General features: G+C 42.0%; 1 protein-coding gene across 1 annotated transcript; it reads right to left on the bottom strand.

Moving 5' to 3' along the window:
* Nucleotides 1-3,469: 3,469 nt before the first annotated feature.
* PMFBP1 (polyamine modulated factor 1 binding protein 1) lies at nucleotides 3,470-55,033 on the bottom strand (the record flags this gene model as incomplete). The annotated part of the gene is made up of 20 exons (XM_081274695.1): nucleotides 3,470-3,708; nucleotides 4,243-4,451; nucleotides 6,914-6,988; nucleotides 7,518-7,621; nucleotides 8,362-8,529; nucleotides 8,816-8,983; nucleotides 9,617-9,781; nucleotides 14,282-14,419; nucleotides 14,640-14,807; nucleotides 15,369-15,522; nucleotides 15,663-15,852; nucleotides 17,855-18,083; nucleotides 19,470-19,627; nucleotides 19,711-19,837; nucleotides 28,748-28,858; nucleotides 31,625-31,795; nucleotides 37,325-37,543; nucleotides 40,091-40,339; nucleotides 50,278-50,433; nucleotides 54,983-55,033. The coding sequence occupies 20 exons, from the start codon at nucleotides 55,031-55,033 to the stop codon at nucleotides 3,692-3,694; spliced, it is 3,027 nt and encodes a 1,008-aa protein (XP_081130821.1). The 3' UTR covers nucleotides 3,470-3,691.
* Nucleotides 55,034-59,531: the final 4,498 nt, after the last annotated feature.

The raw sequence follows: 59,531 nt of genomic DNA, 5'->3' as shown, positions 1-59,531 counted from the left end.
TCCCATTGAGTGATGCCCACTCCCAGAGCTGTAATTCCTGGCTGATAGAAGGTGATGTCCACCTGCTTTCACGCTGCAGCAGAGCCAGTTCCAACCTTCATTGCTCAAGGCTAAGGGTGTGTGCTCAGCTCCTATTCATGGTGGCCCTCGACATGTCTTTATTTTTTCCTTTCTAATTTTTATTGTAAAGTATACAAATCAAAATTTGCCATCTTTTTTTATAAGTTTTTTTTTTTTGAGAGAGAGAATTTCAATATTTATTTTTCAGTTTTCGGCCAACACAACATCTTTGTATGTGGTGCTGAGGATCGAACCCGGGCCGCATGCATGCCAGGCGAGCACGCTACTGCTTGAGCCACATCCCCAGCCCCAAAATTTGCCATCTTAACTTTTTTTTTTTTTTGTGGTGCTGGGGATTGAACCCAGGGCCTTGTTCATGCGAGGCGAGCATTCTACCAACTGAACTATACCCCAGCCCATCTTAACCATTTTTAAGTGTACAATTCGGTGACCTTAAATATATTCACAATGTTTTATAGCCATAGCCACTCATCCATCTTCAGAAGTTTTTTTTTTTTTTTCCCTCTCTCTCTCCAAGTGTAAAAGAATAGGATTTATTCAAGTGAGAAGAAAAGAAACTGAGTTCTTGCAGGGCGAGAGGGGACTCAATAGGGGTTGCCCAGGTCTTCTCATCTTGTAAAACTGAAACTCTGTACTCATTAAATGTTAACTCCCCGTTTTCCTCTCCCCGGCCCCTGGAAACCACAATTCTTTGTGTCTCTGACTGTGACTACTCTAAGTACCTCACAGAAGTGGACTCATACAGTATTTTTCCTTTTGTGACTTTCACTTACAAAATGTCCTCAAGGTTTGTCCATGTTACAGCATATGCCAGAATTTCCTTCCTTCTTTTTTTTTTTTTTAAAGAGAGAGTGAGAGAGGAGAGAGAGAGAGAGAGAGAGAGAGAGAGAGAGAGAGAGAGAGAATTTTTAATATTTTTATTTTTTAGTTCTCGGTGGACACAACATCTTTGTTGGTATGTGGTGCTGAGGATCGAACCCGGGCCGCACGCATGCCAGGCGAGCGCGCTACCGCTTGAGCCACATCCCCAGCCCCAATTTCCTTCCTTCTTAAGGTTGAATAACATCTACTATATGTATCTACCACATTTTGCTTCTCCATTCATCTGTCCACAGATGCCTGGGTTGCTTCCATGTTTTAGTGATTGTGGATAATGCTGCTGTGAACATGTTATTAGGTCATATGGTAATCTATTCTCAGTTTTTTTGATATGTGTGTGTGTGTGTGTGTGTGTGTGTGTGGGGTGTTGGGAATTAAACAAGGGCCTTATGCATGTACTACCACTGAGCCACATCCCAGTCCATCTTTTTTATTTTTTAAATTTTATTTTATTTTAATCTTTTGTTGTTGTTGTTTACTTATTTATTTTTTTATGTGGTGATGGGGTTGAACCCAAGGCCACATACATGCTAGGCAAGTGCTTTACCACTGAGCTATCTCCCCAGCCTGAATTAATTTCTTTTTAATATCAGAAGTTCAAATTCCTTTTTGGGAACTCATTTCTTTGCTTTATTTCTTAAAGTGTTATAGGTAGGCAACACTCAGCTTCCTGGCCTTCCTTCTATCTATAGAGAAACTGCATTTCTCTGAACCCATCCCCTCTACCCACTCAGGTCTTCTGCTCAGCTGGGCTTTCACAGCCTGATGGCTGGGTGACATATCAATATTCTTCTACCTCTGTGCTCCCCAAAACACACAGCGTGCTTTGTTTGGTATATTTACCCCTCAAGAAGTGTGTCAACTTTGGGAATAAATGCAATATTTATAGAATGTAAAGATTGGAATTTTGGTCAATGTATATGAAGCCTCGTGGAAAATTATAGATAAAATGCCTTTTTTAGTAGACTAAATTGGGGATTTTAGTGACATTGAGCTTTTGTTTGAATAACTGGGCCATGCCTAGGACTAGGAAGCAGTTTCATCAATACCGTATTTTTCAGTCTTAGTTTTCTCTAGAAAATAAACCCTTATTCTAATCCAATTGGAGGGAAATAATCAAAAGAGCTTAAACAGAGAACAACCAGAGAGGGTCATTCCTTACCTCACATGGCACTTCCAAGAACTTGCCCTTCCCACTGGCAGGAGAATCCATGAAACAAATCACTATTAGCAGTGGATTTTCTTGGCCTTTATTTGGCCAGGGAAATGTGGGGCACTAAGGAACCTAACTTGCAGGCTGCTACCCACTTCCTGGTCTGGGGGCCACATGTGGCTAAGATGGCGCCTGGTGATCAGCCAGAAGGTGGTGCTGTGGGTTGTGATGAAAAATGGGACCACCTCTAGGATAGGCCCAGGACTCTTCTCGTGGACAGTTCATGCTTTCCCTTACAGCCCATGGAATGGGCGCACGTGAGCCCTTCCCGCCCCACCGCCCTTTGCTCTGATTGGCTTCTGTACTCTATATTAGCTGTGTGTGCTTCCTCAATAAACGAGCTCCTGCCTTGACTGGTCTCCCTGATGTGTCTGATTGTCCTCCGGCGAGGGAGGGCTGGGTGCGGGCAGTCAGTGGGCCCTCTCCTTTCTTGGCTCGTCCTGGCCGGGGCGTGCTCTCCCTATCTCTCCTGCAGGTCGGGAGGGAATGAGGACTAAAAACCCCGACAGGGAAGGAGTCAAGAATATTGAAAATCATCACCAACCAGTGGGTTTCTTTTTTCACTTTCCCTGACCCTCAGAAATGTAAGCTCTTTTATTCTTTCTCTTACTTTACCGTAGTAGCTATTTGTCTGCGTTACCTCTAGACTAGAAATATACATTCTAGACACGTACTCAGTTTAACAAAATCCACAATAAAATACTTTAGCTGTCCTTGGAGTTTGTGATAATGGAATTTTACTTGTATTGAGGTGGCTAGGGAGAAAAATAAAATTGTTAAAAGGAGGAATGTAATATGGTGGCTTCCAGGGAGGAAGCAGATGGCTTGCTCTTGCTCCCTGACTTGGAAAATTCATCACTTTTTTCTCTTTACTTTCTTTTGGGTCTCAGGATTACTTTCCTTTTTGGAAAAAAAGTTTTTTTTTTTTTTTTTTCTATTTAAAATTCCAGACAGAGGGGCTGGGATTGTGGCTCAGAGGTAGAGTGCTTGCCTACATGCGTGAGGCACTGGGTTTGATCCTCAGCACCACATAAATATAAAAATAAAGACATTGTGTCCACCTATAACTAAAAAATAAATATTCAAAAAAAATTCCAGACAGAGAGAGAAAGAAAAAACAAGAGCTAATTCAGCTCTTGTTGACTTAAAGATTAGTCCAGGCAATCTGAAAGCTTGCTTTGGGAATGGTAGCTCCCTTACATAAGTGAAAGAGACCAGTCTCCTTTAGGATCCAGAGAAAACAGGGATGAGCATGTTGCCAAGACACCAAGCACTCACCCAGGCTGCTGTGCACATCTCTTTATTTCAGAATTTGGACCTGGAGGTGGAAGTATGGTTCCTAGGCTTACTCCACTTCAGGAAAGTGGACAAAACTCAACAAAATGTTAGCATCTTGCAAAATAAGCCAGGGCCTTAACATATTTCTGTAAGAGCTAATCCAGGCCAAAAGAGAGGGTTAGGAACTCACTGTCTTCTGCAAACGTGCGTGGAAATGATGCTCAGGGCAAGGTGCTGATTTTAGCAATATGAGGAACCTGAGGAACAGGGAGGAAAAGGACAGTTTGATTTGAGAAGAAACAAATGAGGTGATTCCTCAAGGACTGACTGGCCTCAGGGTCCGGCAGCTCTGTTGGTGGTGCCTTCTTCCCTCTGGGGCCACATGGAGTTTTTGAGACGGTAGGGCTGAGTAGGGAACTGGGGTGCTCTGGGGGATTTCCATTTGCATGACTGGAGGAAGGTACCTGTTCTCCCTTCCTCTACACTCCCCCAAAGGAACCGAGTCAGGGGAGGGAAGGGGTCTAGTATGTGATGTACTTGGATATCATCAAAATTCTTAGGTCAGAATGAGTCTTAATTTGCCTCTTCCATCATCAGAAGTGGAGACCGTTATCACCGGTTCAGGTTAACTAAGCAAATGAACCGAGGTCTTGAGGAACCTGTCTTCTTCTCCCTATGTGAATTCCCATCTGATGATCTTTGAAAAAATAACATCACACTGTTGTTGTTTTGGCACATGGGACTAAGAAAGAAGACCTAACACAGTAGCAAGAGACAAATGGCAGACGCACCTGGGCAGTGAGGCATCCCAATGATCTTGGTGATGTCCACTTTTGGGCCCATTAGGCCACACATTTTCCCTCGCTGTGTGGGCTCCAGTTTGCTGGGGCCTAGGGCTTTGGTGCACATCTTTGAGTTCCCGGCCAATATCTGCTCCTCTATCTCATTCTTCAGCTTCTTGTTTTCCTGCTGCAGATGGACCATCACATTGTGCAGGTGACTGTGAAAAGGAGAGGGAGGGGCATGTGGGTATTTGGACTGCGTGACTTGCTTGGTTCCTTGCTGGAAAGAACCGATAAGGGTGTCACAGGAAGGAAGGCGCGAAGACACAGGGCCTCTCAGAGCTGGGTTTCTAAGTACACACTCTGGAAATGGAGGCCTGTGTGTGTCCCTTGAAAGAAATCCAGGTCTGGGGTTGGGAAGGATGACCCTGAACTAGGACTCCTGACTCCCTCTCTTAGCTGTGGATCCTTTGCCTTTTCTGTTCAATGGGGAAAATCAACTCTGACCTGCCTGTTGGGGTTCATGGAAAGATCCAGTTGGACAAATGGTAGAAATCTGAAGAGCCAGAAGGCTCTTCTGAACAATTATGATCACGTGTCCTTGGGTTCTCATGACTGTGCCTGGGCAACACTCACACATTACAACGCCAAAGCCCCAGTTTTCTCAGCCTCCCTTTGCTTAAGAACAGGGAGCACAGGGACTTGTGGTCCTGTTGAGAATTCAGACAAATTCCTTACTCCCATTTCACAAATGAGGAAGAGGAGGCTGTGAGGTAGGTGAAGGGAAAATAATTTAGCCTATTTCTCATGGATCAAAAAAATGGCAGCTATTATCAATAGTTGCATTTCTCTGAATTAATGTTGAGAACAGTGGATCACAATGGGTTCTGAAACAGGACTTCTGGAGTTGGAATTCTGGTTCTGCCACTTGCCGGCAGAGGCAAGTGACTGAACCTTTCAGTTCCTCTCTTTGCTCATCTGTAAATGGTGCAATACCTACAGATAGTCCCTGACTTGTAATGGTTTGACTTAACAATTTTCTTTTCTTTACAATGGTGTCAAAACCATACATGTTCAAGTAGAAATCCTACTTAGAACTGGGCGTTTGGATCTTTTTCTGGGCTGGCGATATGCAATACAATGCTTCCTCTTCAGATGCTGGCCAAAGCCGCACATTACAGCTCCCAGGCAGCCACATGATCATGAGGGGAGGCAAATGAAGCTCTGCCGGGTACTGCGATGTCGAGTCTGGTAGGTTGGGGGCACTGGATGCATTTTTGACTTATTAATATTTTAACTTCTAATGGGTTTATTCAGACATAACTCCACCTCAAGCTAGGAGCAGCTGCTTGCTGAATTCATGGGGTTGTAGGAAAATGAACATGTGCAGCACTTAGAACAGTGCATTGAATGTGCAGAACAAGAAATATTAGTTGAGCTAGTAAGATTCGTTTTTTTTTTTTTTTTTCAAATAGGATCAGGCAAATTCTTGACTCCTTTGTGAAATAAGACTTTGGCAACTTGACACTGTCTAAGAAAAGCCTGAAGTTATTGGCTAGTTTTCAGATTCTGACAACTTTTCTTTTGTAAAATCCCCTCAGGAATGTTTTTGTCCAGTAAAGAATGTCCTGGTTCTTTCTAGAGGAAACTGAATAGTGAATCCTCAGCCTCTTCTCTGAGCCTATGCTCCACCCTCTTGCTGTCCACAAGTCTTAAGCCACCTCTTTCTGTTGCTCCCCACTCCCCCAGGCTGGATGACAAAGGCCTTTGTCCCCTGGCTCACTCCCACTCTCCCTGGTGCCCTATAGCCAGGCCAGCATCCCTGATGCCTTCAACATTCCATACAGCCAGTCCAAGTCCTGGCCTTTTGGGTCCTTGAACTATGTGGTCTTGTCCTTCACCTCAAACCCCCCCCCCTCCCCCGCCTAAAATCAAAGCCAGAGACCGAGCTTTGTGACTTGGAGCCATGAATGGGTTCCAGGAATGCTGCAGCCCAATGCCCTCCAGTCCTGGGGTAGGGTTTAGGGCAGCTGCTGCTCAGTCAACTTTGGGCAAAGCAGGCTCACCCCGGGCCCTCCCAGCATGCCTGGCAAAAGCTCAGGGAGCAGTGTCCAGGGCTTGTCCTCGCCTGTCACTTTACCACTGCCCACATCTCAGTTTTAGACGTTAACTCCTTCACCTCTCAGCTTGAAGTTCTTATACTCACTCTCGGCAGACCTAGCTTTGACCTGAAGGTGAAGCAAGACCACAGGGGAGAGTGGAGCCCCAGGTACAAGGGACCTATGTCCCTGATGGCCAGGAGGAAGAGCGGATCCCCCAACTGGGGCCGTGCACCTCAGACCATCCCACGAAGGCCTGTCTGTCTGGACTTCTCCATGGGGGAATCTCTTTACATCAGCTCAGCCCCACCCAGCCGCCTTTCAATTCCAGTTCCCTTCTCAGCGTTCTCGCCTTGGAGAATCACAAAGGTGAGGGAGGAAGGAGCACGAAGATTATGAAACCTCTGGTGAGAGGATGAAGGCCCGTGCAGCCCAGTGATGTGCCCAGTGTCACAGAGATGCAGGTTCCGGACTCAAGGGGCCTTCCACATTACCAAGCCTTTCCTTATCCACATAAAATGATAAGGCCAGCCCTTCTCATAAGGTCCCAGGGAGCAGCCAGGGTGGTGTGGGTGGCTTACTCCTTTTCACCAGTCAGCTTGGCGATGTACTTGACCTGCTCACGGAGCTTGTTTCCTAGTTTCTCGTTGGCGATCCTGTAATAAAATCCACAATGGGAAAGAGTGGCTGGTTCCCCGGCCTCCAATGAGCAAGGGCACAGGCTGGCGGGGTGGGGCACTGGGTTCTCTCAGCAAGGCTTCTACTGGATCCCAGAGCCCCATGCATCATCCTGTCCCCAGAGCTAGAGTCTTCCTAGCACCTGGCAACTAAGAGGACTCTCTGTACTTAAGTGCTGTGCAGAGTCACTGTGATCCCCAGGGGCGGTCAAAGGAATGAGTTTAAGGGATCCAGGTGAAGCCAGATACCAAGTGGGAAGAGAAAACCTCAGCATCCCTTCAATCTTGACTCTGCCCTATTCCTAAGTCATCAGGACTTTCCTAACTTTCTCTAAGAGCTGGGCCCCCTCCATCTTATTCCCAACCCTTGGGTGTGGGCTGAGACTCCATCAGTTTCCAGTGACAGCGGGGGGGTGGGGTGGGGTGGGGGGTGTGACTTGGCACTTAGGTGCTTCCTCAGCTCAGCCTAGGCCCTGGGACCTGCCTCACTTTTCTCTTTCTTACTTACTTCTGCTCTTTTGCCCACTGTTCCATGTTGCACATAATCTGGTCGTTCTCTCGGTGGAGCCTACACGGGTCTTTGGGCACAGACCGCTGGGACAGGCAGCAGGGCTTCCATAAAAGAAGAAAATGAGACAGTAAGAGATGGGATCAGGGCCAAAACACTTCCTTTTCCCCAAGCCAGGTCCCTTCTCTCTTCCTGGGAGAAGAAAAATCAACTCTGCTGTCTAACCAGAGACCACAGTTGCCACAGCAGGACATTCACCTCCAGCTGCATTCTGCACAGAGGTGACACCTGGGAGGGGGCACCATTTAGGGTGCTCATTTACAGCAGAGACCATACATCTGTACACTCAAAGTAATGGTTTTCAGGCCAAAGGCATTGAAGTGACCTGTCCTAGAAAAGCAGTATATTTTAACAGATAGGGAAAAATATCTGGAGGAAGACATGGTTTCTTTCTAATTTTAACAAAGGCTTTGTAGCCACCTCAGAATGTCTTGAGGTCTCCTGCCGTGACCTTCACTGCTCAGGGAGCTGGGCAGGGGGCATGTTCAGTTAGCCAATTCTACAGGGTTGGGCCATGAGGCTGCTTGGATGTACTCTGGAAGGGGACTTCCCAGGAGGTCGTCTGAGTCAGGGGTGTCTGATGTACTTGAGTCGGGAATGGGGTCCATACCTCCCTAGCAATGAAGCCACCAACATAGGTGGTGGCCCTGGAGGACCCAGCCCTTGCTTCGTGCTAATGGAGGTAAGTGGGGTTCCTTTCATTTCTCCCAGCACCCCCACCTCACCGAGGGCTGCCTTGTTGGGGTGGACTGAGAGGAAGTGGCAGAAGCCAAGCAGTGCCCACCTCCTTATCGTCTGCGAGGAGGTTCTCCTTCAGCGTGGTCATCTCCTCCTGGAACTCCCTGAGCTGCATCTCTTTGGCTGCCAGCATCTTGAGGTCGTTCTGGTGCTGTTTCTGCCACTGCAGCACCTGGTTGCTCATCTCCTCTAGCTTCTTGTCGAAGGCGTGCACCTACTCAGGAATGCAAAGTGAGGAGGGGGACCCCAGAGGACCCCAAAGACGGCCAGAGGGTGCCTTTCCAGCCTTGAGAGACTTGTTGGGGTATTTTATTTCCAGCGGCCAGCAGAGGGCACCCCTGCTCTGATCTTTGCCGCCTCTGCCTAAAGTTCCAGGAGCCAAGAAAATAGAGGGAACCCATTAGCCAAAGGGCATGCTTAGCGCTAAACAATTCTGGATGCGAACTGTGACCTTGTGGACTCCTAACGGGAGGCGGCTTGAGCGCCAGGCTTCTCCTCACCTCTAGCTCGCTCTGCTGGTGGAAGCCCTGCAGTTTTTTTAATTCCACATTGAGCTTTTTCATCCTCTCCTCATAAGCAACGATTTCATCCTCCAGGTGAGCTTTCTTGTCTTGGGCCTGTAACAAGCTTCGCTGCAGGTTCTTTGTCTCGGAGGTCACTTGATTGAGCTTCCGGTAAAGACAAAGGGATGAGAGTGGCCATCAGGACCCTCTGGCCCTCTCTGCTGAGTCCTGAATGGAAAAGGGTTCCAGTCCCTCCCTGTCCTCTGCCCAGGGTGGTGCAGATGGGTCCCTTACCTAGTGTTCCAGAGAGGGGTGGGAAGTGACACTGGTTAGTGTTCTGAAGCCCTCTCCTCAGCCCTCCATCCCACCCCCCATTTCTTTCTTTTTTTTGGGGGGGGGCGGTACCAGGGATTGAACTCAGGGGCCCATTGACCACTGAGCCACATCCCCAGCCCTATTTTGTATTTTATTTAGCGCCTCGCTAAATTGCTGAGGCTGGCTTTGCCTCATTTCTCCTCTTCCCAGTCTTTTGGCTGGATCTGGAGGCATGCTTAGCACAGGGATGAGCACCAATTTCCCTGACAATCCTGGCATTGGGAAAACCTTGCCCCAAGTCATCCCTGAGGAGAAAGACTTGTTAGACTTGGCCTCCATCTTTTTCTGTCCCCTCAAAATAAAAGACACCCTTAGAGGAAGCAATCCTTCTCTGGACAGAGAGCCTGACCCAGGCAAGGGTTTGCAATGCCCTGAGGAGAGCCAGTTGTGCAGGAAACTGGGGATGAGAAGGTGTGGCCTCACCTTCTCCAGGGCTTGCGTCAGGTCATCCTGGCAGGTGGTTGACTTCCGGCATAAGTTATCGTAGATTTCTTTAGCCACCATGGTCTGCATGCAGTGCTTCTCCTTCTGCAACGCCTTGTCCAGCTGGGCTTGCAGATTCGCTATGGCATCCTTGTGTTGGGCCATCTATAGGGAGTGAGAGCATCACGGTCAGGTTCTAGCTCCTAGAGGTGCCCTCTAGGACAGGGGCTGGGCTCTTCTCTCTGCAGTAACCTGCAGAACAGTCTGTGTTAAGGTCCAAAGGCAGAGGTGTCTCTCCAGGCTCTTCTGCACCCCTCCCCCCACATTTCCTCCTTTGAGTTAGTATGCCCTCCAAATACAAGAAGTGCCGGAAGTACTAGGGTGTGATATGCCAAATATGCAAAAAGTCCCTTCCCCAGATTCTGCAGCCTTTGATAAACACCTAGAATCCAATTCTAGGTTAGTCTTTTTTTTTTTTTTTTAATGATATCGGGGATTGAACCCAGGGGTACTTTTAACCAATACTTTTTTATATTTTAGAGATAGTGTCTTGCTGAATTAGTGCTCAGGGCCTCACTAAGTTGCTGAGGCTGGCTTTGAATTTGCAATCATCCTGCCTCAGCCTCTTGAGCTGCTGGAATGAAGTTTTTCAGATGGAATTTTGAGTATCATCAACTCTAGAAATCAGCGAGATGAAGAGCATTATATTGGACTTCTAATTCTATGTTTTACATGTCCTGGTGGTGAAACTGTTCCTAAAGATAAAATAATTTGGTTTTCTAGAAACTGAAGCACATTTTTTTTTCTGGGGTTTTCCAAAAAAATGTGGAGTCAGCTGGGTCTTCCCAGTAACCTAGAGAAGTCATTAGGGAAATATAGTTCAGAGTGTTTGATAAGTGGTGGCTGAACTGAGAAATGTCACAATGAAGTTGAGATAGCAGAAAGAAGGGTGGTCAAAAAAATCATGGTGATGCTAGAAGCCAAAATGGAAGCTTTGCTAACATGAGTAATTTAACGTATAAAAAGATGCTAAAAACTGACATGTAAATTATAGAATCAAGGAGTTCTAATGAAAGTTCTAACATAAGACCTACATTCTCTCCTGCCAAAGGCAGGCTATATATAGGTATAAATGGCTTTAGAGGTGCATTACATTAAGTCATCCCCAAATCTTTTTTTTTTTCTCTTAGTTATTCCATCAGCAAGTCTGGTCGGTCTTGCCACTAAGTGCCTCACTGACACCACTCTAGCCTGGACAGGAATAGCTCCCTAACTCTGGCCTCCTTTGTTCCATACCAACTCCTTTCCAATCCATGATTGTGTGCCTGACTTCTGTTCTTTGGTATTCTAGTACACCTGTATCCTAAGCTGGTCACAAATACACAGAAACATACTCTTTCTTGCTTCATCTCCAGTAACTGTTCAATGTGTGAAGTTTGTACACGCATGCACACACACACACACACACACACACACACACACGAATGTATTTTTGGGGACATAAGACCTTCATTTATTTATTTTTATATGGTACTGAGAGTTAAACCCAGTGCCTCACACTTTCTAAGCAAGCACTCTACCACTGAGCCACAACCCCAGCCCTAGAGTTATATTTTGAAAACTGAAATCAGATTGAATCATCTATCTTATCCCTTTGAGGAAATATCATCAGATTAAGACCTATATGAGGGGCTGGGGATGTGGCTCAAGTGGTAGCGTGCTTGCCTGGCATGCGCGGGGTGCTGGGTTCGATCCTCAGCACCACATAAAAATAAAATAAAGATGCTGTGTCCACCGAAAACTAAAAAATAAATATTAAAAAATTCTCTCTCTCTCTCTTAAAAAAGAAAAAAAGACCTATATGAACATAAAACCCCAAATTTCTTAATAAAAGCTATAACGTCTGCCCCTGTCTAATTTTCTAATCTGATCATATACCAGTATTTCCCTTAATCAATACACTTCAGTAATATTGGCCTTATTTCACCAAGAGTGTCCCAAGTGCCAAGTGTGTATTAAATTGATACATGACACACATTCAGGATTTATACTAGAAATGCAAGGAGGGGACCAAAATAGGATCAGTTAATTAATTCACCAGATTTGAAAAGAAAAATATGATCATCTTGTTGGCTTTAAAAAAAGGACTTAAGAAAATTCTACATCTACTGCTAAAAACTTTTAGTAACTGAAGAATCAAAGAAACTTTATAAAGGATAGCAATAAGAAACCTACAAGGGTATCATACTAAAACAAGTGCATTCCTTTAAAGTTAAGAAAGAAAAAGATGCCTGCTAACAGGGTTGCTGTTGACCATCATACGGAAGGTACTGACTGTCCAGTGCAAGAAAAATCAATATACATATTACAAAGAAATATTTATAAAACTGTTGTTTGCAAATGACATCATTATCTACTTAGAAAAATTCATGAGAATCAAGTGAAAAACTATTACAAATTATAAGTGAGCTTAATAAGATGTCCAAATTCAGAATCAATATATAAAAGTGAAAGGATAAAAAAGCATATTTGGGCAAGAACTCAATTGTATTTTGCAAAATGGATCCATTTGTAGAAAAAGCTGGTGATTGTTGTTTTTGGCTTTCTTCTGAGATAAAAATGAATAATTGCCACTTCTGTCTACACTTGGTCCATGTCAAATTTATTTCTTATTTGAAGAGATTACTACTGTCTCTAACTCTAATTTTTGGATTAATAATTTGGCCTGCAATTTTCATTCAGAAACTAGCATGCTTCCTTCTGTTGTACTCTAGGCTGGGCTTGGACTCCGTATTATGTACTTCTGGAAAAAGCTATGCTGTAACTATACCTTAAAAAGGGGATTAAATTTCTCTTCCTAAGTTATCTAATCAGAAATGCCTGTGCATCTCTAATTTCTGGCAAAGCTGGGTCTCCAAAAAAGAAATTATCATTTTAGAACTGCTTATGGCATTAAGTATAAATAGGTCATTCCAGTTTTTGATAAAATGAAATCCAAAAATTTTATTGTGTCACATAGAAAATTAGTGACAGTACTATAATTGAAGTAGATCCTGAGACAAGAATTTGAAAGCAGACAATTTATTTAAGAGGCAATACCACCAGTAGAGAAATGGGTAGGCGATAAGGAAAAAAAAAAAAAAGAAACTAAAAACTAAAAATAGGAAACTATACAATCTCTATTAGTTAACAGGTTTTTGTTGTGCCAATTTTAGGGGAAATGTTGAGGCTGGGAAACTACTATATGTATAGCCACGTGACAGGATGAATCATCTATAGATTTCCAGAGGATAGTTTGCCTATATTAAAGTGACTTCAATTCTGGTCACATCAAAGTTGTTCAGTTTTATTTAGATGATATATAGGTAGACTATTTGGATACAAATCCAAAGACATGTTTTGTATTTCAGAGAAACAAATGTTGATTGTGCAAACTGTCCTACCAAGAAAAGGTGAATGAACTTTCCTATTAACAGTAATAAAGTATATAATGTAGTGGAAAAATACACTACGTCAAATACATTACAAGGATTCTATGATATATTGTCTTGTTTTCAGATGGGGAATTTTAATATCAATATATGGAATATTGATTAAAGGAAGTGCATTTTAGAAAGCAAAACGAATCCTATTTCTAATGGCTATTTCAATTGCTTCAATGAGTCTACCGTATGTGGGGTGTGCCTTTAGAAAAGTTGAACATTCTTACAAATCACAAAAGAAAAATCTTCCTGTTCAAGGAATTCTGAAATGAGTGCTTTGGCTTCCAAATGTACATGGAAATTTTTTGGCAAATGTGACAACGGGCCCATATAGTCAGTGTCCCTTTATGTTCAGAGATGTAGGTGGCTTGTGGTTATAGTGTAGCTCAGATGTACAACTTTTCCATAATTACAGAAAGGCAGAAACTTCTATTGGACAGTGCCATCCTTAGGAGAGTCATACTATTTTAAGTTTTTAAACAGATTATGAAGGAGTAAGATCTGCTTGGTCCTTCATTTGTAACCCAAGTGACTATCTCCCAGGGCACTACATATTTTTTTTCTTGCCCAGAACGATGGAATGAACTCAGTTGGGAAAGTAGTGCTGCTCGTTGATGAAGAGAGTGGGTGTTGGAGCTGGGTGGCCCAGGTTCAAACTCAGGCTCATCCCACCACTCCCTGCTTGGTGCCTTTGGGCCTCAGGCTTTTTTTTCATTTGGAAATGGGGGATCACAGTAATGTATACCTTGCTGAGATGGAAGGTATGTGAAGGGCTTACGCAGACATTAAATTAATGATGACTAAACTCAAAGCACAGGGCCTAGCATGTCAGATGCCACTTATTTTTACTCATGCAATGAAAAATCCGCTTGCACCCTGTTTTTGTGCTTTGCCACGATTTTGGAAGTGTTCCCTAGCAAATTGCCCTAAACGACTAAGTCACCCAACTCTGGTCTAAATTGTGGTATCGGAAGACTGGATGCTGCAACCCAGCAAGTTTGGGGGCTCCACTAAGTAGGAAATAAAACCTTCCACGGAGGAAGAAACATGTGTTGGCTTCAGAAACCAGGTCCTGAAGCGTTAACCCACTTCAAGCCTCAGGTGCCAGAGGTGCACAGTTGGCTGAGCCTGTTTGTGGTCTTGCTGTGGAATAGAGAGAGGGGTGGGGTTCCCATCTACTTACCTCTAAGTTGAGCTCCTCGATGAGTTGCTGGGAGGCGTTGTACTTGCTGAGAGAAACTTCCAGCTGCGTAGCACATTGCTTCAGCTCTTCTTGGAGATTTCCTTTCTCCTCCTCCTGTTTCCTCAAATTTTCTCTCAACTGGTCACCCATTAAAGAGCAAAGCCCCAGAAAGATGTGTGAACCACTCTCAAAGCTCCCTCCTCCTTCTCTTCCCAAGGTTCCCTTCTCTGCCCTGTGGCTTTCCTACTCTGTCTCCTAAGCTCTGAGCACCCATGGCCTCTGTATCCATCCTGACCCAGCTCCATCCACATCCATCCTGGGATTTGGGACCCAACCCTATCTACATTCTCCTTCTCACCATCTTTTCCTTCTTTTTATCTTCCTGTCTCAGAGCCTCAATTTCATCCTCCAAAAACTTCTCGTTTTCTTTGCTCTTTTTCAGCTGCTCCAGTTTGTCCTTCAGTGTCTGTGTTAGGTCTGGTATCTCCTCTTCTAGCTTGTTTTTGGCACCTAATAGGTCCCTGTTCTGAGAACATAAAGACTGGGCTGGAAGACAGCCTTGCACTATATCGTATTTGGGAAAAGATACGCAGACAGTTGCACCCAGGACGGTCCCTTAGTTTGATAGCATATATAACAAAAAAGTCTGCTTCGGTGCTCTGCAACATTTCTTCTTTGTTTAATTAGATAGACCAATTAATTTTATTTATAGATCCAATTCCCACTGTGCCAGCCTTCTCTCCCACTTATTCTCTAAATCTTTTCACATAAAAACCTCTTTGAATAAAGTTTTAAACAATCATAGAAAAGCATAAAAAGAATAATTCAGAGATCGAAGACTTTAAATTGGCTGACAAGGATAGCCTTTGGATCCTAGTAAGAACAACACTGTTCCTTGATTATTTTTGAGCCTAACCCTTGAAAACACTTATAACTCATGATGGGAACTGGTGACTGAGAGCATTCTAACATAAATTCTGGATAATTCGTTTGCATGGGTTGATGGCAACATCTTCTTAAATAAGGACCAATATGTTTAATCTTCAGCAGGGCAGACCTTGGTGTCGGCTGCCTGCTTGCTGCCTACCTGGTACTGAACAAGTTTGACCTGGTCCTGCATGTCATTTAATTTCTGGTCCTGCTCTTCTGCTGCCTTCTGCAACTGCTTCTTTTCCTTGTCTGAGTTTTCCAGCTTCCCCAGGGTATCAGAGAGGTTTGAGGTCAGCTCATCTATCTGTTTCCTAAAGCAAAGGGACAACAGTCCTGTGTTGTTGGACTATGGAGCTGGCCCCATGGGGAGTCTCTGATGTCCCACCCCTGGTGGCCGCCCACAGTGATTGGCTCACAGGGACAGGGTTCTCTGGAGGTGAGCAGAAGGTACCTGTTGCTTGCCAGCTCCTCTCCAGCTGCTACGGATTCCGCCTGCAGCCTCTGCACCTCTCTCTGTAGATCCTGGATGGTGTCTGCTTTCTGCTGGTCTAGATAAATGCAGTCCTGCAGCTTCCTCTGGGTATCCTCCAGAGTGTTCCCCGCCTGCAAGGCCTCTTCCTTGTACTGGGCTGCTTGCTGAGCTGCAGAAACCAGGAGACAAGCTGAGGGCATGTCCACGGGAGGAGGAGTGTATGTCAAGAGCAGACTCTCAAATAAGACTGGCTAGGAAGTCTGTTCTTTCATTTTGTGACCTACTTCAATTCCCAATCTGTCCTCACTTCTTTCCATTTCATTATTGGTCCTAAAGAGCTCTGTTCAATTATCTGACTTCAACCACTCTCTAGCCAGAAGCTCTTCGGGACTAAAATGAAATAAATTGGTTAGAAATGGCTCAGTATGTCCTGTGTGACTCATCTTATCCTAAGGGACAAATCCCAACCTGCATGGAGTTTAGTCTGGCGAGGGAGGCATAGCCAGCCCACCTGTCATGGAGAACAGTGAAATATTATTTATTTTTGGTGCTGGGCATTGAACCCAGGTCCTTGTGCACGCTAAGCACAGGCTCTGCCCTCGAGTTACACCTCCAGCTACAGATCACAGGAAGGTAAGCTCACACTGGGAACTCAGGAAGAGGGATCCATGTGGGTTAGGATATTTATAGATGGAATTGTGGAGGGACAGAGTTGATTGGGCCTTAGAGAAAGGAGAGTGGAGCTCCAGGTGTGGGACTATTAGAGTGAATGCACTGGATTGGGGGAGAATAGCAAGGACTGTTTGATTGGAAAAGAAATGGAGGAATGGGGCAATGGAGTTGAGTAATGGGGTGGATTAGAGGGGGCTTTGGAGGACCATGAAAGCCTGAGAGAAATGTTTAAACTTGATTCAGTGAGAAGGGACTTAATACAAGGGAAAGATGGGAATGCAATATTCCTTTGCCACACACCCTCACTCCATGGGGCAGGCACCCAGGGCTTACTTGGGAGAAGCACCCAAGTAGGTTCTCACTGCAAATCCTTTATGCTAAATATATTCCCTCGTCTGAACGTTGCTCTCTCATTCCCTCTTCCAAGTTTCCTACCCTGAGATCCTAGAAGAAGGATGGCCTTATTACCAAAATAAAGGCGTGCCTTGGAAGAAGGAGGGAGGAGGATTTAAAAAGCATTGGAAGGAGCTGGGGATGTAGCTCAGTGGTAGAGTGATTGCCTAGTATGTGCGAGGCCCTGGGTTCCATCCCAGCACTGGACCAAAAAAAGTGTTGGAGAGATAGGTTGTTTTGGAAATGCCTAGTGAGAGGAGGAGGTGGGTTGGCTCAGAGGAAGTTGTTCTCCAGAGACAAGACTCACCACTGCTGCAAAGCCAGGATAGGGGTTCTAAGTTTTGGAGGCATCAGCAGGGAAACATAGCTCTGGAGGAAGAGGGGAGCTCACAAAGCATGAAGGAGGAGAGGAGGAAGGTGGAGCACAGGTAGAGTCTTAAGGGATGGATGACTGTAGTTAGAGCAGGGGAAAAAAAGAGAAAAAGTGGTGAGATTTGTGGAAGAACAAGAGAAAAACCCCTGAGAAATGCGGGTTCGGGTGCAGGCAGCTAACAGCCTCTGGAAATACAGAGTTGAAGGAAGGTGGGGAAGCAAGCAGGCTTTGGATCTTCTGTTGAAATTAAAATGAATTCACATGACATAGGATTTATCGTTTTAAAGTGTACGATTCAGTGGGTTTTAGCATACTCACAACTCTGCGTAACCATCACCAATATCTAATTCCAGAACATTTCATCACCTCCCAAGAAACCCTGTACCTAAGGCAAGAAGTTATTGGTGACCTGAGAAAGCAGCCTCCTCAGAGGGCCACTGACCCCAGTGCAAGATGTGCAGAAGGGAACGCGTTTAGAGGCAAAAAGGAAAGAGGGTGTTGAAGACCAGGGTGGTTGGGTGAAATGTGGGGTGAGGGGCCAGGGTCTTCGTCTGAGAGGGCTGAGAGAATGGTGGAAGTGTGAGTTCAGCAGCTGCTTTTCCAAGCTGTGGTGGCTTCCAAGAGGAGGTAAGCTTGGGGTTGAGTGAGGAATTCAAGGGGACCCTGAGACGCCGGGGCTGATGTAGCCCCTCGGGGTGGAGGCATGCTGGGACGGTGCCTGTTGGGACCTCACCTGCCAGCCTGTGCTGCTGTTTGGTGTCCTCAAGAGCGTCGCTCAGCTTCTGGATCTCGCCTTGCAGGGCCGCGTACTCCATCCTGGCTTTCTCCTTGAAGGTAATTTCGAGTTCCCTCATCAGGCAATGCTGCTCCTCCATCTCCACCTCCTTCTTCAGGAGGCTGTTCTGCACCTGCGCCAGCTTCTTCTCCAGCTCGTTCAGCATTTCATCTTTTTCTTGGAGTAACTGAGGAGAGCAAAGTGGGGGTGCTGAGAAAGGCCAGGAGCCGCCGCAGGTGAAGTCAGCCAGAGATGGTCCTGGGCCCTTATCTGAGTCATGTTCTCGCTAGCCTAGATGCTGCAAGATCCTCCCCACTGTGCTCCCAGCCACCACCACTGGTCCCCTTCAGGCTACTCTCAACGCCGATAGTTGTTCTGCTTCTGCTCAGAACCCTCCACTGCCTTCCATCTTACTTAGAGAATGGTGAGATGGGATGCGCATGATCTGGTCCTGCCTTGGCCTCGTGTCTGGCCTCACCTCCTGCCATCTTACCCCTCCTGCTTCAGGGACCTCTTGGAGTGCTTCCAGCAGATCCACCGTGGGGCCTTTGGAGTTTGCTATGCTTTCTGCCTGGAATATTCTTCCTCAAGACCTAGCCTGGGTAGTTCCCTCTTTTCATGCAAATCTCTGCCCAAATATCACTATCAGAGAGGTACTTCCATTACCACCCTGGGTAAAACAGTCACCAAGCTGTTTCAGGAATTATCAGTCCCTAACTTCCATATATCAGCATGACATATTAATTTCGTTATTTATTGTCTGTCTCCCCACACTAGAATGGGAGGTCCACAGTGGCAGGGACAATGCCTACAACAGTGGCTTGGCATATATTGTAGTGCTCAAGAATATTTTTGAATGGATAAACGAATGACTCAGAGCTCTTTATCCAGGCTCTTGGTTCAGTGTGGCCATCTCTCCAGACACCTCCATTTTGACTAGTGGATTTCCTCCATGCCTGGAAACATAGAGTTTTAATGACTGGCCAGTCAGTCAGCTGGATTATTTTTAAGAGCTTGGATAAAAGTTCAGAGTTGGAATAGTACTGGCTATAAAAGCTTGTACCGGCTTCCCAACCTTTCTGTTTCTAGTTCCATTTCCAGGCTCTTCCAGGAACTTGATTTATGTTGGCAGTTACTGATCTTCTAGGGCAGAGCTCCATTAACATTTTCAAACTACCCCATCTGTGTATTCTTAGGATATTTTTAATTTTCAAAGGTGAAATTCACAATAAGGCTACACATTATTTTTATAGCATTTTCTTCTGCTATCAAATGCTAAGGTAAGGGAGCAATGCAAGAAGGGAGTCTCACCCTCTCTTGCGGCCGTGCAGCGCTGGGGAAGAACATTTTTCTTATAGCTCTTATAGAGTTGGTGTCTCTATTATGACCCCTGCATGGCCATGTCCTTTTATTACGTGCATAAGGAATACCAAGGAAGCACTGGAACCGTGCCTGCGCCTAGGAGCCCTCAGTCTGTCTCCTGAAGCAATTGCAGCAGGTGGAGACTCAGAATGGGCAGACCCAAGGCCTGACCTCACACCTGCCCCTGAGGCCTCAGGGAAATGGGCCTCACCTTTTCTTTCATGATTGCCAGCTTCTGGGTCTCAGTGAACTGCAGCTGCAACTCCTGCAGCCGGTGCTGCAGGAGGGCAGACTCTTTGTCCTTCCTCTCCATGTGGGTGGACGTCTCCTCCCGCAGCCCATGCAGGTCCAGCTCCAGCTTCATCATGTCTACACGGGGCAGGATGGGGTGGCTTGCTCAGAGGGAGCTCCACCTCCTTCCGGCTCCTGCTGCCCACCAGCCCTGGCTTTACCCTTCATGATGTTTTTCTTCTGTTCTGACACAGCCTCCAGTTCCGTGCTCAGGTCCTTCACGAGGCTCTGGTACTCCTCCACGTGCAGGCACTGGCTGTCTTTCTGTTCCTGCAGGTGCTTCAGTATCTGGCAGTAAAAAGAGCAGGGCAGGATGAGGACATGGGGGAAGAGCGCTTTCTAAAATGCAAGATGCCCAGAGCAACCAGGAGAGACAGGAGGCTGGGGAGCAGGATGGGAATGACTGCGGATGGTATGTGTTTCTTTTGGGATGTTGAAAATGTTCTGATCAAAGAACACATGGATTTTGGCCTTTGAATCACCTCTTTAAAAGCCCCCTTTTCCTGCTGTTGGGCAGAATCACAGCCTCTGGGACAGAAGTCTCTGTGTTTCTCCTTTTCTAGCAAGATATTAGGTCCATGGATCCAACATGGCGGCGGGTGCGGAGAGATCAAGTCTCTGACCCCTTCCGCTGCGCGGGCATAGGGAGTCATAAACTGTCTAAATGCTGTTTGCTCAGGATCACTAGGCAATGCTGAGCTGACATGGATCTGGGGCGAACAGTCTGGGCCTCTCGGAACACACACCGAGCCCGGATCGGCTGCATTCAAGCTCCCGTTCGCCTGCTTCTCGTGACTCAGCACTAACGATCCCGCTGAAATAACTGGTCGGCCCTTCTGAACTTACAGAGGTAAAAGCCAACCGAGCCTTCATAGACAGTGGCCACAGGATTGAAACAGGGCTTGGGAGACACAGTCAGGACCCACCCGTTGCATTGGTCACCCGGCAAAGGGAACGAAGGGACACCATTTGCATGGGATACCACCATGGCAGAGAACTGACGTCACGGGCGGAGGAGATAACTTCATTGAAACCAGCGGCGACAGGTGTGTAATCCCCTAGCCATCCCTCTCCACACAGCAGGGAAACCTTAAGGGCCCCTCCCAGTTCTCCTGTGAGCGCGATAGCCAGACTGAGGGAATCAGGAGTAGCGTGGGACTCGCGGCGCGGAACTCCTGGCTACCGCTCCCACCAGTGCTGACAACTGAGGTCCCTTGCACCAGCTACCGGGGGCGTGGCTACCGGAGGGCAAGCAAATTCGCTGGGAGTTCTCAGCCCCAAGCTCTACAAACTTAGGGTCTGAGGGAGGCAAACAGGGAGAATGTGCCCAGGCGTTCATGAAAACAGGGCTCCCAGGAGCAGCAGAACTGGCGTGTAGCCAGTATTGTGGTGAGCATCACAGGTGAGCGGGGCCTGGCTTGAGGAAACACAAGAGGAGGCACTCAGGATTGGAGACCCGCCCAGTCTGGGAGGGCACAGTGATTGGTTCCCACCTATTGAGAGGAGAAGCTTGGCCCAGTGGGCACAGCTCCACCTACTGGAAGAGAAGTTAATCTAACTCTATGACTGCATTTATTATTATTATTTTTTTTTTCTTAATTTGGGTTTTTTTTCTTTAATTTTCATTTTTTTTGTTGTTCTTTAACTCTTTTTTTAATGTTTTTAATTTTTAAATTTATTTTATTTTATTATTATTATTATTATTATTATTTTAATTTTAATTTTCTTTTTTATTATTATTATTATTTAAAAAATTTTTTTCTTTCTTTCTTTATTTTCTATTTTTTTCTTTTGTCTTCTCATTTCTTTTCAATATTCTTATTCCCCCCTTCCTTGAATTCTACCTGCCTACTCTCATTCTCTTTAGTGACTTCTTCCCTTCCCTTCTAATATCTTTCCTCCCAAGCATCAAATAAATTTATAAGAGTAAACAGTAACTCAGCAGTCAAACAGAACAAGAAGTAACATGAGCAGCATAAAAAATCAAGGAAGAAAAGGAGTACAAACAATGCAGGACAGCCTAAATATTTAGGAGGACCTAGAGTCATCAGAAAAATGGTCATATAAAGAACTCAAGGAATACCTTAGACAGATGGAATGGAACCTTAAAGAGGATACGAGACAGCAAATCCAAACAGTGAAAGAACACATTGAAAATGAATTACATAAACAGATAAAAGAAGAAGTTAAGCATCTTTATTAGGAGATAGAGATTATAAAAAAAATCAAACAATAATTCTAGAAATGAAGGAAACGATAAACCAAATTAAAAACTCAATTGAGAGTATCACTAACAGAGTGGAGCAAGTAGAAGCCAGAAAGTCAGATAATGAAGACAAAATATATCATCTTGAAAAGAGTCTAGCCAACTCAGAAAGGCTGGTAAAAAATCACGAGAAAAACATCCAAGAGATATGGGATAACATAAAAAAACCAAACTTATGAGTCATCGGGATAGAGGAAAGTACAGAGATTCAAACCAAGGGAATGAGTAACCTGCTGAATGAAATAATTACAGAAAACTTTCCAGAAATAAAAAAGGAAATGGATATACAAATTGTAGATGCATACAGGACACCGAGCACACAAAATCACAGTAGACCAACGCCAAGACACATTGTTATGAAGATATCCAATATACAGAACAAAGAGAAAATATTAAAAGCTACAAGAGAAAGGAGGCAGATTACATTCAGGGGTAAACCAATAAGGTTAACAACAGATTTTTCATCACAGACGCTGAAAGCGAGAAGATCCTGGAACAACGTATTTCAAACACTGAAAGACAATGGATGCCAACCAAGAATTCTGTATCCAGCAAAATTAAGCTTCAGGTACGACAATGAAATAAAAATCTTTCATGATAAATAAAAGCTAAAAGAATTTGCAGCCAGAAAACCAGCATTGCAAAGTGTCTTGAGCAAAACACTACATGAGGAAGAAATGAAAAACAACAACCAAAACCATAAGTGGGAAGTGCCTCGGTAATGACAGAGGGTGGGGGGAAAGCTAATCATGGAGAAACAAACTAAATTAAAAAAAAGAGAAAGAAATAATCAAACATGGCTGGCAGTACAAACCATATATCAATAGTAACTCTAAATGTTAATGGCTTAAACTCTCCAGTAAAGCGACATAGGCTGGTAACATGGATTAAAAAAACAAATCCAACAATATGTTGCCTCCAGGAGACACATCTGATTGGAAAAGACATACACAGGCTGAAGGTGAAAGGTTGGGAAAAAATATACCATGCACACGGTCCTCGTAAGCAAGCAGGGGTGGCCATCCTCATATTAAATAAAATAGACTTCAAGACTAAGTTAATCAAAAGGGATAAGGAAGGACATTATATACATTTAAAAGGAACCATTCACCAACAAGACATAACAATTATCAATATTTACGCACCAAATAATGGTGCTGCGACATTCATAAAACAAATTCTCCTCAAGTTCAAGAATCAAATAGACCACAACACAATAATTATGGGTGACTTCAACACACCTCTCTCACCATTGGACAGATCCTCGAAACAAAAGTTGAATAAAGAAACTATAGAACTCAATATCACAATCAATAACCTAGACTTAACTGACATATATAGAATATATCAACCATCATCAAGTGGATATACTTTTTTCTCAGCAGCACATGGATCCTTCTCAAAAATAGACCATATATTATGCCGTAGGGCAACCCTCAGTAAATATAAAGGGGTGGAGATAATACCATGCATTTTATCTGATCATAATGGAATGAAACTGGAAATCAATGATAAAAGAAGGAAGGAAAAATCCTACATCACATGGAAAATGAACAATATGTTACTGAATGATCAATGGGTTACAGAAGACATAAAGGAGGAAATCAAAAAATTCTTAGAGATAAATGAAAATACAGACACAACATATCGGAATCTATGGGACACAATGAAAGCAGTTTTAAGAAGGAAATTCATCGCCTGGAGGTCATTCCTCAAAAAAAGGAAAAACCAACAAATAAATGAGCTCACACTTCATCTCAAAGCCCTAGAAAAGGAAGAGCAAAACGACAGCAAATGTAGCAGAAGGCAAGAAATAATTAAAATCAGAGTGGAAATCAACGAAATTTAAACAAAAGAAACTATTGAAAAAATTAACAAAACTAAAAGTTGGTTCTTCAAAAAAATAAATAAGATCGACAGACCCTTAGCCATGCTAACGAAGAGAAGAAGAGAGAGAACTCAAATTACTAACATACGGGAAGAAAAAGGCAATATCACAACAGATGCTACAGAAATACAGAAGACAATTAGAAATTATTTTGAAAACCTATATTCCAATAAAATAGAAGATAGTGAAGACATCGATAAATTTCTTAAGTCATATGATTTGCCCAGACTGAGTCAGGAGGATACACACAATTTAAACAGACTAATATCAATGGATGAAATAGAAGAAGCAATCAAAAGACTACCAACCAAGAAAAGCCCAGGACCGGATGGGTATACAGCAGAGTTTTACAAAACCTTTAAAGAAGAATTAATGCCAATACTTTTCAAGTTATTTTAGGAAATAGAAAAAGAGGGAGCTCTTCCAAATTCATTCTATGAGGCCAATATCACCCTGATTCCGAAACCAGACAAAGACACCTCAAAGAAAGAAAACTACAGACCAATATCTCTGATGAACCTAGATGCAAAAATCCTCAATAAAATTCGGATACAAAGGCACATCAAAAAAATTGTGCACCATGATCAAGTAGGATTCATCCCTGGGATGCAAGGATGGTTCAATATACGGAAATCAATAAATGTTATTCACCACATCAATAGACTTAAAGATAAGAACCATATGATCATCTCAATAGACACAGAGAAAGCATTCGATAAAGTACAGCATCCCTTTATGTTCAAAACTCTAGAAAAACTAGGGATAACAGGAACTTACCTCGACATTGTAAAAGCTATCTATGCTAAGCCTCAGGCTAGCATCATTCTGAATGGACAAAAGTTAAAGGCATTCCCTCTAAAATCTGGAACAAGACAGGGATGCCCTCTCTCACCACTTCTATTCAATATAGTTCTCGAAACACTGGCCAGAGCAATTAGACAGACAAAAGAAATCAAAGGCATAAAAATAGGAAAAGAAGAACTTAAATTATCACTATTTGCAGACGACATGATTCTATACCTAGAAGACCCAAAAGGGTCTACAAAGAAACTACTAGAACTAGTAAATGAATTCAGCAAAGTGGCAGGATACAAAATCAACACGCATAAATCAAAGGCATTTCTGTATATCAGCGACAAAACTTCTGAAAGGGAAATGAGGAAAAACACCCCATTCACAATATCCTCAAAAAAAATAAAATACTTGGGAATCAACCTAACAAAAGAGGTGAAAGATTTATACAATGAAAACTACAGAACCCTAAAGAGAGAAGTAGAAGAAGATCTTAGAAGATGGAAAAATATACCCTGTTCATGGATAGGCAGAACTAACATCATCGAAATGGCGATATTACCAAAAGTTCTCTATAGGTTTAATGCAATGCCAATCAAAATCCCAACAGCATTTCTTGTAGAAATAGATAAAGCAATCATGAAATTCATATGGAAAAATAAAAGACCCAGAATAGCAAAAGCAATTCTAAGCAGGAAGTGTGAATCAGGCGGTATAGCGATACCAGATTTCAAACTATATTACAGAGCAATAGTAACAAAAACAGCATGGTACTGGTACCAAAACAGGCGGGTGGACCAATGGTACAGAATAGAGGACACAGAGACTGATCCACAAAGCTACAACTATGTTATATTTGATAAAGGAGCTAAAAGCATGCAATGGAGGAAGGATAGCATCTTCAACAATTGGGAAAACTGGAAATCCATATGCAACAAAATGAAACTGAATCCCCTCCTCTCGCCATGCACAAAAGTTAACTCAAAGTGGATCAAGGAGCTTGATATCAAATCAGAGACTCTGTGTCTGATAGAAGGAAAAGTTGGCTCTGATCTACATATTGTGGGGTCGGGCTCCAAATTCCTTAATAGGACACCCATAGCACAAGAGTTAATAACAAGAATCAACAAATGGGACTTATTTAAACTGAAAAGTTTTTTCTCAGCAAGAGAAACAATAAGAGAGGTAAATAGGGAGCCTACATCCTGGGAACAAATTTTTACTCCTCACACTTCAGATAGAGCCCTAATATCCAGAGTATACAAAGAACTCAAAAAATTAGACAATAAGATAACAAATAACCCAATCAACAAATGGGCCAAGGACCTGAACAGACACTTCTCAGAGGAGGACATACAATCAATCAACAAGTACATGAAAAAATGCTCTCCATCTCTAGCAGTCAGAGAAATGCAAATCAAAACCACCCTAAGATACCATCTCACTCCAGTAAGATTGGCAGCCACTATGAAGTCAAACAACAACAAGTGCTGGCGAGGATGTGGGGAAAAGGTTACTCTTGTACATTGCTGGTGGGACTGCAAACTGGTGCAGCCAATTTGGAAAGCAGTATGGAGATTCCTGGGAAAGCTGGGAATGGAACCACCATTTGACCCTGCTATTGCCCTTCTCGGACTATTCCCTGAAGACCTTAAAAGAGCGTACTACAGGGATACTGCCACATCGATGTTCATAGCAGCACAATTCACAATTGATAGACTGTGGAACCAACCCAGATGCCCTTCAATAGATGAATGGATAAAAAAAATGTGGCATTTATACACCATGGAGTATTACGCAGCACTAAAAAATGACAAAATCATGGAATTTGCAGGGAAATGGATGGCACTAGAACAGATTATGCTTAGTGAAGCTAGCCAATCCCTAAAAAACAAATACCAAATGTCTTCTTTGATATAATGAGAGCAACTATGAACAGAGCAGGGAGGAAGAGCAGGAAGAAAAGATTAACATTGAACAGAGACATAAGGTGGGAGGGAAAGGGAGAGAAAAGGGAAATTGCATGGAAATGGAGGGAGACCCTCATTGTTATACAAAATTACATACAAGAGGAAGTGAGGGGAAAGGGAAAAAAAACAAGAGGGAAAAATGAATTACAGTAGATGAGGTAGAGAGAGAAGATGGGAGGGGAGGGGAGGGGAGGGGGGATAGTAGAGGATAGGAAAGGTAGAAGAATACAACAGTTACTAATATGGAATTATGTAAAAATGTGGATGTGTAACCGATGTGATTCTGCAATCTGTATTTGGGGTAAAAATGGGAGTTCATAACCCACTTGAATCTAATGTATGAAAGATGATATGTCAAGAGCTTTGTAATGTTTTGAACAACCAATAAAAAAAAGAAAATGTTCTGAAATTAGATAGTGGTTGATGGTCATTCAACCTTGTAGATATACCCCCCCCCCAAAAAAAAGGATGAATTTTATGGTTTGTCAATTATATCTCAATTTTAAAAAGTTTTTGGAAAAGAATAATTTAAAAAAAGAATATGGCAGACTTCTCATGCCCACACAGAATGTGCACAAAAGACTAGTGTGGGTCTTCGAGTCCCCTGTAGTGCCTGCACTGGGTCACTCCTATGCTTTCCTCCCTGCAACAGGCAGTCATTGATGGCGCATCTACTACGTGCCGGGCACTGTCCTTGGTGCTGACGACAAGTGGCGTGAAGAACACAGATGCAAGTTCTTGCCTTCTGGTGGGGTGAGGCAAAGAAAAATGAAATATTGATAAGCACCACGGGAGACAGAGGAGGGCCAAGTGGGCGTGGAGGTGTGGGGGTGGGGCAGGGCATGTGTGTTGCAATTTTAGGAGACGGATTGGCTTCCTGGAGAAGGTGGCCTCTGCGCAGGGACTTGCTGGAGGAGGGGGAGCCAGCCTTGCTGTATCTTGGGAAAGGCCTTGCAGGCTAGTGACAAGTTCTTGGAGGGAGGACATAGGGAAGCTTAGTGGGGTTAGAATGGAGCAAGGGATGGGGAGGATGGAGGAGAAGGGGAGGGAGTTCTGGGTGGTCACATGGTACAGGGCTTGGAGTTCCTCTGTAAGAACTTTGGCTTCTCTGCTGGAGGTCAGGGAGAGCCTTCTTTCTAACCCAGAAGGGGCAGGAATATGTGGCTGAGGATCAACAGCTGCTCATCTGGGCATCAGAGGATGCTGGGGAGGATTGTTTGTGTGGTTTCAGAGTTGACAGAAAGGAGAGCTACAGCATGGAGACAGAAGAGGCAGCAGGAGAACTACAAGGCCATCGCCAAGTGACCCAGTGCAGGCACTGCAGGGACTCGAAGGCTCACACTAGTCTGTGCCAATTGAGGGAAGAAAGAGGGCCACTGGAAGGATCCCATGTGGATCGTTGCATTCCTAAGAGAACATCCAGGTAGGGTGAAGGCGTGGACAGGAAATGTAAAAAGGTGGGGGAAGGTATTTTACAGGGAAGTTTGAATCATTTCAAAAGATGGGATGTCATGAGGTCTTGCCGTAGGTCAGGATGTGAACAGCATGGAACTGATATTTAAAATGAATATTGTCAGATATTTGTAGTTCCAAGGAAGAACTACAAAGTTGAATGCCCTCCCATCCCTTCATTCATCCAACTTTCTGGGATTAGGAAGTCCTGGGAAGGGAAGAGCCTCTGCTTCTCCCACCAGGGGATCCCTTGGAGCGCTTTACTCTCTCTGTCCCCTCTGCCCCATGGCAGCATCCTGCCTTGGCCTAAGCAGGCATATCATTGCCTGCCACACAGCATTAAGTTCAGGCATGACCTCACCTAGGGACCTGACCAAGTTTTGACTATTAGTTCATTGGATTTTGCAATTTGTTTGCATGGTATAAATGGTTATCCATGATTAGAACCCACCGTTGGCACTGCTTTGAAGTTTACAGAATCTTCGAGAAAAGGTAATGAATTTGCATTAATAATCTTTTCTAAATTTGTAACTTTTGAACTCTGGCCAGACACTAAAAGCCTGGATGGTCCTTCTTCATCTGCCAAGCCAACAGGAGCGCTGTTTATTTTAGAAGCTCTGTTTAGAAATAGGTAGAGAGATAGGTGCAATTCCAAAACCTAATGATGCCACAATCTTGGGGGACTTGGCATCGTCCCAGTATCCTTGTGGCAGGGCCAATGGTCCCACAAATATAAAATAAAATATAAATTATAATATAAATATAAAAAATAATCAGAAAAACCTGTTTAGCCTTCTCCCACCAGGCACAAATTAACCAAAGTGCCCCACCTTTTTGATGTCCTCACAGTCTTCTGCGGTACAGGGAGGATGTCTGTGGGTAGCTGTGTAAGAAGCAAAGTCTGCTTGTAATTTTATCAAAGCCTCTTCACGCTCCAGAACCTGCAAACAAGAACAAGTCAGGGTGAATGATCGATGCCACGTCTTTAAAAAATTTTTTTAAAATTTGTTTTAATTAGTTATATATGACAATAGAATTCATTTATGCACTTTGATATATCATATATAGATGGGATGTAATTTATCGTTTTTCTGAGTGTACATGTTGCAGAATTATTTTGGTCATGCAGATATCTATATATCTATATCTATACACACACACACACACACACACACACACACACATAGTAATAATGCCTGTTTTATTCTATTATCTTTTCTATCCCCATGTCTCCTCCCCTTTCCTCCCATCACTTTCCTCTAATTAATCTAATGTAATGCTAGTCTTCCCTAGTGCCCCCCACCTTATTGTGAATTAGCATCCGCATATTAGAGAAAACATTTGGCTTTTGGTTTTATGGGATTGGCTTATTTCACTTAGCATGATATTCTCCAACTCCAACTATTTACTGGCAAACGCCATAATTTCACTCTTCTTTAAAATTGAGTAATATTCCATTGAGTAGATATACCACATTTTGTTTGTTCATTCATTTATTGAGGGACACCTAGGTTGGTTCTGTAGTTTAGCTATTGTGAATTGAGCTGCTATAAACATTGACGTGGCTGCATTACTATAGTATGCTGATTTTAAGTCCTTTGGGTATAAAACAAGGAGAGGGATAGCTGGGTCAAATGGTGGTTCCATTCCCAGTTTTCAGAGGAATCTCCATCCTGCTTTCCATAGTGGTTGCACCAATTTGCAGGTCCACCAGCAATGTATGAGTGTGCCTTTTTCACCACACCCTCACCAACAATTTATTGTTGCCTATATTCTTGATGATTGCCATTCTGACAGGAGTGAGATGAAATCTTAGAATAGTTTTTATTTGCATTCCTCTAATTGCTAGAGAGGTTGAACACTTTTTAGAACACTTTTAGAATGGTATAGAATAGAGGACACAGAGACAAACTCACATCAATATGGTTATCTCATACTAGACAAGAGTACCAAAAACATTCACTGGAGAAAAGATAGATAATTGTGCTGGAAAAACTGGAAATCCATAGGTTGCAAAATGAAATTAAACCTCTGTCTCTAAGCCCGTATAAAAATCAACTCAAAGCGGATCAAAGACTTAGGCAATAGAATAGAGACCCTATGCCTAATAGAAGAAAAAGTAGGCCCAAATCTTCACCACGTCTTTTTAAAAAATATTTATATTTATCTGGACACAATACCTTTATTTCACTTATTTATTTTTATGTGGTGCTGAGGATCGAACCCAGGGTCTCACATGTGCGAGACGAGTGCTCTCCCACTGAGCCCCAGCCCCAGCCCCTTTATATCGTTGCTGTTTTTGCAGGGTGTTCCTTTCTGCAGCCTAAGTGTGTTGCATTGCTCTGTGATTTATTGTGCACGTCCTGTGGGGTGGGCAGGGAGAAGAAATTACGCTCTCAATGTTTTATCAAGGTTATCTAGGCACAGAGAGCAAGTTGCATCAAGTGCTTGGGCAGCCACATTTTGGAACTCCATCCTGAACTTCTTGTGGGGTCCACTTTATGAGTCAGAAGACAAATCTTGGAGGCCACAGTGGAGACTTGTGTCTATTTGATCAGAGGACAAGGTAGGTTCAGAGTTTGAGAATTAAGGAAGGAGGTTCCTTATGGGGTGGATGAAGGTGTATGTACTTTCTTTTAAAAAATTTTTTTTAGTTATAGATGGACACAATATTTTTTATGTTTATTTATCTTTATGTGGTGCTGAGGATCGAACCCAGTGCCACATGTGCACCAGGCAAGTGTTCTACCACTGAGCTACAACCCCAGCCCTGTTTTTTCTTTTTGAAAATAAATAAAAACATGAAATTTTTGTCTCATTGCCATGATTTTTTGAAGTTGTTGAAAAGAATTCAAACAAAACCCAAACCTTGAAAAAACGTGAAAATCTCCGCATTATTTTCTCTACCCTCTCTCATTTCTACAAAGGGAGTAGTATACTTTGCATTATGATAAAGAGATTTAAAGAAACAGGATTCTGTAACTTATTCTCAATCATGTATCACAAAGATCTGCTTCATCGTTTTTACCACCTGCATAATAAGCATAACTCTTTCAGCATTTCTTTCTTTCTTTTTTTTTGGTACTGGGGATTGAATTTAGGGGCGCTTGACCACTGAGCCACATTCCCAGCCCTATTTTGTATTTTATTTAGAGACAGGGTCTTGCTGAGTTCCTTAGTGCTTCATGTTTGCTGAGGCTGGCTTTGAACTCGCTATCTTCCTGCCTCAGCCTCCCAAACCACTGGGATTATAGGCACGTGCCATGTGCCTGGCATCTTTGAACATTTCTCTTAATCTCTTCAACCATTTACCTACTGATGGGTACTTAGGTTGTTGTGTGAGAAATTTTGAGTCTCTTTAGAATCTCCAACTTAATACAAAATAGCTCCCTAATAGCATGCCACAGAGAATATGAACAAAGGGTGAGGGCAAGTATATGTGACATTGCTTAAAAATATTTACTTTTTAGTTGTATTTGAACCAATACCTTTATTTAATTTATTTTGATGTGGTGCTGAGGATCAAACCCAGGGCCTCACTTGTGCTAGGTAAGTGCTCTACCACTGAGCCACAACCCCAGCTCTTATCTGTGACATTTGAGAATTCCGAATGAAAGATATTAATTTAGGTGACTCTTTCCCTCCTCTCTTTTCTCATAGTTTCAATATGGGTCTCTCAGAAAAATGTTCTAGAATGAGGAGCTTACCAAAGCATTACTGCAGGCCAGTTTATTTCGAAGCTCCTGGATTAGATCATCCTGCTCAGAGACCTTCTGCCAGACTTCAGACAGTCGCTTCATAGACTCCTGGTGCTCTTGAATCATGCAGGGAGAAGGGTATAGACGCACCTTTGAGTGGTCACCCTTGTTCTCAGGCTCCTGGGATATTTAAAAACGATGAGTTAGTTTTGTTTACAATTTGTGAGTTAACTTCCGAATTCCATGAGCATGGAAAAGCATATGTTCATATATGGGAAGCATGGTTTCCCCAACAAAAGAAAAAAAAAACAGTCACTAGTGCAGACACAGGGCCAAAAGTCCATCTAGTTATAGGAAAATGTTAGCCCTCTGGGACTCAGGTCCTGTCCTTAGTGACTGTCTGTGTCACCAGACTTCTGGGTGCCCTTCCAAGGATACTCTATGATATTTGTGCATACACAGGTGTGTATTTATGTAACCCCACTCGACAAAAGAGTTTTCTACATACTATTCCAAACTTTGTGTTTTCCACATCAGTATTTGTAGATCCATCTAATAATACCTTTAAAATTAATTCTAAATCAAACAAGTAACCATTTCTATGTTATTTTTCTAAAACACTCTACCGTAGACTAAATTTCTTTGACCATTACATCTTTTCTCCTATCTCTCTCGACTTTCCAGAGATGACAAACTGTGTGTATCCATCCAGAATTTATTTATATATTTACCTACTATAAAAGAATCTATAGAATATGGATTATGTTGGCTTTGTAAAGCACAAAGTGGATTTCTTAACTTTACAAGATATCTTAGGGATTTATCCAAGTTGGTCCTAGTGCTTCTCTAATGTCTTTTACAAAAATTGCTTTTTTAAAAAAATATTCTTTTTAGTTGTAGATGGACACAATATCTTTAATTAATTAATTAATTAATTAATATGGTGCTGAGAATTGAACCCAGTGCCTCACTCATGCAAGGCAAACACTTAACCACTGAGCCCAAACTCCAGGCCCTAAATTTTTTTTTTAAAAAAATTATTTATTTTTTTAGTTGTAGTTGGACACAACATCTTTATTTTATTTATTTATTTTTATGTGGTGCTGAGAGTCGAACCCAGGGCCTTCCTTGTACATGCTAGGTGAGCACTCTACTGCTGAGCCACAACTCCAGCCCCTTAAATTGCTTTTCTATGTATTTATCCAGTGTCTTACTGATGGCAATAGAGGTTATTTATAATATGAAACCGAAGTGGTTACTTTTGTCCATAAATCTTTGAGTACTTATTTTGGTAAATGTGTAGATTAAATCCATAGATGTAGGAGCTGCTAGTTCATATTTAAAACTTAGATGTTGAACAATTGTCCTTTAAAAGAAACTGTAATAGTAGATACTGATTAATTTGTTTTCTTTCCCAGAGCTGTATTTTTTTGTTTTAAAAATATCTATCCTAGATCATCTGAAATCATGCATGAAAGTCACTACCTTCCCAGTTTTCTGCACTGATAATGGGGTGAACTAATGCACATAGGAAAAAAAAGAGCAAAGAGTTCTAGTTTGCATGGTAGGTTCGTTTCCCATTAAACCTGCCTCTACCTGAGCCTTTCAGGCCAAGTTAGAAATAGTTCATGTTCACTGAGCGTGAAAGCTGCACATGAGCAGAAAGGCCATTCAGAAATCTAAAATTAACCACAAATGACATTTGTGTAAATAATTTAGTGTCTAAGAGGGCAAAGGCATCAAAACCATAACAGGAAAGTTAAAGAACAGGAAGAAGATATCCATAGGTTTTAATATCTTTTTAATACTTTGGGAAGGAAAATGGAAATTGATTTTAAAAGTAATAGAAGAAAAATTCTCAGAATCAAAGAAAAGTGTAGATCTTCAGATTAAAAGTCAGTTAAGTATTTTGAGGGGCTTAATGAAAGATAAAACATCCTTCATCTAAAAACCTCTCGAGTTCAAAGAGATAAAAACAGATGACCTACAGACAACAGAATGACATCCCCAAACTGATCTTCAGTACTGGGTGGTGGGAGACCATGCAGCACTGTCTTCAAAGGCTTAGGAGAAGATGCTTTTGAAAGTTTATCTATCCAGCCAAACTAGCATTCAAGAACGATGTCAAAATAAATCTCATTCAGACATGAAAGTATGGAGAAAAATTTCCACACACAACTGTTTCTGAAAGAATTAAGAAGAAATTATTACAGCAAAAGGAAAAGTTCAATAATACAGAAGAGGGATACACTGTTGAGCACAATGATGTGTAAAGTTTGGGTTTATTTATGATCTTAAAGAAGTAGACATTTTGTATGTTATAGGAACAGGTGAAAATATAGGTGAAAAGCTTTTCTACTCATATTAGGATAGCAAAATTCAGACATCACCATGAGACGAGAGCACAAAAATGTAAGCCATAAAATAATCCTATTTCTGAATATAAATGCAGAAAATAAAAATTTGACACTTTTTTTTTGAACTGGTTATTGATCTCAGGGGTACTTAACCACTGAGCCACATCCAGACACCACAGCAAGACACATCCAGTCTTGCTGAGTTGCTTAGGGCCTAGCTAAGTTGCTGAGGCTGGCTTTGAACTCATGATCCTCCAGCATCAGCTTCCCAAGCTGCTGGGATTACTGGTGTGCACTACCATGCCCAAACTTAAATAGTTAATTGTAAGTGAAGCAGTTTATTAAAATAACACATCATGAGTAGAATTTATTTCAGGGACATAGGTTATTTTGTATGTTTTGAAAATCTATTAATCTGATTTCCTTCATTAAAGGATAAGATGCTCATAAAACATCTGGTAAAATTCAACATTCATTTCTGATAAACATTCTTATAAGCTAGATATAGTCATACTTTTAATCTGAAAAAGGACATTAAACAAGAAGCCATAACAGGCATTAATATTAATATCAATATTATGCTTAATAGTGAAATACTAGGAACATTTCCTTTAAAGTAAGGAGCAAGGGCTGAGGCTGTGGCTCAGTGGCAAAGTGCTTGCCTAGCACGTGTGAGGCGCTGGTTTCGATCCTCAGCACCACCTGCAAATAAGTAAATAAATAAAAAAGTTAGGCATTGTGTTCAACTACAACTAAAAAAAATTAATAGGAAAAAAATAAAAAAAATTAATAAAGTAAGGAGCAAAACAAAGACACTGTGTTCTACATTGTTCTGAAAGTTCTAGTTGGTGCAGTGAGATAGAAAATAAGTTGTATAAACCTAGAAAGTAAAATAAATTTGGAAAAATCCAAGATGTTCAACTAAAAACCCCATAAGAGAACTCAGTAGGGTGGCCGGCTGAGAGAGGTTTCCTACACCTCAGTAGTAATTCTTAAGATTAAATATATAAAAGTTTTTACTCATAAAACTAATGGCAACTATAACATATCTAGGAATAAACTTAGCAAGAAGTATGTGAAATCTATAAAGAAAAGTATAAAATCTTAGTGAAAGGGTACATCCGAAAATCAGAATAAAAGAACAAATATGTCACATTCCGAGGGCATGATAATTTCCCCTAAATTAATATATAATGTGAAAGTCAGTCAATGAAAGTCTAAATTTCATCCTGAAGAGATGTACAAAAATGGCTAAGAAAAATTTGAAATATAGAATAATGAATGAGGACTGGCTCTAAAAGGAGCTATAAAACATGTTATTGGTTAAAGTCACACCTGTAAGAATTGGAAAGTAAGAGCAAAAGAAAGGTACCCAGAAAGAGCTCTGTGTATGGAAGAATCAGTATTATGAATTGGTACCCAAATCAGTGGGAAAAGTTGGGATGTTCAGCTAATGGGTGTGGGGGCCATTATAGATCCACTTGGATAAATAAAATCAGAGACATCTAATTATATATAATGATACATATGCATGATATATATATATATTCCAGATGGACTAAGGATAAAAAACATAAAAATGCAAAACTTATAAAAGTGCTAAAAGAAAATATGAAGTAGACTTTCATAATCTTGGGAGTAGAGAAGAAAACCTAGGATCTATAAAGAAGGACTGACAGATTCAACTCTGCAAAAATTATAAAACTTTTGTATGGTGAAAAGTTCTACTCACAAAGTTAAATGAAAAGTTACAGATCACGGAAAAAAATATTTGCAGCATCCATGATAAAGCATTATTACCTGTAATATATTAAGAAGTCCCTATAAATCAACCCAAAAAAGACTAACAATCCAGTAAAACATGGGTTAGGGATGAAAACAAATAATTTGTAAAACAAAACTCCCTATGACCCATATGAGCAGTGGTCAATATACCCTCACATGTGGAGGTGACCGATGTGTCTCCCAGACTCCCTTTGGCAGTGAAGAACTTGCTGGCCCAGCAGCTGCCAAGGGCTGCTGCCAGGAATCAGCCCTTTCTGGGGATTGCCTGGGCAGAGGAAAACCGCTTGCTCAAGGTCACACCTCTCCCAGGGGCAGCCCACATCCAATAATCGATCAACATGGAGGTACAAAGGCCAGGTCCCTTTTGCTGAGCTTAAGACTGCTCTGGGGTTGCATCCAGTCCCACCCCACCCTGGGGTCGGCTGAGCCTTTGTTGAGACAATACAGCCCGACTTCTCTGGCCATCTCTCTTCCTTCCCCCTTCCTCTCATGGGGATTAATAACACCAGCTGTCCCTAAATGTCCTGCATGCTCATCTGTCTTGGAGTCTCCTTCCTGGGGAACCCAACCGGTGACTATTAGAACAAATGAAATGAAAATTATATAATAAAAAATAAGAAAACTCCCCCCCCTCCACCGCTCCACTCCTCAGTTTAGCACAACTTCAAAAGACTGAAAACAGTGTGAGAAGGTGTGGAGGGGAAAAAAACCTCTTTTAGTTATTGTTGACAAAAGCGTAAACTGGTAACATTTTTTTGTATATAATTTAGAAGTATTTTTAAACATTAAAAATAAGCATATCCCATGACCCAGCAACCATGCTTCGGAAATTACCCTGCAGAAATAAGGATGTTTATTACAACTTATTTGTAACAGAAAATAAAAAAAGTCAATAGATGGTACATCTAGAGGATACAAGTAGTAATGAAAATTGTTAAGATATGCATTTTAAAAGCTAGTTATGAAATCACATTTATAATGCCCATTTTTGTAAAAAGAGAGCCCTGGCCACTTACATATGTAACTACATCACGGAAGCCCTGGGGTTCCCAGCGCAGTGACCGAAGGGCAAGGCAGGCTGACGGCAGACTTTCACATTTAACCTCCATACTTTGGTCTAGAGAGTCTACACCGTTACTTGTGAAATTAAAATAATAATAATAATAATGAGAAAAGAAACAAGCCAGGCCCTTTGTTTCTTCCTCCTTACATTTCCTGGCCTTCTCCTGTTTGGTCCTGAAGTCATGGTGGCAGGAGTCCTGGGACCTGGAAGAGCTCACTACCAGACCTCCATGAGGACATGGAAGATTGGGGAGCTCACTGGCAATTCTCTTTCTGCTTTATTGGAAGTGGTGGCTCTTGATAGTCATCAGGGAACCCCAAAAGAGCTAAGGAGTAACCTTAAAGGAAACATGCAACCTGGAAATTAAAAAGCTGAGGGCTGCAAAATTCAAGGGCAGGAGCTGACCCCTGGTTGAGGGTTTGGATTTCTGGTGAAGGACCATTGAAGGGAACCATGCGGGGGCCGTTCTGCTTGCTGGGCTGAGGAGCCTGGTGTGCGTCCTACCTGACTGATGAGCCCGCTGAGCTCGCCTTCCAGCATCTTCACTTGGCACTCCAGCAACTCGATGTTGCTCAGGGAAGTCTGGTATTTATCCCTGTAGAGGTTCAGGCTCCTTTCAAGGGAGATGATCTTGTCCCCGGCCAAGGCAAGCTGCTCCTGTGCTAAATGGAGCTTCTCCCCTGCGTTCTCATGATTTCCCATTTCCTCCTCATAGAGAATCACCTGTTGGTGGAGGAACAAAACCACACAGAACCCGTGAAGCATCTAACCAGTAAAGGGCATGGTTGTCAGACCCTACGCAAAGCATTCCCAAGTCTAAACTGGAAACCCGGATGAAGGGAATAGGTGCAGTGCAGATCTAAAAGCCATGTGTGACATCAGGATGGGAATGATTAGAAACAGAACCAGGGACCATGCCTATTGCCCCCTCCGGCTGGCATGTGGTAAGAACACAATAAATACTTGTTGATGAGCAGGAATGGATTTGTACTGCTCCATTTTTTTTTAAAAAAAGAGCTTGAAATGCCAGTGCTTTTTTTTCCCCCTAGGAATTCTCTAGAGATCTAATTTGGAAAATGTAGAGTCCCTCATGTACGCTGGACCACAACAGTAAAGTTTCCAAGAGATGGTGGGGAAGCACAAACCAAAGATCCCCTGAGATTTTCATGATCCTGATTTAGATTTCTTTTCTTCTCAATCAATCAATCAATCAATCATCCATCTGACAGATATTTATTGAATGCTCATAAGCTCTACTTAGGTGCAGAGGGGATATATGCATATGAGAGAGACTCATTTCTCAAAGAGTTAAAAACTCTCATAACCTTGGGGGGATAGAATTTAAAATTAGCAAACAACTGTATACAGTTGAGTGTGCTAAATTGTATGGTTGGAACTACATGTCTTCAAGGAGTGAAGAGAAGAAGAATCATCATGGAAGACTTCATATTGGTTCCAATAGTCCAATGCTGATAGAGCACATTCCATAAATGTAAGCTCATTAAACTCATGGCCTTCCTGGACTTATTTAACTTGCCTCTCTATGTGCCTCCTGGAACTACCTCCTGAACTAACTACATGCATGTATTTATATCCTGTCTTAGGGTTCAACTGTTGGCCAAACCCAACCCTAGGCAGCAGTCTGATGCTTCTGTGTAACAAAGCACTGGGGGAACTTGGCAGAACACCTCAAATAAATTTTCCAATACTAAGCCAGGCATGGTGGTGCATGCCTGTATAATCCCCATGGCTCGGGAGGCTGAGACAGGAGAAGTGCGAGTTCAAAGCTAGCTTCAGCAATGGCGAGGCACTTAGCAACTCAGTGAGACCTTGTTTCTAAATAACATACAAAATAGGGCTGGGGATGTGGCTCAGTGGTCGAGTGACCCTCAGTTCAATCCTGGGTACAAAAAAAAAATGTTTTTTTCCCAACACTTTCTCAGTGTGGGGTCTGCGGCCGTGTCCATTACTTGCCAAATCCCATATCTACCCTTTCCTCCTCCTCTTTAGTAGCAGAACCTTGACTTCATTGGTGCAGCAATACCCCTCTAAAAGCTCCACTTTTCCCAGGCTTCCCAAGAACTAGCTATAGCCATGTGACTAATTCTGGCCAATGATACATGAATGAAAGTGTCGTGCAGGGTTTCTGGAAAGTGTCCTTAAAAAGGAGTGTGCCTTTCTTTCCATCCTCCCGTTCCTCTCGATTATGTGGAACAGGGATGTGATGGTTGGAACTCCACCAACCCCTGCAGGTGACCTAGACAATAGAAGCTATGAGCAGATGTGATGGCAAAACCTGGACTCTTTTGTGTAACCAGCCAATTTTAACACAGTTCCAATTTAGCTTTTTGAAACCATGGTTTATGCCACAGTCTTTGTCCCAAATTGTATGTTGTAGAATAACTCTTCTTTGTCCTTCCCTTCTCAATTCTTTTCAGCAAATTCTCACAGTAATCCCTTTAAAAAAATTCTGTATCTCCAAGGTCCCTCACAAACCCCTGGAGATGGTCTTTAAGCAACAACACCATCTAAAACACTCATTGGGATTTTCTTTGGATCTGGAGGAAGAAAATGCCAAGGGGAAACCCCCGGATATAAGAGTTTGCCCGTCCATTATACAAAACCATGATTCTATTGCTGTTAGTGCTACTGGCTTTAGTTTTGCTGCTTTTGAATTGAGTCTTGGGATTCTACAGGGATGCTATTCTTTGGTTGGAAAGGTATTGCCCTGGAACATGAATATAAATGAATGTCCAGAATATACTTAAGCTGAATTTATAGGATCTAAAACTCCAGTCCCCCCAAAATGATCTGGCACTTTCAATGATGGAATCAGACCCATTGTCTGGTTATCTTATCAACTGTGTAGGCGCCAGGAACTAATAATCATCAGAACCTGATTTTTTCTAAAAATAGTTGATATTATGGGTCTCATATCTTTATTTTTCTTTAATAGCCCTTGGCGACCTAGACTCTTTTTGCATTTAAATTGTGATGGTCATGGAATGAAGAGGATGGGCTCACCCACCAACAGATGCGCCATGCATGCTTGCATCCCACAGACCCACATGTGTTAGCCCTGGAGCTCTCATGTACTTATGCCATCCTGTTTAGTTTCCTTCTGCTCAGCTTCAGAAAGATCAAGAATTAAAGAGGGAAAGTTTGTAAAACCTGCCTGAGATGTTGCAAAGCTCCCCGCTGTAAGCCCCGTGTTTGCTTTCTAGCAGGGGTGGCCTGATTTCTGCATCTCCATAGTCAAGCTCACTGTACCTCATCTTCTTTCAGCTTGCAGTGATGGTGCAGTATAACCAGGTCAGATGTCTGCTTCTCCAAGATGGACTGGTACTGCAGGAGGGAGCAGTAGGAAGTCTGTAATTCATCGGTGCGAAACTCTAGTTCTCGCTGAAGGGCCAGCAATTTTTTCTTCAGTTGTTGGAGTTGCCTCAGATGACACTCTTTCGGTGACCCAAACTCCATCAGGGAGTCCTCGAATGCTAACATCTGGGCTTGCTGCTTCTTCTGCTGTACAGAGAGAAAAGGCTTTAGCTTGTCACTAAGAATGCAGGTTTTTCATCTGTTCAATTGTTCACATACACTTATCTACCCTTTCATCTTTTCATCCACAGAGAACTTACTAAACATTTCATTCTGGTCACAGGGAGATATGGCATTTCGTATTCCCACTCTGTAAGAAGGATTCAAAAGAAAGAATCAAGAGATGGTTCTTACCTGTCAGAAAGCTTCTTGTGAGGTCAAGAAAAAACACAAATATGTAAAGGATCTAGAGAGAGATATGTAATAACATGCTAATGTTTTGACCTCACATATAAAGACAAGATAATTGACTTGGAAGAAAATGGATTTTTGGGTCATGGTTCTTGGACCAAATTTGGAATACCTGGGTAAAGGAATACTGAAAGGAGTCAAGGGTAAGTTCTTAGGGGTTCTGGAATACTGGAGAATGGGGTGCAGAGAGAAGGAGATACTGTCAACATGTAGGCACTGCCTCTGTCTCTACCTCCTGGAGGTAGGTGTGACCTTGGAGAAACTGAGTGTGCATGTGGGTGGGGTGATTTCCATCTGCCAATCCACAACCTACCTGAAATGCTACTAGACTCACCCTGTAACCATCACATAACATCATTTTATGACAAGTTAATCATAATAGTCCTTCATTGTTAAGAAATACAGCTCAATGATTTGTAATCAATTTATAGAGTTATTCAGCTATCATTACAATTCTAGTTTTAGAACATTTCCATCATCCCTAAAATTCTCTCCTGCCCATTTGTGGTCACTAACTGTCTCTACCCCCACCTCTAGGCAGCCACTGATCTGCTTTCTGCATCGATGGATTTGCCTTTTCTAGGTGTTTCATACATGGAATTGTATAATACCTCATGTTTTGTATCCAGTTTCTTTCACTTGGTATAAGTTTTTGAGGCTCATCCAGTTTGCAGCAAGAATCAGTATTTAGTTCCTTTTCATGGTGGATAAAAATATCCACCCATTGGTGGGTATCTGAATTGTTTCAGTTTTAGCTATTGCGAATAATGCCACTATGAGCATAAACATACTAGCCTCTGTGGGATATAATGTTTTTATTTAATTAATTTTTAAAATTTAATTAAGTATATTGTGGTACATTTACTATATCAAGTACTGTACTAAGTAAGGGAGATAAAGCAGTCTTTGAAACAGAAAAGATACCTGCCTTCATGGAGTTTGCATGTAATAGGAAGAGAAACAAGATAAACCAGTAAATCATGGAGTGTATTAGGAGGAAAAAGTGCCATCGAGAAGAGTAAAGCAGGGAGGAAGATGAGGACTGTCAGGAGGGAGGAGTTGGTACCATTTTTATGGAGGACGACATTGAGAAGGTGATATTTGAGCCAAAACTTGAAAGAGGCAGGAGATGGAGCCTGGTAGAAATCTGTCACAGGAATACTCCAGAGAGAGAGAGAGAGAGAGAGAGAGAGAGAGAGAGAGAGAGAGAGAGAGAGAGAGAGAGAATAGCAAGTACAAAGACAAGAAAGTGGGAATGGGCCTGGTGGCATTTGAGGATCCCCAGGGGGGGTGCTAGCTACTCTGTTCTTCTTGGGGTAGAGAAAGTAAAGGGGACAAGGGGGACCAGATGAAGGGAGAAAGACAAAGGAGGTGAGGTCCTTCAGGGTCTTATGGACCATTATAAAGACTCCAAAGACTCATGTAGATGAAAAGCCACTGCAGGATAGTGAACAGGGAGTGACCTGATCTCCCTCAGATTTTACAAAGGACACACTGGTTGTTCTATTGAAAATCAACTGAAGATGAACTCCATTTTCTCTGGCAAAGACAGAAGCAGGGATACTGGATATGAGGCTACTAAAGGCAAGACAAGATGGCGGTGCAGACCAATGTGGTTGTAGTAGGGGTTGGGAGAAATGACTAGATTCTAGATATTTTGAAAGTAGAGTTTGCAGAATTCACTGCTGAGGTAGATGTCAGAGGGTAGGTAATGCTGGGCATCCACAACAGGATGACTTCAAGGTTTTGGACTGAGATAACTGGAGAGATGGAGCTTTAGTGGGAGTAAGCTGAGAATTGAGAGAGAAAAATCTTCTTTAGTGAGAGTGTGTGGTGGCAGCACAGATAAGGTAGAGAAGGCTCAGCCCAGCTCAGAACTGGAAAGACAATGGTTGGGTGTGTCAGTTCAATCTGAATTACTCTTTTCCACTTCCCCTGGAAGTTTATCTCATCCTAAATGACTCATAATTGATAGACAAAAATGGACCACTGTAGTCATCAGGCAAAAGAAATTCTAGGCAAAGACAAGCTGAACTCCTGGCCTGAAAATCTAGTGCATATGGCTAGAAGGAAGTTCATGAGAACTTTTTCCTAAGCTGAACAAAGTTGGATTTTGTATTTACTCTGTGTAGCTATAATTGTTAACATGTATGTTAGATATTATTAAGTGCTTTCCTTCTTTCCAAGATAAGAATGCTGCTATTCATATGGTATTGGCACCAAAACAGACTGGTAGACCAATGGTACAGAATAGAGGACATAGAGACTAACCCACAAAAGTACAATTATTTTATAGTAGACAAAGGTGCCAAAAACATGCATTGGAGAAAAGATAGCCTCTTCAACAAATGGTGCTGGGAAAACTGGAAATCCATATGCAACAACATGCAATTAAGTCCCTATCTCTCACCATGCACAAAACTCAACTCAAAGTGGATCAAGGACCTAGGAATTAAACCAGAAACTCTGTGTCTAATAGAAGAAAAGGTAGGCCCTAATCATCATCATGTGGGATTAGGCCCCAACTTCCTTAATAAGACTCCTATAGTGCAAGAATTAAAACCAAGAATCAATAAATGGTATGGATTCAAACTAAAAAGTTTCTTCTTAGAAAAAGAAACAATCTGTGGGGTGAATAGAGAGCCTACATCCTGAGAGCAAATTTTTACCCCTCACACATCAGATAGAGCACTAATCTCTAAGGTATATAAAGAACTCAAAAAGCTAAGCACCAAAAAACCCCCAAAAAACCAAGTAATCCAATCAATAAATGGGCCAAGGACCTGAACAGACATTTCTCAGAAGATGATATACAATCAACAAATAAATGAAAAAATGTTCATCATCTCTAGCAATTAGAGAAATGCAAATCAAAACTACTCTAAGATATAATCTCACTCCAGTCAGAATGGCAGCTATTATGAAGACAAACAACAATAAGTGTTGGCGAGGATATGGGGAAAAAGGCACACTCATACATTGCTGGTGGGACTGCAAATTGGTGCAGCCAATATGGAAAGCAGTATGGAGATTCCTTGGAAATCTGGGAATGGAATTACCATTATATCCCTCTTCTCAGTCTACACCCAAAGGAGTTAAAATGAGCATACTACAGGCACATTAATGTTTACAGCAGCACAATTTATAATAGCTAAATTGTGGAACCAACCTAGATGCCCTTCAGTAGATGAATGGGTAAAATAATGTAGCATATATACATAATTAAATATTGCTCAGCAATAAAAGAGAATACAATCATGGCATTTGCAGGTAAATGGATGGCATTGGAGAAGATAATACTAAGTGAAGTTAGCCAATCCACCCCCCCAAAAAAATGCTGAATGTTTTCTCTGATATAAGGTGACTGACTCATAGTGAGGTAGGGAGGGGGAGCGTGGGAGGAATAGACAAACTCTAGATAGGGCAGAGGGGTGGGAGGGGAAGGGAGGGGGCAGGGGGTTAGCAAGGATGGTGTAATGTGATGGACATTATTATCCGAAGTACATGTATGAAGACAATGAATTGGGTGTCAACATACTTTATATACAACCAGAGATATGAAAAATTGTGCTGTATATGTGTAATAAGAATTATAATGCATTCTGCTGTCATTTATTTTTAAAAAAATCAATAAAAAAGAAAAAAGAAAAGAAAGAATGCTGTTATTCTAAGAACTCATTTCTGGTTGAGGTTTAGAGAGAAGGGACTTGGAAGTAGTAAGAGAGAAAGAGAATGTGTGTGTGTGCGTGTGTGTGTGTGTGTGTGTGTAGGGAGGGCCTCAAGAGCCCAGATCTCCCTGTCTACACACAAGTAGCTATAGAACAACTGCCAGGGGCCTGAGGAGCTACTTGGAAAAACACATGATCACAAGTAAGCACTCATTGTGGACGTAACTAACCAAAGGCGTAAACACCCTGGGATGGGGTTCATTCAGAACAGCTTGTCTTATTGAAGCAAATATTCAATAAAATCCTTATCATTGTTGGGAGCCTATAATCCCAGCAGCTCAGGAGGCTGAGGCAGGAGGATCACAAGCTGGAGCCCAGCCTGGGCAATTTAGTGAGACCCTGTTTCAAAATAAAAATTAAAAAGTGTTGGTAATGTAGCTCAGTGATGAAGTGCTTACTACTACTACTACTACTACTACTACTATGGATTAATTTTTTTGTGGGGGTTTTGGGGATTAAACCCAGGGACATTTTACCACTGAGTTATATCCTGAATCCTTTTTGTGTTTTATTTTGAGGCAGAGTCTCATTTGCTTAGGGCCTCATTAAGTTGCTGAGGCTGGCTTTGAACTTGAGTTCTCCCTTCCTTAGCCTCCTGAACTGCTGGGATTACAGGCATGTGCTACCACACCTGGCAAAAATCCTTATTATTTTTTGCCCAAATTTTCTTCTCTTGGCTTCACTTAATGTGAACTGGTCTCTTGAGGGTTAAGAAACTGGATTCCTGGTGCTTCTATTGCTCACGTGTAACCTCTGATCTGGAACTCCCTTCCCCCACGGGATGTGTATGACCTAGATGAAACTCAGCTGTGGTCTCCTCACGTACACATGAGAATACATTCTTTCTTTGCCTCTCCTTCTTTCCATGTGCCCACTTTCTCTTCATTACCCAACAGAATGGGAGAAACACTATTTGTTTAAAAGAAGTCAAACTTTCTTCAGGGTTTCTGTTCCTAGTATCTGGTATGTCATCCATACTTAGATGTGCTCAGAATTGCTTTAAAGGTTCCTGTGGGTAAAGAGTGTCTTTCCTGAATGGGGTGTAGAGAGCTCCCCAATCTGGCAGTGATGCTGATGAACCACTAATAATATCTCTTCCTAAAGGTTATGTGGAGCCTTCTGGATTTAATTTTGGTCTGGGGTAACATGATGGACCAGCCAGATGATGGGAGATCTCTCAACATTTCCAGTAGCAGAACTAATTATAAAGTTCCCCAAATTGCTTATATCTACAGAGAAATTGGAGTTTTGCTGGATGGAAATGTAAATATTCATGTACTCCACAAAACTATGGGTTTGGAGGAATGAAATTTGCAAGACTTGGAAAAAAAATGCCTAAGCTGACGTAAGACTTGCAACATTTCCACTTATTTATCCTTACATATTCAAAAGTTTATTTTTATTAATTCTAAGTGAATAGAAAATGATATGCTATGAATCCATGCCACATGCTATGAAATTGACATTTCACTCATATCTGTGCTAAATAACAGAACAGTTGCATAAAGGTACCAAAACCTTTCCTTTCTTTTGAAAAGTTTTTTTTGTTTGTTTTTTACATTCTTCTTTGGCTTCTAAACTGAGATCTGGAGAAAAGGAACAAGTTAGAAATGATTTTATGGAAGTAAGATTAATTCTTAAGGTGACCGTCCATAGGTAGATGATTCTGGGGGCCATCTGGTCTATCAGGTCTCTCAGCTAGATTTCTACCTGGCATCAGCTGTTTGAAAAGATGGAGCACGCAGGCCACCCAAGGAACTTGTTCCCATATTTAATCAACCTTTCAGCCCTACTTGTGGTCAAAGAGATTATAGCTATTGCTCCTTCCTTGCCTATGTGGCCACTTGATCACAGAAGGAAATTAATTGGCCTGGCATGATTTGCCTTTTGAAAAGTCACGTTGGTTTCCACCCAATACTTTGTGCTTTTCAAGTTGATGCTAATTGATTGATGTTAAGTTCTATATTTTCCCTGATATTGAAGTTAAGCTGACAGGTCTATAATTACCAGGATTGTCCTTTTTCCCTTTTTTAAAAAGATGAGCACTTCATTTACCCTTTTTCAGTCGACAGGGACTTTCTTTATCCTCTTGAGTTCTCAAAAATAATCACTAGCAGCTATGTAATAACACCTGCCAATTCCTTAAGTACTCTTAGAAGAATGTCATCAGGCCCTGCTGATTTGCCTAAAGCCGGCTTTTCAAAATACTTTTTAACCCTTTTATTCCCTACTCTAGTTTGCGTTCTTTTCTGTCACAAGTTGGCATTGTTCTGATGACTGGGTCTCAGAACTGAATTTAAGAGCTGAATGTCTCCCTATCCTTTTTCAGTCATTGTTATAAAATTATTTTCCTATCTTTGAGGCGTTAGGTGAGATATTTTCTTGAAATGTAGGTTAGTCTTAAATCACTGAAGAAGGTCGATCTCTTCTTAGGTTTTCCCTAAATTATATTGCTTGTATTTTTTCGTGTGTTGGTAGCATACAGAACTGCATGCTTAACTGACCTGCATTTCTTTTGCATGCATCTGTGGCTTTGACATTCTTCTCACCAGTGATCTCCGAGATTCACTTTAAAAACATACACTATTTCAGAATGATTTTCAAGTTATGGAAAAATTTCAAAAGTAGCAAAGAGAGTTCCTATAGAGTCTACATCCAGCTTCTCCTAATGTTAAGTTATTCTCACATAATGTGGTACATTTGTCCAAACTAAGAAATTAATGTTGTTACATGATTATGAATGAAACTAGAGAAATTTTGTCAGATTTTTTCACTAATGTAATTTTTTTTTCTGTTCTAGGATCATTCAATCTAGGATCCCATATTACATTTAGCAGATTCACTTAAAAATTCTTTCTTTTTTCATTATCAATGATTCAAAATGATATTGTGTAGACAAACTATGGAACCAGTCTAGGTGTCCTTCCATGAATAAATGGAAAAGGGAAAATGTGGTATATATACACAGTGGAGTTTTATTTAGTCATAAAGAAGAATGGAATTATGTCATTTGCAGAAAAATGGATGGAACTTGAGAGCATTATGTTAAGTGAAATAAGCCAAACTCAGAAAGTCAAGTTTCCTCTTATATGTGGAAACTGGAGAGGAAAAAGGAAAAGAAAAAGTGTCGGGGGTGGAGACCCCATGAAAATTGAAGGGAGAGATCAGTAGAGGAGAGGAAAGGACCAGCGAATGGAGGAGGAAAGAGAGAAATACTGGGGATTGTGATTGGTCAAATTATATTATATTTTGTGCCAAATTATATTTTGTCACATACAAATATGTGACAACAAATCCCATCATTATGTACAACCGTCATGCACCAAGAAAAATTATGGAAAAATTATCCAAAATGATACTGTGTGATAATGTCCATCAGGACTCTACTAATCTTTACATGTCCAACTAATTACTCTCAGCTACAGGAATAAAATTTGCATTATGCAGTTTTTATCCTAAAAATAATGCCTTCCACATACCTCACAGCTTAGCCTGACAATCTAAGTTCAACTGAATGTCAGGATACACTACCCATGCTTTTGCCAGGGAATGGGGCCTGGGAAAATTATTCAACAGGACACTTCTATTCCTGATTTGATCTTTATTTTATTATGATTCCTCTCTTGTTCTTTTCTCCTTTTGTTTTGAGGCTTTCTTTTTGGCTTCTGGACAGGGCCAGGACTGGAGTGAGGGAAGCAAGGTGCAGATTTTAAGGAGGCGCTCAGTCTCAGGGTCAAGCAAGAGCAGGTTGCACCGAAGAGTCAGTGCCCATAAATCCTGCATCAGGGGCACCTCGCTTGCTCTGTTCCAGGGTTTTAGAGCATAATGAATTATTCTTTATATATGAGGTCAGATCATTTTGTTTCCTATCATCCACCTTCTCTCTTCCATTTCTTTTGTTACATGTAACATCGGATGTGATTTGCTTTTCTCCCATAACTGTGGTCCTGAACCATGACCTCCTGCTTCTCCCCACCCCCACTTTCAGATATTAGCAAAATTCCAGAAAGTCTTAGGTTTCACTCTCAGATGCAGATGACCTTGAAAATAGCCAGAGTGAAAAGTCCTGAGGTAGGAGTGGTATTTTCATAGTTATGGTGTGTGTGTTTATTTCTCTCATTGCTTGCTTGACAAGTACTCTTGAATGACTAGTGGAAGAACTTTCTATTGTTCTAGCCCTGGGTAGTCAAGGGAACAGGGATAGGTAGCAGCTGCCAAATTCCTTCCGTGGCTGCTGTTCATCATGCCCTCCTCCACACGGAGATGGTTCTCTTTCATATTACATTTCCTTGTGGAAAGCAGATTTTTTAAAGGGATTTTCTGAGTAGATGAGTATAGGTCTACATGTAATTGTGTATTTGTATGCATAGTCTGCAATTTAAATTTTGCACTAAGTGCTAGGAAAAAAAAAGAACTTGTTTTAAAGCTTGTTTCAAGCTGTTAGACCTTCTTCTGGGCAATTAGAATAATAAAATGCAATTTAATACTTTTCTCCTTTCAAGTTTCCAGGTATATTTATAAGCCACATGGCTTTCCCTGACTGGGGGAATAAGTAAATCCATGAAAGCCCAGGACAGTGAAAACATCCTAGAATGTTAATATTTAGAAAGAAGTAAATTATGATCTTCTTCCTGAGATCCATTTAGGGAAACCAAAGATTTTTCTATATTCATGACTTCCTGAGAAAAGGATGCAGTGCTTGGTAGGACTGCTTTGCTGGTAGCATTTTTTGGGCATTGCAGAGAACAATTTTTGGTTTCCATAGTGAGGTGATAAGTCCTGGGGGAACTCTAACAGACATCATGACAGAGACCAGATCCTTGATGACAAGGAACACCATGGTTGCTTACACAGTACCTGGGGGGTTCAGCAAAGACCTATGCAACCAGTACTTGCTTTATGTTTGTGCAGAATTCAAGTCACTAAATGGAAATAAAGACCGCAAGTAAGAAATTCTTGGAAATCAGTTTTTAGAAAACATATCCCAGCGGGCTCCCCAGTTTGTGTGGATAAGCTTAGAGTGTGGTTTAAAGACCTTAGGTTTAGAGTTTCCAAAGAGAAAGAACCTCAGGCTGAAATAAAAACCACTTCAGCTGGTGGATTCCCTAGATCAGTATTAGTTCAAAATCACTCCAGAAAGATGGTGTGCCGGGGGGCCTAACTATTCACGCAGGCAGGATAAGTGGTACTGAGTGTTTCAGCTTGGGTACCTCTGAAAGAAAGCAGGCCCTGAAACAAGGAACTGAGTGACTGTCAACTAGAAGTTCATGTAGGAGGAGACTGTAGGAAACTCTGGAGCCAGGGAGGGTGGTCATCAAGCCAGTTACCACTGTGGGTGGGTCCCCATGAGGAATTCTGGGAGAGAGCTAGGAGCGTGTCTTGAGTTAACTCTGACACAGGTGAAGGGAGCTAGGTTATTTAATCAACCGTCTCCCGATTTGCCATTACTTGGGTTCTGCTCCTAGAGGCATTCCTCTTCAACGCTTCAGCTTGTCCTGTGACTGGGTTCTGGCCTCCAGAAGGACATCTCAAAGGCAGTGAAGAGGCAAGCACGTCTGTAACAAGCACCCATGGCACTGATGAAGAGTGACACCCCGGAGTGGGTGCAATGGCTTTTACTTTCATGGTTGATTAGAAGTGTGTCTAAGATCCATCAGGAGATACTACTCTCCTTAGATCACTGTGATCCGGCATTTTCAGGGAAATGGGCTACCAGGTCAGGTGTGAAAGGCCAGAAAAAGGAAAGACAGCACATCTGAGAGGCAGATGATCTTGGAAACAGCTAGAGTGAAAAAATCCCGAGGGCAGGAATAGCCTTTTCTGTGTGTGAGTCATTGTCCCTCATGGCTTGCTCAATAAGTAGCCTTAAATGACCCAGGAAAGAACTTTCTACTGTTCTTGCTCAAGGGAGCAGCGGCAGGTAGCCGCTGCCCAATTCCTTACGTGGCTGCTGTTCATCATGGCCTCCTCCACGCACAGCTGGTTCTCTTGCAAGGTCTTCCCGTGTCTCTTGCAGACATCGTGAAGGTTCTTGATGTCGAGTTGCAGGCTCAGGAGCTTGCTGCTAAGGTTGCTCACTTCTCTGTCTCTCTCCCCTGCCTAGGCCACAGGAAAAACAAAAGCATCCATTATAAACCATCAAGAAAATGCTTACTTTCAGTCACTTATCAGGTTGACAGAGACTTTAAATTTACTGGAAATTTGTCCATCAAGCCTTTACTATTATTACTCATCCCGTGTAACATTTACACAGCATCCATTTGCGAGGTGTCTGAGTGCCCTGCATTATTCAGGCAATTACTTATTTATATTAATTAATCTTCACCACACTGCTGTGGCTGCATCAGACAATTCCCCCTGTTTTTTCAAGAGGAAGTCAGCGCCTAGAATAATTCCAGGCATCCAGTGAACTGTCTATAAATATTAATGGCTCTGCCACCGACGAAATGAACATATTGAGATGTCAAGTGAGCTAGTCAAGACTTGAGTGACTTAGTGATGGAGTTGATGTGAGATTCTGAAGTCCCACAGAAGGATAATGGATAAACTTTCTCCTTATCCGTTATTCCAAATCTCCCTCACCTATAAACCTCGTGCTTTTCTTTACAGGGGTTCCCCAATGGGAACAAGAGTGAAATCCTTGGGCTGATTGGGTAAGATCTCTATCTTTGTGTAAAGGATTAGCTAATTGTTGCTGGGTCAGATGGAAAATAGTGATGGAGGTCAAAATAGAGACTGTGGAGTGCAGCAACTTGGGTAGTGAAGGGTGGGGATGCAGAGCAGTGACAGATGGGTGGGCCCTCTGTTATATCATGATGTCCCTTTCCACTCTGTCTCGGGTGGCAGCAGTATGAAAAGGAATTTGGAAGAAGCCCTTCATGAACCTATGTACACCCATCCCTGCCTTCTCTCTTAAAAAAACTCCCATGAGACTATTGAAGTCGCTTTGCCTGGAGGATCCCATCACTTTGCCAATAGTATCACTGCTGGCTTATCGTCATTAATAAGGGCAGGTGTTGCCATCTCCGACTTTTAGATTTTGGAACTGAGACTGGCGCAAAGTATGGGAAGTACTCATCTCTTAGGTTGGACTCCCCAGAAGCAGCTTCTTACATGCAGATTTTTAGCGTCTATTAAAGAAAAGCTCCAAGAGAAACAGAAAAGAGGAGGATGCAGGATGGGGAAGGGGAAGAAGCCACCCAAGGAGACAGTTTCAGACAATGACCTTGTGAATCATTTTAGCCTGAGCTCAGGGGTTTCTGGAGTGTAAGTTGTGTCTCAGAGTCTGCCCTGAGTTGTGGCAAGGAATGCTGGGCTGTCGAGCTCAGCATCAGCCAGTTGATGGCTGAGGGTTGCCCCAGGGGAAGTAAGTTCCCAAGACCTTCCAGCTCTTGATCCTACAAGGCAAAGTGACTTTAATCGTCTCAGGGCCATTCTTCTAAGAGAGAAGGCAGGAATAGTGTACATAAATGGGTGCGGGCATCTGAGCCACAACGTCTCAGGTACCCCATACCTGGTTAGGAGTAGAGCCAGGAAAGTGCAGACTTCCCATCCTACCCGGTACTCTGTGGCCATATCTTACACACCGGTCTGGCTTTTGAAATATATGAGCTGCATAACCCACATTCCCAGGGGAACTGGAGCCCTGATACGGACGTCGTAAATCAAGTCCTACTGGACAGGTCAGTTTAAGAGACCTCTGTACAAGACCAAAGGGGGCCAGAGTACAACGTGAGACTCGGACACTGCAATGTCACAGTGTTCGGAATTCAGAAGGTTTCCCAGAAGCGCTGCTGTCTCAGCTGATTTATTTCTTCATTTCCATTTAGTACCTGGATTTTTTTTTTTTACCACTTTACAGTTTAATTAGGTTAACGGCATGGCTCTGTCATTAAAAGGATTTCATTATCTCAAAACTCTCCCTCCTCCTCTCTTGCTCCTGTCCCTTGTTCCTCACTTTCAGAAAAATAACAGTGGATGACAACTGCCCCAAGCATGTAATTACCATTAAGACAATTACCAGGGACTCTCTTAAGAGAATATGTGTAGAGTGGTTAAAAGAAATAGTGTGTGGACGCTGTTCTAACTTGAAAACAAAATCCTTGACCCGATAACAAGTAGCAGTTTGATTCAAGTGTTTGGGAATAGGTTATGGAGCCTCACTTGGGAGGGAGTGGGGACCTACAGATTTCCTTGCCACTGAGCCATTTTTCTTTGACATCAATGAGTAAATTAGGTGATGACTTGATGCTTGCCCCCTGTACTCTCACCTCAGAGCTGAATATATGTGTCTTAAGGAGAGGAGCACGTCACCAGGTTGCTCCACATGGAGCCTAGTAGTACACTGAGGTCTCACTAGCAAAATACCAAATGATGTACAACTTGAACCTCTAAGTCAACAATTGAATATTCTCTCTCGGGCTAATAAAAATGTCCTGTCTCTCTAGTTTTGGATGTCCTCTGAGTAAAAGGCCTGCTAGCCGTATTCTTTTATGCCATGAGGACTTCAGAATTGGATCTTTTAATGGAGATGATCTCATCTAATTTGGATATTTAGCACCAGCTCAGAGTCTCTAAGGAAATTTCTTCATTCATAAAACAAGAGGTTTGGAATAAATCATCTTTCTTTGAAGATTCCCTGAGACAGTTGAATAACAAATGACTCTTGCTGAATGTCACATGAAATCTGCATTTGAGATGGAAATCTAACCATTCCTTCCTAAAAACCAAACCATCAAGGAGTTCTGAAGCCCCAGAACAGGAGTAGAAATACTTGAGGAGCAGTAGACTATGTCCATGAACCATGTTCCCTTTGTAACTACAGGTAGTTGTTAGAAGAAGCTGTGCTGACCTCTGAACTCCAGAAGGAATGTTTTTCTGGAGTCCCGGGAAATTTAATTTCCTGCTAATATCTTGCACAGATTTTAGCTGTGAACTATTTATAATCCTATCTACTTTATGAAGGCTAAATTCCAGGAGGATGCCTTTTGAGTTTCAATATGCAGTAGGAATGGATTTAATCTGACATTTCATCCATCATAGCTCTGCAACCAGGACTGGGGCTGGAGGCGAACTGAGAGTCATAACACTGACCCCTCAGGCACCATCTGATCCTATCCTGGATCTGAAGTCATTAGCGATGGCTGAAATCACAAGTCCTTGCTGCCAGGTGGGTTTTCATTCAGACAAGCCATATATTTAGATGCCCTGTTTTGCTTATATAACGGTGGAACCTGGTTACTCTGTTTAGAAGCATGTGACACCAGCAGAGCTGACAGCCCACAGGCAAAATGATGAGTACTGATACCGCAGTTGCTACCATATGCATGATAATTAAAACAGGTTATTTACGGAGGTAAATTTCTGTATTGATTAATTAGCTTTTTTTTTTTGCCAAATAGCATGCCTTCTCAAACATATTTCAAAAAAGTAAATATGTATTTAGTCTTCAAAGGATAGTTTCATATTTCTTCTTGTGGGGGAGTTGGGGTTAAATTAAAGCTTGGAACTCAGTATCAATTTTAGAGCTCAAAAGCACTATGTAGATTCAAAATGGCAGCATTCCCAGGGGTTTGGCACTTGAACAAGAAAGCTTGGTGCAACATGGGTGGCAGTTTTTAGGGTAATTTTAGAGTCAACCAACAACACTATCAATGCTATCGTCTTTGAGAAATTATTTGAGATAAGGGCAAAACTTTAATAAACAATGGAAAGCCATTTTTTTAAAACTATCACTAATACCACAACTATTCAACAGATTCCAATTCATAGTGATGGCCATGCTTTACTGAACAGGAAAGCTTGAAAACTAATTGTGCTTCAGGAATCTTGTACCTGTCGTGATAGAGTTTATAGTTATCTACAGCAGTTTCCAACACTAATTTTGATATCACTCGATTTCCAAGTTACATTCACATTGATAGAAACATTGCAGATTTCACGTTACATATGATGGAGATTAATGGATACTCACGCAAGGTTTTGCCTGTGAACAAGAATTTTGGAACAAATTAAATGAAATGAAGGAATGGACTTCTAGAAAATCCATACCAGATCGCAGTTTTCTGCAAAACGGGCAGCAAATCCCTTATGGCTCCTAATCCAGCAGGCAAGGGGCAGAAATGCCTGTTTTAGAAGTTGCTCACCTCTTAGTAGGAGGATTGTTAAAAAGCATAGGTCATCTGGGATACCGCTCTACTAACTAAAACAGCCCCCTTCCATCCTTTCTGGAAAAAGTTAGGAAATACATGTACAGTTTGATCAAAATGTTAGACAAATCAGAGGACTCCGTTTCCATCTCATTCCAGATAAAAAAGCACGTTGGCAACCGTAAGAAACATTTATTAAGTGTTGTTTTCCCGTCGTATCTCATGACCCTGCTAGCAAGCCTGTGTCACTGATATTTTCTGGGTGAAGCCAAGAAAGCTCAAAGAAAGTCCCATTCAACGTCATGCTGCTATGAGATGCGGACCCAGACCCACCTAGCTCAAGTTTCTGAGCTCTTGAACTCTACGTTCCGCTGTCTACTTCTATCTGTGATATTTTGTGATGCTTATCCCTGGAATTTGAGCCATGAGACTTGGAAAGAAAGGAAGTCCCTCCTAAGCCAGTTTCAACTCCATGTGTGCGGCCGAGTTAGGAGCCTTACCTGATCTTTCAGCTCCTTGGCAGTGCTCAATTCTCCATTAAGCTTTAGCATTTTCTGAGCTTTGTTTTAAACCTGGAAAAGTCCAAGTGTTTAAGATGGAAAAAATATAAATGAGTCTAACCCTTTAACAGTTTTCTCTGCTGGATCTATGCCCTCAGCAGGGGGTTTGGAAAAATTTTCCTAACCAGTTAGCAGTACTTACTTTCCTATCCATCTGTTTGTGTTTTTAAAAGTGTGTTAAAACCTTCACCAGGGAGACAGGACCATTTTTTTAAAAAAAAATATCTTTCCCAGAATTATCACTACTTGGTGGACTAAACAGTTTCCGAATCCACCCTTCTTGAGAAGCAGAAACACTGTATGTAACTTGTTTTCTAGATTTCTAAGTATTCTAAGGCTCGGATATAGTTGACATCAAACACACAGGATGTGCGTGACCCAACTTCATTCTCGAAAGAATTCTGGAGACAAGTACTTTTACTCTCCTTAATTTACAGAGGTGGAAGCTAAGGCCCAGAAAGGCTAAGTGATTTACTCAAGGTCACACAGTCTCTCCTACTACTCCGCAAAGATCTCCCATTTATTTTATAATTGTTAATCTGAAATGTTGGATGATGGGAGGCTTTTGAAGCACCAACTTGCCATAATGCTGGTGCTTACAAAGTCAGGAAACTTTGTAAAGTGTTGAGAATTATCTAGATAAAAAGCCTCCAATGAAACCAAAGATTTTTGCACATGTATGTGTAAGTACAAGGTGATGCATTTGAGGTCATAATACACTAAACTTATTAAAATAATCGATTCACTATTTTAAACTCTAGAACTACAGGAAATTTCCACCTGGCACTTACCTGCAGAATAGTTCCAAGAATGAGAAGCTATCAAAATACTCATTCTTTATAATGAACCACATCCCCCCCTCCTAATATAAGCCAAGAGAAAGAAAGAATGCTGGCGATCCATGGAATTTAGAATGTATTATGGAGTTGTATTCTGATTTTCTGCATTGTGGGCCCTCCTAAGCCTTGAGCGCAGAGATGCATTATGGGAATAATGATGTAGATCAGGCTTACCTGATAGGGATAGGCTAGGTGATGTCGCAGTAACAAACAACCCCCAAATCCCAGTGGCTTAAAGCTATGAAGGTTGATTTTTCCCTCATGACACATCCTTTATGAGTCATCTAGGGCTCTGCTCCACATTCTCCCTCTCTGCTCCTCATTGTCCTCAGCTGGTGGAACTTCTATTATCTAATATGTTGCCTGTTGCCATGACAGCAGAAAGGGAACTTAGTGAATTGCATACTGGTTCTTAAAGTGGAAGTGAAACACTTTCCTTCTGCTCACACATTTCACTGGCCAAAAGAAATCACAAGGCCGTGCCTAACTTCCTTTGTCCTTCAAGAAAATATTGATGAATGTCAAACTAATTTCACACTAGGCAAGTGAAAAGACTGAAAATAGTGTGGCATAAGGGGATAATCAACAGGACTCTAGCAAAGAGTGGACACCTCTGGTACCCAATAGGAAGAGTGTCCTTTAGGAAGGCCCTCAGCTCTCTGAGCCTTTTTTTTTCCTGCCTCTGGAAACTGGTCTTTCCTAGCTCTAAAGCTTATCAATTCAGTGTTCTAACATGATGGACATCTTTCTTCTGTAGGAACTCTAAACTCAGCCTGAGTATTATAGGAAAGTTGTGATGAAACAAATGTATCCTTGAGGAGATATTTCTCTACAGGCAGACCCACTGGATAGTCAGCGGATGATTCCTAAGTCAAATCTGTCCAAACACACACACACACACACACACACACACACACACACACACACAGGATTTTCTAGATTGTAATGGCTTCATCCACTAAACACAGCTACCAATGCAAGGGTCAAGAGCATTTCAAAGGAAAAGTGGAAGACACAGGTTCTGATGTTTGAATGAAAATATACTAGATTTTACTAAAGTAAAATAAAGTCAGAGGAAAAACAGCTGAATTTTGTTCCAGGAGGGAATATTCCCTTCCCCACCCACCCACCCCTACATGAGCCTTGGTCCGTGGCCCTCTCTCAATCTAGGAAGACATTCCTCCAGGACCCTGGTGTGCTTGGGTATCACATGCACTGTCTCAGGACCTCTGTCTCAGGACCTCTCCTCTTACACCGTCTTACCAAAATTCTAGGCTTTGCCTTGGAAAGGAGACAGGTTGCGAGAATCTTGCTCACTCTTTTGGTGTTGATCAAAGTGCCTCTGCCCCTGGATTGCTAAAGCTATGTGGGATCTATCATTTTCCTCCACTTTTACTGCGTCTTAAAGATCTTAGCAGGGTCTAAATCTCTTGCTTATATTTCAATTCCCCTATCCCTTCTTTTTCCCAGCTCGGAGGATCATTGTATAGTTTTGGGGAGAGGAAGGATAAAGGCACAACTGAGCCAGGTCAGTGAAACACCAGCTGAGCAGGTCAGGATGGGAAAGCACAGAGGGCTTCACAAAGGCCACAGTCCTGGATGGCGACATTGGCTCTCTCCCCAAGGAACTGCTGGCCTTCGAACAACATGGTCTATTCCTTTTCCTTTTTGATCTGGATAGAAGAATATCAAGCCTCTGTTTTTCGTCATTTAAAACATGTTTCAGGGTTTTCAGGGAAAGAGATGCTGTTTATTTAAAGTTGAAACTACCCTCAGAGGCTAATCAAAACTAATTTAGATTTACCTATGGCAGTTTTCTTCAATGTTCTACTTCCTCCCAATAAAAAAGTGTGATAATCCCAGAGATTGCTTGCTTATTCATTCATTCATTCATTCATTCATTCATTCTACTTGTACATGAGAGCAGAATGCATTTCAATTCATTGTGCAAAAATGAAGTGCAAATTCCTGTATATCAGCTACAAATCCTCTGAAATGGAAATGAGGACAACCACTCCATTCACAATATCCTCAAAAATAATAAAATACTTGGGAATCAACCTAACAAAAGAGGTAAAAGACTTATACAATGAAAACTATAGAACCCTAAAGAGAGAAATTGAAGAAGATCTTAGAAGATGGAAAAATATACCCTGTTCATGGATAGGCAGAACTAACATCATCAAAATGGCGATATTACCAAAAGTTCTCTATAAGTTCAATGCAATGCCAATCAAAATCCCAATGGCATTTCTTGTAGAAATAGAGAAAGCAATCATGAAATTCATATGGAAAAATAAAAGACCCAGAATAGCAAAAACAATGCTAAGCAGGAAGTGTGAATCAGGCGGTATAGCGATACCAGACTTCAAACTATACTACAGAGCAATAGTAACAAAAACAGCATGGTATTGGTACCAAAACAGGTGGGTGGACCAATGGTACAGAATAGAGGACACAGAAACCAACCCACAAACCTACAACTTTCTTATATTTGATAAAGGGGCTAAAAGCATGCAATGGAGGAAGGATGGCATCTTCAACAAATGGTACTGGGAAAACTGGAAATCCATATGCAACAAAATGAAACTGAATCCCTTTCTCTCGCCATGCACAAAAGTTAACTCAAAAGGGATCAAGGAGCTTGATATCAAATCAGAGACAAGGCATCTGATAGAAGAAAAAGTTGGCTACGACCTACATACTGTGGGGTCGGGCTCCAAATTCCTCAATAGGACACCCATAGCACAAGAGTTAATATCTAGAATCAACAAATGGGACTTGCTCAAACTAAAAAGTTTTTTCTCAGCAAAAGAAACAATAAGAGAGGTAAATAGGGAGCCTACATCATGGGAACAAATCTTTACTCCTCACACTTCAGATAGAGCCCTAATATCCAGAGTATATAAAGAACTCAAAAAATTAGACAATAAGATAACAAATAACCCAATCAACAAATGGGCCAAGGACCTAAACAGACACTTCTCAGAGGAGGACATACAATCAATCAACAAGTACATGAAAAAAGGCTCACCATCTCTAGCAGTCAGAGAAATGCAAATCAAAACCACCCTAAGATACCATCTCACTCCAGTAAGATTGGCAGCCATTAGGAAGTCAAACAACAACAAGTGCTGGCGAGGATGTGGGGAAAAGGGTACACTTGTACATTGCTGGTGGGACTGCAAATTGGTGCAGCCAATTTGGAAAGCAGTATGGAGATTTCTTGGAAAGCTGGGAATGGAACCACCATTTGACCCAGCTATTCCCCTTCTGGGTCTATTCCCTAAAGACCTAAAAAGAGCATGCTACAGGGACACTGCTACATCGATGTTCATAGCAGCACAATTCACAATTGCAAGACTGTGGAAGCAACCTAGATGCCCTTCAATAGACGAATGGATAAAAAAAAATGTGGCATTTATACACAATGGAGTATTACTCTGCATTAAAAAATGACAAAATTATAGAATTTGGAGGGAAATGGATGGTATTAGAGCAGATTATGCTAAGTGAAGCTAGCCAATCCCTAAAAAACAAATGCCAAATGTCTTCTTTGATATAAGGAGAGTAACTAAGAACAGAGTAGGGAAGAAGAGCATGAGAAGATGACTAACATTAAACAGGGATGAGAGGTGGGAGGGAAAGGG

Source organism: Spermophilus citellus (assembly GCF_964194105.1).
Source record: "Spermophilus citellus genome assembly, chromosome: 18".
Lineage (NCBI taxonomy): Eukaryota > Metazoa > Chordata > Mammalia > Rodentia > Sciuridae > Spermophilus > Spermophilus citellus.
The sequence above is the reverse complement of the archived record's forward strand: the minus strand, read 5'-3'. Positions and strand labels throughout refer to the sequence as shown.